The 69964-nt window shown below is 41.8% G+C and overlaps 1 protein-coding gene across 1 annotated transcript; it reads right to left on the bottom strand.

Annotated features, from left to right (window-relative positions):
* Window positions 1-48869: 48869 nt before the first annotated feature.
* Window positions 48870-60057, bottom strand: PARP11 (poly(ADP-ribose) polymerase family member 11; the record flags this gene model as incomplete). The annotated part of the gene is made up of 8 exons (XM_079535647.1): window positions 48870-49183; window positions 50732-50883; window positions 54295-54425; window positions 54506-54578; window positions 56015-56090; window positions 56419-56539; window positions 56631-56759; window positions 60022-60057. The coding sequence occupies 8 exons, from the start codon at window positions 60055-60057 to the stop codon at window positions 48870-48872; spliced, it is 1032 nt and encodes a 343-aa protein (XP_079391773.1).
* Between the last annotated feature and the right edge of the window lie 9907 nt (window positions 60058-69964).

Raw genomic sequence — 69964 nt, 5'->3', positions numbered from 1 at the left:
AGGAGAAATGCCATTTGAAGGGAAGGCAGTTTGCTCCATCAGAGATGTAGTTTCATTTCCCAGTTGTCTGATACAAGCCTTTAAAAGTTCATTTTCATCTTTCAGCCCTTCCTCAGAGTAATGATGCACAGTATTAGACACTATACTACAGCAGATGCTACTCTTTCCTCCAGTTAGGAAAGTTTGTTCTCATTTTTTCAAAATTTTGGCCATTTTCAAAGGGGATTTAATAATGGGACCATTGTCCCTTATAGGTTCCCATTCTTCGATAACTCATCCAGACAAGGGGAACCCAGGAATCCCAGATCATGTATCTATAGCCATAAAAAATGGTCTTTGCAGTCTTGAAACTCCAAGCTGTGGGGCACAGTATACATGCCCAAAGGATGGAAGCCATTCAGAGAGATCTAGACAGGTGCTATGGTTTTATGACTTTTGTTATTGGTATTCCACATCATAACACCATGTAGAGCATTGAGAGTTAAAGACTTAATGATCTAGTTTCATGGATTGTCAGTATTTCTAGGTACCTGGTTCTCAGAAGAGAAAAAGAACTACATCTTCCAGGAGGCTCGCTGTTCCATTTCTATTTTCCATTCAGAAGGAAAAGATAAAAACTCTCTGCAAGTCACAAAACAACTTATTGTCTTTCCCTTCCTACTCATCTGTGGTTGTGTGCTCCATAGCCACCTCACCTTCAGCATTAGAATAAGGCCTTTGGTTTTGGACTCTCCCTCATTTTATTTGGTTTATTAGCCTCAGTCCCAATTATATTGTGTTATATTGTGTTATCTTGCATTTCAATGTCATATTTAGTAAATTAACTTTCCTCCTGATTGTTGCCGCTGTTTTGTTTTTGGGCCCAAATCCTATCTCCCGGGCATGGGTCTGTGGGTCCCCCTGCCCTATTAATCACAGAACTGAGTCAAACCAGCATATAAACCAGTGACACCACCTCCCCACAAACTTTTTTTGGGCCTGTGGGCCTGCTGTTCCCCTGTCACAGACAGGGATAGATCTAGAGATAACACAGTAACAACAGTTTTTAGCATTGGACCCTGGAGAACCTCATGAGGTTCAACAAATCCAAGGCCTTGCACATGGGCAGAGACAGCCCTCACTACCAGTACAAGCAGGGGGATGAAAGGATTGAGCACTGCCCTGCCAAAAAAGACATGGGACTGGTGATGGATGGGAAGCTGGACATGAGACAGCAATGTGCCCTCCCAACCCAGAAAGCCAACCGTATCCTGGGTGGCATAAAAAGAAGCATGGCCAGCAGGTCAAGGGAAGTGATCCTGCCCCTCTATTCTGTGCTGGTGAGGATTCACCTCTGGAGTACTGTGTCTACATGTGAGTTCTCAGTACAGGAGAGACACAGACCTGTTGGATCACATCCAGTCAAGGGGTACAGAAATGATCCAAGGGATGGAACACCTCTCCTATGGCAACAGGCTGAGAGATCTGGGGTGCTCAGCCTGAAGAAGAGAAGACTCTGAGGGGAACATGATAGCAGCCTTCCAGTATCTAAAGGGGAGCTATAGGAAAGAAGGGACAGACTCTTTAGCAGGGTGTTAGTGTTAGAACAAGGGGAAAAGTCTTCAAGCTCAAAGAGGGTAGATTTAGGCGGGATGTAAAGAAAAAGTCTTTTACAGTGAGACTTGTGAGGCACTGGGACAAGTTGCCCAGAGATGTGGTGTGACGCCCTGTCCCTAGAGACCTTCAAGGAAAGGCTGGATCAGGCTCCAGGCAACCTGTTCTAGCTGCGCATGTCTCTGTTTATTGCAAGGGACTCAATGGCCTTTAAAGGTCCCTTCCAACTCAACCAATTCCGTGATTCTATTTTCAAATTCCTTTATCAAAACAAAAAGCACAGCTGTGTATTCTTTGCTTTTCAGAGCCCCATGTTTAGCTTGTGTATCAAAATGCACCATTGCCATCATGTGAGTCAGCACTGCACAGCACTGCCCCCCACGCCCTGCTTTCAGTCAACGCAGCATTAATAGTGCACTGACTGCTTGACTATTGCTAAGCAATGGACAGGTAGCTGGAGCTGCTCCGCTGGAACAGCCACCACCTTTATGCGGTGGGAGTGGATGGGCCGCATTGCCTGCCGTGCTGGGCATCATGCAGCCCACAGATTGCACACAGCTGCCTTAGCTCCTTTAAGCAGCACCTTCAAACATAAATGAGTCATTCAAGTCTAGTCATTTGATTATAACCATCTTTCATTTGACAAGTATTTTATAAAACATTTTCTTGCATAACATGTTACAATTAATGGCCTGGTGGGCTGTAAGATCTGTATGTTAGAATGATTCATCTTTCCTTCATCAGTGCAGTATTTTAAGAGACATAATTGTGTACGAGATATCTACTCTGTCCATTTAGCACTTACATGCCACTTGTTTATCTCAGCCAGATGGTTGTTTTCAATGGCTCTATGTTCAAGGTGGAAGCTGGTCAAGAGTGGTGTCCCCCAGGTGTCCAACATTTTAATCAATGACTGGGACCATGAGATTGAGTGTACCTTCAGCAAGTTTGCTGATGACACTAAGCTAAGTAGTGCAGTCAATACAATAGAAGGAAGGGGTGTCAGCCAGTGGGACCTGAAAAGGTTTGAACAGCGGGCCCATGACAATCTAATGAGGTTGAATCAGGCAAAGTGCAAGGTGTTGCATTTGAGTTGGGGGTAATCCTAGATACGAGTACAGACTGAGAGAAGAACTTGTAGAGAAAAGCCCTACTGAAATGGACTTGGAGGTCCTGATGGATGAAAAATTGGAAATTAGCCAGCAGTGTGCTCTCGCAGCCTGAAAGGCCAGTGGTATCCTGGGCTGCATCAAAAGAGAGGCTGCTAGCAGGCAGAGGGAAGTGATTGTCCCCCTCTACCCTGCCCTTGTGAGGCCTCATCCGGAACATTATGTCCATGCCTGGGACCCCTAGTACAGGAGGGATGCAGAGCTGTTGGAGCAGATCCAGAGGAGGACCATGAGGACAGTGAGAGGGCTGTAGCACCTCTTCAGCAATGAAAGGTGGAGAGAGTTGGGATTGTTTAGCTTAGTGAGAAAGACTGCTTAGCTTTCTCATTGCAGTCTTCCAGATCTTGAAAGGAGCTTACAAGCAGGAGGAGGACTGATTTTTTACACAAGTGTATAATGATAGGACAAGGGGGATGGATTTAAACTGAAAGAGGGAAGGTTTAGGTTAGACGTTCAGAAGAAATTCTTCACTTGGAGGGTGGTGAGGCTCTGGAACAGGCTGCCCAGAGAAGTTGTTGATGCCTTGTCCCTGGAGGGATTCAAGGCCAGGCTTGATAGGTTTCTGGCAGGCTGATCTAGAGGTTGGCAACACTGCCCATAACAGGGAGGCTGAAACTAGATGGTCTTTGAGATTCCTTCCAACATAAGCTATTCTGTGATTTTATGATCATTTAAAAACAGAGCATTTTGCTTCCAAATGTATTCAGCAGACACTGAGAAAAATAACCAAATAATGTTCTATGGTGAATAATAATGGTTTTTCAAATACTTTGCCAAAATTCCTGTGAACAAAATCTTTGGTTTTTCCTTACTTGTTTCTCTTCCTGCATAACAAATTTTGGTTTTGCAGAGAGTAGTTACAAAAATAATCTTACATATCTAAAAATACATTTAACTCCCTTATGAAAAGTAAAGCTGTAGTATCTTGCTTTATTTTTAAATAATGGTAAACTGCAGATTAAAGCACACCATTTATTAGAATACTTTTTTTATTTGTTTATTTCACGTAGCTCTGAAATTGGAGAACTGGAACCTGTGAGAATTAAAACTTCAAATAATTGATGGTTTGCAGACAGAAATAAAGGTCCTGTTTGCAAGGCTTATACAAAGTTATTCAATGTAGATTTAATATTACAATCCACGCGTGAAAGAGATTCCATTTTCTACAGAAAATGCTTTAAGCTTATGATTATAGCATAGTTAGCAGAACTAAATTTTAAAACAAAATTGATTGTGGATAAGCAATCAACCTTTTGAGCAAACACAATATCACTTGACATTGTCAAGTTATCTACAGTCCCATAGTTGGAGAGAAAACAGCCCTTTCACAAAGAACATGATGATGAGAGCTCCACTGCTAAACAGACAGTCACAAACAACTTTTACATATATCCACTCACATTATGAAGTAATAATTGAATAATCCTGTTTTGCTTTGGAATAAAGTAACAACACTTGAAGGTTTTTTTTGTTTGTTTTTTGTTTTTTTTGTAGAAAGTATTCCTATAGTTTTGTAAATGCTGTAGGAGTAACACATTTTAAGCAGTTTTACAATAATTTTAGCAAAAAATATTTTGTGTGGTTTTTCTGATCAGGTCTTATAGCCTGATACAAACAAACAAACAAAACACAAGTTCTTTTCCCCCAAAGGAAATTTTCCAATATTTCTTCACAGATCTACCCCATGGCTTAAAACAATTGAAATTCAGATTGTTACGTCATATGTCTTGTACTATGCCATGACTTCCCATCTGACACAGAAAAGAAAGACCTTGGAGCTCTTTGATCAGGATGAATTGCTACCATTAGACCACTGCTTCACCTGTTACATATATATATGCTGCATTTGGGAACAGTGTAGCTCTCTTTTGTGCATCATAAACTACTCTTAGGATAAAAGCCTGAAATCCTGATCTGTTTTCATTCCAACTAGTCTTCTAGAGGCCAGCATTCTTTTGTCTAGGTTTTTCTGATGGCTTCCATAATTTTGAACTGTCAGTTTGCTCTCATACTAGATGGCTTAGATAGAGCATTACTCTTGGTGTTCACAGACAGATATGTGACTCAGAAGGAATCACTGGGCAACAGAGAATGTCCAGCATAACATCTAGAGCACAGAGTATTGTTTTAGGGGAAGAAAATAGGTGGGGACTAGAGAAAGTTCAGGAGAATTACTTTGCTTCTCACTTAAGCTTAAGGATTCTGTGCTGATGACAATCACTGGAGTGCATGATCTTGGTATTCTGAAAGAGATCCATGAGAAATAGATTCAGCATTCAGTAACATTCAAAAATGAAAATCAAGTGATAATTAAGAAAGGCACAAGAAAAACCGTCCCCAATCTTATAACAAATGTTTTCTCATTCTTCCATATCTAAAAGAAATAGGAAAAAAAAGAAAAAAGAGGGAGAGAAAAGAAATCTAGAAGAGATGCTGTAGTGGAAATGCTAAGTCACAGCTTGAAACAGTGATTGAGCACCTGGTAGTAAGGGTTGACAACGGAGGCAAGGGTATCTCCTTCTGGAGAGCCTTCCTCCCTCCCTCCCTCCCCCTAGTGCTGTTGCGTTTGAGCAAATCCTCACTCACTGTTATAAGAACTGCCTGGGTTCTTGCTGCTCTGCTGCCCGTTCTATCATGTTATGGCTGCTTAGTGAAAAATGAGGACAGTGCACAGAGTGTGCTTAATGTGGCCGACTTTGAGGGAGAACAATAACTGTCTTCAGCAATTTTTTGTTTGCACTGGACATTCCCAGTCCTTTGCTGGGTTTTAAACTTGTGTGTTTTTCTTCACATTTTTTTTCTCAAAAAAAGAGAAAATACATGTAAAGCAAACAAAGACAATGACAGAGCCTTTATCTGAGATAAAGGTGCTATAGAACAAGATATCAAAGAAAAAGGAATTAACTCACCCCTCCTAGCAACAGTTTGATAAAAAGGGTGAGGAATGCAGCCTCCCTTCAGTTCAAACTCTGGCATGTGGGAGAGCACAAGGAGGGGGATGGGAAGAGTAAGTAGAATAAGTGAAGGCTTATTGACTAGAACAGGTTTCTACATACTAAGGCATTTATCTTTATGACATACGTAATGAAGGCCAGATACCAAGTATTCTTGTTTGACATAGCCCCACTGAAGGCTAAATGGTCCACATAGGACTGTAATGATAATATAAGTAATGATTAAAGGGTGGAGATATGCCAAATTAATTTCTTGCTTTTTATACTGTCAACTGTTCAGACAGTCCGTTGATGTTGAGTAGAAAATCCACAAGTCCTAAATACTTGGCCTTAGTGTTTCTTTTCTTTGTGCTCCCTCTTCGCAGGGAGAAGAGCAATAATCCCGAGAGATTAATCACACAGAAGCACAGAACTGTACAGGTTGATAGAGCATTTTAGCAAAGACTTGTGCAGGTCAGCTGCATAGAGGAAATTTGCACCAAGGGAGCCTTCACAGAGAGGCAAATCTGTGGTAATACACAGTGGAAAAAGCCATTATGAAGGGAGGGCACAGCCCCTGACATTTGGCAGCACTGACGTGGTATGGGCAGAGGTGGGGGGTGACAGTGGCTGAACCCCAACACATGTATAAAATGTACTGGTAGGGAGCAGAGCGAATGGGAGTCTGCTACAGGCCACCCAACCAGGATGAAGAGGTGGACAGGACAAGACACTTTATAAACAGTTCAATGAGGTCTCAAGCTCACTCCCCCTTGTTCTTGTGGAGGACATCACCTTCCCAGACATCTGCTGGATTTATAATATAGCAGACAGGGAGCAGTTGCGGAGATAACTTCCTGACATGACTGGTGAGGGAGCCAAGGAGGGGAAGCAAAATCCTGGACCTGCTGTTTGTTAACAGAGAAGGTCTTGTGGGGGATGTTAAGGTTGGAGTTCATCTGGGGTATAGTGATCACGAGATGCTAGGTTTCTCAATCCTTGTTGAACCATGGAGGGGAGTCAGCAGAACTGCCACCTTGAACTTCTGGAGAGCAGACTTTAACCTCTTTAGGACCATGGTTGAGAGGGTCCCTTGGGAGGGAGCTCTGGAGAGCGTGAGAGCCCAGGAAGACTGGGAATTCTTTAAGGAAGTTATTTTAAAGGTGCAGGAGCTGATCATCCCCAAGTCATGGAAGACAAGCCGATGGGCAAGGAGACTGGAATGGCTGAACAGAAACCTTTGGCTGGATCTCAAGAACAAAAGGAAAGTTTATGGCCTCTGGAAGAGTGGGCAAGTTACTTATGATGATTACAGGTATGTAGTGAAGCTGTGCAGGCAGAAAACTAGAAAAGCTAAAGCCCAGCTAGAACTGAACTTGGCCACTAGGGTAAAAGAAAACAATAAATATTCTCATATCAACAGCAAGAGGATGGCTAGGGAGAATCTTCATCCCTTGTTTGATGCCGAGGGCAAGTCGGTGACCAAGAATCAGGATAAGGCTGAGGTACTGAATGCCTTCTTTGCCTCAGTCTTTAATAGTAAGACTTGTTACTCCCTGGGAACACAGCACCCTGTGCTGGTAGATAGGGATGGAACAGAATAGGTCCTGCATGATCCATGATTTGGACCTGCTCTGAAAGCTGGGTGCTCACAAGTCCATGGGACTGGATGGATTGCACCCTAGAGTGCTGAGTTGGCAGATGTGGTTGCCAAGCCACTCTCCATCATTCTTCGGCAGTCCTGGCTAACTGTCCCGGCGGACTGGAGACTGGCAAATGTGACACCCATCTTCACAAAGGCTGGACAGATGATCTTGGTAGCTACAGACCTATCATTCTCACCTCGGTGCTGGGGAAGGTCATAAAATGGATAATCTGGGGAGCCATCATTGACCAATTAAAGGCCAACTAGGGGATCAGACCCAGTCAGCATGGGTTTATGAACGATAGAACCTGTTTGACAAACCTGATTTCATTCTATGACAAGGTGACCCGCTTAGTAGATGAGGGTAAGGCTGTCGATGTGGTCTACCTGAACTTCAGTAAGGCCTTTGACACTGTCCTCCACAACATTCTCATGGAGAAGCTGGCTGCCCACAGATTGGATGTGCATATGCTCCGTGGGTGAAACACTGGCTGGATGGCCATGCCGAAAGAGTTGTGATCAATGGAGTTAAACCCAGTTGGCTGCCGGTCACGAGCAGTGTCCCCAAAGGCTCAGTACTGGGGCCACTTCTATTTAATATCTTTATTAATGATCTTGATGAGGGGATTGAGTGCACTGTTAGTAAGTTTGCCAACGGCACCAAGCTGGGAGGGAGCGTTGATCTGCCTGAGGGGAAAAGGGTACTACAGAGAAACTTGGATAGACTGGATTGATGGGCCAAGCGTTGGGTCCTGCATTTTGGTCACAACAATCCCAGGCAACCCTACAGGCTTGGGGAGGAGTGGCTGGATACCTGCCTGTTAGAAAGGGATCTTGGTGTACTGATGGACAGCCAGCTGAATATGAGCCAGCAGTGTGCTCAGGTGTCCAAGAAGGCCAATGGCATCCTGGCTTGTATCAGGAATGGAGTGGTGAGCAGGACTAGGGAAGTAATCCTGCTCCCGTACTCGGCATTGGTGAGGCCCCACCTCCAGTACTGCATTCAGTTTTGAGCACCTCAGTACAGAAGGGACACTGAGGTGCTGAAGCAGGTCCAAAGAAGGGCAAGAAGACTTGTGAAGGGTTTGGATAATATGCCCTATGAGGAGAGACTGGAGGAACTGGGAATGTTCAGTCTGGGGAAAAGGAGGCTGAAGGGAAACCTTATTGCTCTCTTCCAATATCTGACATGTTCTTACAGTGAGAGCGGGGTTGATCTCACTGGTGACAGGACAGGATGAGGGGTGATACCATTCTGATGGTATTGATTCAGGTACATGGTACCAAACACTTATAACAGATGATAATAGCAATTACACAACCTGTAATTCCTGTTATCACAACCAGGAGAACCCAGATAACCATTTGACAGGATACACACTATATCCTGTCTCCTTACCCCGCATACGACTTACAAGGTCTGTTTGTGGGTGCTCCCCCAAGGAGCTGCTCACCAGAGCCTGCCCACCCCAGCTGGCAACCTACCAAACCCGTGAGCTCACTAACTCAGGGGCAGCAGCAACAGCTATACCCAGTGTAGCACATACGGCTTACAGGTTCCCCTCATTCCATACAATACCTGGTCTGCCATGTGATGGTCCTTGTCTGCTCCTGCAATGACTGGATGAGAAAGGGGAGTCCTTGCAAGAAATCTCAAGGCGCTCCTAAGGTGTCCCCTCTCTCAGCCTGTGGTCAAGCAGACGTTGTCCCATCTAGAGTGCCAAATTGACGTGCAGAATCAAATTCTGTACCACAAGATTACAAAGCAGGTATGGTTTATTTAGTGCTGTGCAGACACCGGGTGCAAGGGGGATAGATCCACATAACTTGCACAACGTAGGGCAAAAATTTGGTACAGATATAGGCCAAACTAACACATAATCAATGATTTTCCTGGAATTTGTATACATATTCATTACATTTCCAAGAACCCATCAGCATATGGTGCCTCCTTCTTGTACGTGTGCTGTGAGCAGTGGGGGTCTCCTTCTGGTGGTCATGGGATGAAGGTTCATTGTCTTCAGCCGAAGTAATCCTATCAGACCTGTTCCTTGTGTAATTTTTCTTCAAGTTTACAATAGAGTTTTGAGATGTTATTTTCTTATCTGGCCTCTCATCCTGCTTACTTGCGTTCCTATACAATGGTTAACCCTCAGTTTGTCCTTTCCTAACTCAGGGGAAATGGCCTCAACTTGTGCCAGGGTAAGTTTAGGTAGGATATCAGCAAACGCTTCTTTCCAGAAAGGATTATTAAGCACTGGAATAGACTCCCCAGGGAGGTGGTTGAGTCACCATTCCTGGATGTGTTTAGAAGCCGTTTGGATGTGGTGCTCAGGGACATGATTTAGCGGAGGGTTGTTAGTTACGGTAGTATGGTTAGGTCATGATTGAACTCAATGATCTATAAGGTCTTTTCCAACCTGAGTGATTCTATGATTCTATGACCCAAAAACAGTGCAAACAGGATGTGGCTGGCAGTTTTGGGGGACAGGTTGTGCAGGGCCAATGAGCAGTGTGTGCAAGTACCCTGCCACTAGAGAGGTAAGTTCATTAGGCAGTTATCACCTGCAAAGTACAGGGTCATCACACTCTAAGTGCAGGATTATCACCCTCCAAGGACAGAGACTTAGTTCAAAAGAGGCATAGATTTCTAATTGTGGCTTTTTTAAAATGTGTAACTACGTAAAGAAAATAAACCTAAGAAAGCTGCAGTCCAAACCCATTTAGTTTCATGTTCCTCTATTCCTTCAACGTAACAAGCTCACACCAAAGAAGATAAATTTCATTAAATCACTTCCACATAATCACTGTTGGAAATATCCAAATAATTTTTGTCAGAACGGTATCTCTGATAGAAGCGGATTTCATTCGCAATTGCAATGGTGGGCGTCCATCAAGCAGGAGTACCCTTAAGGACAAAATGACAACTTTTTGTACCTTGTTTCCCATTTTGCCTGTTTTCCCATCAGCTGGGTACTCCAGGTTCACAGCCTTATCAAAGTTTACAGTTGTTAATTGGTGTGTTATCTGGTGTCAGTCAGTAGCCATCCTGCTGTTTCCAAGATGTCTCAGTGTTCTTGTCGTATGATATGGTGATTTTCTTCAAAGCCTTCATTAAACAAAGAGCAAATGCCAGGCATTCCTGATATCTCTTCAGACGCTTCCGTGGGCATGCCATGACTTGTTCTCTGCATTCTTGGGGAAGGTTCATCTAGAGGATAAGTGATGCAAACTATCAGAATAGTAGACTAGAATAGAATCTCTGGTAGTCTGCATCACTTATCCTCTAGATGAACCTTCGTAAGGAATGCACGCTCAGTATATGTGTGTATATGTGTATATTTTGTCATACACCGCAAGAACATCCTGAACAGGATTGATCAAACCAGAGAACAAGTAGACAATAAGGAATTGTTGGTTATGTGCTTTAAGCAGGACTCTCCTGGCTGCAAAGAAAAGTTTAAGATATAGATTATAAACCTGTATGAGCTGAAGGGAAAATCACTAAATGGAATTCCAAGGTGATCCTGTGAAAGGAAAGCAGGAGAGCTTCTGAAATGTTGTTTCTGCATTAGAATTGGATAATATTATTTTTATTTCATGATCTCTGCTATCATAGTTCTTTTTGGGAGTCCTTCTAGTTAGCTTGGGGAAGATCTCTGATAAGTTTACATCACTTATCCTCTAGACGAACCTTCCCAGGAACACACGCTCTGTATACAGGTGTATATATGTATGTTTTGTCATACACACTTCAAGAATATCCTGCACGAGATCAAACCAGAGAACAAGCCATGGCATGCCCGAGGAAGCGCCTGAAGAGGCATTGGAAGGCCTGGCATCATCCCCCCCCCCAGTGCTCTTTGTTTAACGATGACTTTAAAGAAAATCATCATATCAATACGACAAGGAGAGCACCGAGACATCTTGGAAACAACAGGATGACTACTGACAGACACCAGATAACAAATAAATTAACAAGTAAATGGCAAATGTAAACCTTCTGATAAGGTTGTGAACCTCGAGTACCCAGCCATTGGGGAAACAGGGGAGGGGGGGAGGCAAGGGGGGGAAAACAGGGTATAAAGGCTGTCATGCTGTGTCCATAGGCGCGCTCCTGCTTGCGGGACGCCCGCTATTGCAATCGCGAATAAATTCTGCTTTTATCAAAGATACTGTCCTGACAAAAATTACTTGGATATTTCCAACATTTCTAAAGCACAGAACTTCAGAATCACCTAATCAGTTTCTCATGTAAACACATCCATCTTCCTAAACCTTTAGATTTTAACCACTTAGACCTAAATGTAAACTTTAAAAATTAGCTGCTTCTGTAAAATTCTTACAGCCTACATCGCACTGGAAAGGGATGAGATATCCAAACTAATGACTTTTTTTACTCTTACTAAAAAGAGAAACTCTGCATAGTAGTAGCAGATCTGGGGGACCTTGGAGAAATGTTGGAGAAATGCTTCATGAGAGCTGGCTATCTTCTACAGGTAAGACTCAGACCCATCTGCTGGTCCAGTATAATTGCTCATGTGTCTTGCTACAAACCAGACTGACAGATTGAAATTAAAATTATCTGCTCTCCTTTCTCCTTTCTGTTCTCCTTCACTTTCCATTTGTACTGTATTTGGTTCACCGTGCACTTTTAGCAGAATGGGAGGAGTGAGGGGAAGGTGGTAAGGAAAAACCAGGTCCAAATAAGTCACCCCTGAGAGATAATGAATGCTTTTTCAATTGCAGCTGGACTGCTCTATTGCAGAATGAAAATTCTGAACTAAATTACACTAAATTTGCAGGGCAAAACACAATCACTTGCATTTCCATGAATAAATATAAAACAAAGATTGTGAAATATGGACCAACATTTTGCTCCCTTAAATTCCCTGAGGATTAGTTACTGACTTCTATGGTCTAGGGCCACTGTTAGCATTGCTATTAAGTCAGTAGATTTTTATCCTCGTTTTTAATTCTTCAAGAGTTGTTGTTAAGAAAGTAAAATGTTGTCCTTGGACTCACATGTGTATTTTTCTTAATTTTCTCATTTGGGGTTTGCTGTTAAAAATGTGCATAGCCATTCAGTATGAGTTTCATTAAAAAAGAAAAAAGAAAAAAGAAAGAAAGAACGAAAAAAAAGAAAACTTATCCAAAGATACAACTGGTACTTAATGAGAAAATTGTCTACGCTTCTACCTAATATGCTCTATGCTTTCATGACACTTATGCTGACACTTATCCTAACTGACAATAGCAATCTTTTACTCTGCTACATAAAAATACAGAGGTCAAACAGCTAAGAACTTATGTTGTACAAAAGATATTCCACTTATATACATTACTTGTGCTACACATGCAAACATTTTCCTGGGCAGTACATACATATTCAATATATTCCCCAAAATCATTAACGTAGTATTCTGCTTCCTTGCACGTATTCAGTCTTCTTGTGGTGGTCATCCATGGACCCTTTGAATGATGTTAGTAGTGTTCCTCACTGTATCCGTTGGTTGAATCTAATCTTCATGGATGCTCAGTTAGCCCCTTGTCTTGATTGCACAATATTTGCTTTCACAAAATTAGTTGATTCAAAGCAGAACCTCCAAGTACCAAGTAGATAATACTTGGTACAAAGACACAGATTATTTCTCTTTTCTAAACAACTACAGGGTCATCTATCAAAAGGACCCTTCCTGTTTTCTAAACAAACTGCAGGGCTATCCATCAACAACCATTAGCTACCTTAACAACATAGCTACAACTTCTACTACTGCAGTTCATTGCAACAACATTAAGTATACTTGCATTTTGCTAATAGGTTTGTATTTGGACATAGACATTCTTAGTCATATGATGATGAGGCAGTAACTGCTGAGGCAAGAGGGGAAAATCTAAGGAAATACTTGAAAAGAATAAAGGAATTATCTTTTAGGGAGGTGAAAAGACCAGCTGCCCAGCTCAAGTGCCTCCACAATAATGCACACAACTTGGGAAACAAACAGGAGGAGCTGGAAAGCTACAGTGCTTATAGAAAACCATGATTCCCATGACTGGAGTGTGGCTATTGACTCCTACAAGCTGTTCAGAAAGGACAGATGAGGAAGGAGGGGTGGGGGGTGTTACTATCTACATCAGGAAGGGAATTGAATGTGAAGAGTTGTCCCTAAAGTATAGTCATGAGTAAGTCGAAAGCCTATGGCTGACAGTTAGAGACCAAGGCAGCAAAAGGAGCCTTATGATCAGTGTCTCCTACAGACCATCAAATCAAGCAGAGCCTGTTGATGAGGCATTCTACCTCCAGCTACAGAAGGTGTCTTGATCTCAAGTGCTTGTCCTGCTGGGGGACTTCCACCACTGACATCTACTGGAAAAGTAGCAGGCCAAGCTGTAGGCAATCCACAAGGCTCCGGGAGTGCTTTGAGGATAAATTCCTGAGTCAAGGAATAGAAGACTTTACCGGGGGGGTTGTAATACTGGACCTTTTGCTCACCAGTGCAAATGAACTGACTGGTGACATCAGGTCTGGGGGCTGCCTTGGCTGTAGTGATCATGCTATGGTTGAGTTCACACTTCGGAGGGATATGAGACAGGCAAAGAGCAAAATTAGGACCAAAATTTAGGAAAACTAATGAATACATTCCTGCTTTCTACCACATCGTGGCTCAAGTCTCCTCATCATTTCTTCAGCGATTCCAAAAGATTTTGTTAAATGGTTGCTTCTTTCCATAAACTTCAGCAAATCTGCATTTGAACTCTCAAATTCTATTACTATTTTAAGTACAATTTGGTTAGATAATAAAGAACTCTGAATAATGTTAAAAGCCTGTTCCTCTGTATTTCCCTCATATATATGTTATTCAACAGAGAGTTTACCACTGTTTGATAGGCAGAACTTAAGTGAAAAACTTTATTTACAAAATTTTGCTGAAAAAAAAGAAAAACAATAAACAGAAAGGCAACATTAATGGACATTCGTAATATGGAGGCAAATTGCAAAGTTATGCATTTGCTGGACATTCAGCATTCCCAAAATAATAGAAGTCCCGAGGCAATTTTTTTAAAACAGCACATACTTCAACTTTCCATTATTTCTTGCTTTTTCTGTGGGAACAAATGCAAGGTTTATCACAGAATCAGAGAACAGTACGTAAGAGTTCAATCAGATTAATTTAATTCCTATGCATCTCTTTAACTTATCAGTAGAATATTACAAATTTTAATTAAAATTTCAATTCATTAAGGGCATTGGCAGTTTCTCTTACTGTACTTTTCAAATAGCCAGTTTTGTTTCACCTGGATGTCTTGGTGAGTGTTGAAGCCCTTGTCTATCACATGACTGGGAAAGAACTGATGCGCTTTTCCCAGTACAGCAGGTCCTGTATCCTATTCTCCAGTCCTGTTCCTCTTTGTTTCTTCTGGGGGCATAGGACTGGCCCTGACTCCCTGCATTCTGACTATCATAGAATCACAGAATCACAGAATTACAGAACAGCCTGGGTTGGAAGGGACCTCAAACATCATGAATCTCCAACCCCCCTGCCACATGCAGGGCCACCAACCTCCCCATTTAATACTAGACCAGGCTGCCCAGGGCCCCATTCAACCTGGCCTTTAACACCTCTAGGGATGGGACATCAACAACCTCTCTGGGCAGCCTGTTCCAGCACCTCACCATTCTCTCTGTAAAGAACTTGCCCCTGACATCCAACCTAAATCTTCCCTCCCTCAACTTCAAACCATTTCCCCTTGTTCTGCTGTTATTTACCCTTTCAAAAAGTTGATTCCCCTCCTGTTTGTAGGCTCCGTTTAGGTACTGAAGGGCTGCAATGAGGTCTCCTCACAGCCTTCTTCTTTTCTCCAGGCTGAACAAGCCCAGCTCCCTCAGCCTGTCTTCATAGGGGAGATGCTCCAGTCCCCTGATCATCTTCGTGGCTCTCCTCTGGACCCTCTCCAACAGCTCCCTGTCTTTCTTGTACTGGGGGCTCCAGATCTGGACACAGTACTCCAGATGGGGCCTCACAAGAGCAGAGCAGAGGGGAACAATCACCTCCCTTTCACTGCTGGCCACCCCTCTTCTGATGGAGCCCAGGACACCATTTGCTTTCCGAGCTGCAAGAGCACATTGCTGGCTCATGTTAAGCTTTTCATCCATCAGGACTCCCAGGTCCTTCTCTGCAGGGCTGCTCTCAAGGACTGCTCCTTCCAGTCTGTATGGATGCCTGGGATTCCTCCGGCCCAAGAGCAAAGGCTTGCACTTTGCTATGTTGAAATTAGGTTCACCCGGGCCCACCTTTCAAGCCTGTTGAGGTCCCTCTGAGTGGCATCCCTTTCTTCCATCATCACTGTCACTGAATATTTTGGGATGCTGCCAATTCATTTACTCACAAATTCTGATCTGAAATCTGTGCAAGGAATAAAAACAGTGTGCAAATTAGACACTCTTAATGATACATTCCACAATCTCTTTGCATCCACCTCTTTAATTTAATTAGCCATAAAAGCTCAGACAAATATAAAGCTTAGAAGAATAAAAGCCTTTTGAAAATGTCTATTTTTAATTGGCTGCACGAAGGACAGCAATTAGGATGGTGACTGAGGAAGAGAGAGTCTGAAGGACAAGACAAAAAGACAAAAACAAAAAAACCTAGGTCTTAAAAGGAATCTCAATTTTTTTTAATAAAATCAATTATCATGAACAAAAAGAAAGTGAGAAAAGTAGACATACAAAAATAAATAAATGAATAAAGTCCCTTACAAGATGTTCAAGTGGTACGCTTCTGACTGATCATCCTAACAGCACATATCACAACTTGCAGTACATTATGTGCATATGATAGGCAATGAATGGAAGGTATATAATGACTGATGGAACTTGAGGAATCGTCTATGTGAACTGAAATTTTAAATCACTAAAATTAAGAGAAAGAAAATAGATTATGGAATTCTAAAACATCTTACGACTTTGACTTCCACCTGTGAAACCCCTGGTGAACATGGTGGTAAGATTGCATAAGTTAGTCACATTCCAAAGAGATTTTGTGAAAATTTTTTATATCTTTTTCACGAAAAAAAAATAAATATGTATTCATGTTTGAGTATAACTTTGATCTTAAAATGATTCTGGGAGGTCTCACATAAGTCTTTTTCCCTCCCAGAATTTGCAGCATCAATACAAAAGGAGCAAAAAGCTTTCCCTAACACCTATGGTTATGGTTCAAAAGTACTATTGATGAACTGTGTTTTTCCATGCCTCATGTGACATTTGGCAAGATTCATTGCAGGACCATAATTCAGTTATCATGTGGATTATTCTGCCCATGAAGAAGTGAAACTGCTTCTGGCAGGTACTCAGCAATATCAGGCAAAGTACTTGCAGGTAGGACAACAGTCATATACAGAAAGAAGAGTTGAAGTCACCCAGCTGGTGAAGGAGACCACAGCACTCCTTCACAGAAGCCAGCCTAAATCCAAAAGTCTCTCTTCTCCCTTCAGAGACTGGCCCCTGTATGAGCCCAGCGTGGCTCTACCCCTTCTGGTGCCATGGGGTGAAGAGATGAAAACAATTTGCCTGTGCTCTCTTGGCCAGGATACCCCTTCACCAGGTGCTGAATCACCAGTTCAAGTCATGGCCATACAGGTCATCTACACTCCACCCTTCACAGAATGAACAGTGATTGGGCACATTTGCAGGGAGATGAGCCATACATTGAATTACAATATATAGAGTCAACAACTCATGTTCAAAATACGCAGACGTCTGTAAACATTGAGTGCGTAGACTTTGTAGTTGTTGCAGGATCACATACAAGGTTTGTAGTTGTCACAGGATTGCATACGTTGCAGAATTTATTCAGTGGATGTTTCCAGAATGTCCAGTTGAGGTTTTTTCCCCCTCAAGAAAGTCCATTGAGGGGGAGCCATTGAGGAGCAGAATGCCATTGAGGAGCCATTGCTCATTGAGCTGTTTGTACCACACCCTTTGGCCTGAAATTGATTGTTGGATGATTGTATCAGGCATCAAAGGGAGGATTTTTGACCTGCCAGAGCAACCCAATTAGTGCTCCTTTCATAATGAAAATTCAGGTTTGTATTATAATATCTGGGATCCATATACCAATTACTTGTGGAGTTTCCAAACCCTCCTTTTCTACTACCATCCCCCATGGTGCAAGTAGGCTGCATCACTTCAGTCCTACCTGCACCTCCCAAGGCCACTTTACTTTATGGGTCCCTGGTGCAAGGTCCTCAGGAGCAGGCAGCAGCAGATTACTCAGCATCCTAACTTGGGGTTTCAAGCATACATCATTTCCCTTAATTTGGATCCTACACAGAGCACTGGGTCAACCATCTTTGGGTCTTTAATTTAAACCTCTCAGCATCTCGTACAGTTTTTTGCAGTCCTCTACAGGGACTGGGAGTCAGTCTTCAGAGTGGCCTTTAGAATGCCATTATACTGCTCTATCAGGCCCACTCCCAGTGGATTAGAAGTCAGATGGAATCATCATTTGAAGTTTTTTACTCAGCCCACTTCCGTGTCATTCTACCCATAAAATGTGTTCCTTGGTCACTCTCAATGACCTGAGAAGTACTGCGTGTTGCTATCAATTTGGTGAGTGCCTTGATGGCGTAGGACTGATTTGCACAAGGTACTGGATAGGCTTGCTGTATCAACACAGGTTTGAGTGTTCCTGGTCCCTTCAGACCTGATGTAGAGGGAACTATATAGACAACCTACCAGCTCTGCAAGGGATTGTGTCCTCTGGCAAGGTGAGCTGTCATCTCTAGTAATGGTCTTGGTTGCATTCTGGCACAGGCTTCATAGCTGTGACATATCCGGACAGGTGTGTCCAATATCTGATATTTGGACAGGCATTCTTCATGCTTTTACTACTGCCCACATCAACTTTTGTCTGGCATGTCACAACTTCTTGTATAACTGGTGAGCAGCATTCTGTGCTGGTGAATCTTCAGCCACCTTACCCAAGCCACTATGTCAGCTTCATAATTTCCAGGTGACTACATGAGTTGATACCCAGATACATGATAAGCATACACTGTACTATGCTGTGTGGTAACTCTTGAGTCACAGCTTGAACCACTAATGGAGCACCTGGAGAAAGGATGTGGGCAGTCCTGGGAGCACCAGTGAAGGCTATTCATTCGTGTGACTGGAAGGGATGGAGTCTGGCTCCACCTCCCTTAGCCCATTTAAGGGCTGACTGTCACTCTGGATAAACCTCTGTCTGGAGATCCCTCCTTTGTGGAATTTTCCCCTATGAGCCTAGATCTTCAGAGGTGGGTGAGTAGTCCTTTTTCTTTCCTTTATAGCATCTTTCTGTTGTGCTAGTCTCTCTGTCATTATGCTTCTTGTATCACCTTTTCATCATGTTGGTCTTTTTGATTGTTATATGTACCTAACTATATTCCATATATCAATCTATGTGTCTTGTCCCCACATTGGTTGGGCATAGATACTACAGTTCTGAGCAGCCCATTGTGCAATCCAAAGTGTGAGTTCTGGATAGACAGCCCAGTTATCTGTGCAGATGTTCAACATTATCACCACTTACTTATGGAGTTACTGATGCCTGCTCTTCTACTTACATGCTAGATATGTTAGTTGATGCTGCCCAGAGATGCAGTTGGTGCCCTGTCCCTGAAAACTTTCAAGGCATGGCTGGATCAGGCCCTGGACAATCTGATCTAGCTATGTATGTCCCTGTTTATTACTGGGGAAATGACTTTTAAAGGTCCCTTCCAACTCTAAGGATTCTATGATAATAATAACTGTAATGAGAAAAGAATATATAAACAAGCAATACACAGTGCAGTTACTACCTGGTGACTGGGCAGATAGTGATAGGACAAGAGCGGATGGTTTTAAACTGAGACAGGGGAGGTTTAAGTTGGATATCAGGAGCGAGTTTTTCACTTAGAGGTGATGGCACACTGGAACAGGTTGCCCAAGAAGATTGTGGATGCCCCATCCCTGGAGGCATTCAAGGCCAAGCTGGATGTGGCTCTGGGCAGCCTGGGCTAGAGGTTGGTGACCGTGCACATAGCATGGGGGCTTGAAACTAGGTGATCTTTGAGGTCTTTTTCAACCCAGGCCATTCTATAATTGTATGACTGGTGACTGGTCAGTTCCCAAGCTATAGTAACCCCCTGACCAACTCCCTTGGTTTTATTGTTGAACATGATGCTTTATGGCATGAAATATTCTTTTGGCCAGTTTAGATCAGCTGTTCTAACCATGTTTCCTCTCAGCTTGTGCATTACCAGCCTCCTCACTGGCAGGGCAATATGTGAAGCTGAGTAGTCCCACAGTTAGTGTAAGAACTACTTAGTAATAATTAAAATACTGCAGTGTTAACAACATTGTTTTCATCCTAAATCCACAACACAGCACAATAGCAGTTACTATGAAGAAAGTTAACTTTCTCCCAGGACATCCTGTAAGAAGCTGTGAGTGTAAATTGCTGTAAGTTTACTGTTATCTTTTCATTACTGTATGAAATGCTGAGTCATGGCCTGAACCTCTGATTGATCACCTGAGGTGAGCAATGAGTCAGTCACAGGAGCACAGGTGAAAGCAATTCACCTGTGCTTACTGGAAGGGGTGGAGCCTGGCTCCACCTCTCCTAGACCTATTTAAGAGCTGGCTACCAGTGGGGAAGGAGCTCTTCTGGAGATTCACTTTGCTGGAGTTTTGTAAGTGAGCCCAGGATAGGGGTAAGCTTTCCGTTTGTTCTCTTTTTACTATCATAATCTGTTTTGCCTAACTCTCTTGTTTGTTTTGTAATTATAACATCTTAATATTCATTGATTATACAGGATGCAATCCTCTTCAGCAATGGCAGGTTGATTACATCAGGCTTGGTCCGAGGGGGCAAGATATGCCCTGACCTGTGTTGACACTGCAAGTGGACTACTGCAGGCCTATCCAGCACCAAAAGCAAACTAGACATATAACATCACGGCACTCACTAAATTGATGTCTGCCTATGGGACACCTTAAGTCATTGAGAGTGACCAAGAAACTCATTTTACTGGTGCAACGGTACAGCGCTGGGCAGAAAAAAATAACATTGAATGGCGATTCCACCTGCCATATAATCCAAAAGGGGCAGGCCTCATTGAGTGTTATAATGGTATTCGTAAGGCTGCCCTGAAGACAGACTCTCAGTCCCTGCAGGGGTGGATGAGAAGACAGTATGAAACCTTGCGGGACCTGAATGAAAGGCCCCGAGATGGCAGACCCGGTGCCCTGAGAATGTTGCAGGCAACATGGGCCGCCCCGCTTAGGATCCAAATTACGGGCACTGATAATCAGGTAAGACCCCAGATTGGTAATAATCTTCTGTTCCCTGCCCCTGAGAATTTTGATCCAGGTTCCCATAGAATAAAATGGCCTTGAAAGGTGCAGGTAGGACCTAAGTGGTGTGGCCTATTTGTATCTTAGGGGAGATTGCTGGACGTGGGAGGCTCAGTAGTCCCTCTGGTAATAGGTAAATGGCCTACTGATATTGTGGTCAACACTCTAATCTTCATTGCTAAAGGGACCCCCATCATGTCCATGAATGTATTCAGTTGTCAAGGCTCAGCTGACATGCACCAACTGTGCATAAGTATCTTGAATTTGTATTTCTATTTTTCTAATTAGGTGAATCTAAAGTAGCCATAAATTTGTCTGAAGTTTTTTTTAGAGAGAAACATATTTTAGAAGCTTTTCTTAAAGGAACAAAACCTGAGTCTGATCCAGCATGACTGGCACAATCTGGAAAAAAACTCCAACAGTGCCCAATTTGAATTATTTGCATCTGAAATATATGTTGTCTCCAGAGTACAAGCCTAGCCTTTGCATGAAGGTGAAGGCAGATTACAAGAAAAATTGAACTTCTGATTCTCTATTCAGCTTCTAAAGTAGAAATGGCTCTGATCACATAGAGCAAATCAGGCAGAATCTATCTATTCTGACATAGCCTGGTTTGTTTAGCCAATAGGGATTAGTATATTACTTTAAGGACCAATATATTACTTTAGCAAAAGGAATCAATGAATGCTAATTCTTAAACTTTCAACTTTGATGTGTGAACAACCTTGTTTTCTCTCAATTCTGCTTCATAAGAAGCTATCATAACAGATTACTTATCTGCATTTTGCCACACGCATGGACATTTTTCTCAGATTTCACATACGTTGTTTTGGATCATTATGACCTAACGAATGGAAATGTGCTACTTTGGTGAAAAACAGTTATAGGTCAGCCAAAAGTCTTAGTGATGGTGGAAAAATGGAGATTAAGGAAGTAGGCGTACAACCACCCTAGGTTCTGCTGCACATGCCCAGAGGGACACTACCATGTGTGTGAGTTCATGGAAAAGAATGAATATGCATGCCAATGTACTGCATATGTCTTACCTGTTTAAATGCAGAAACTGAACTCTGAGAGTGCATCCTTGTTTGTCAAGTTGCCCAGTAAGTATCATGAGGAATAAAGGAATGCTACTTTCTAACACCACATCGGAGTTTGGATTTTGGATGACAATTTTGTATTTGATTCCTAATCAGTACTTTATACCTCTTAAAACATACTATCTTTCAAGAAATTCAAGGTACAGTTCCTCATACTTGGGGCAGTGTCTTTCCATTAAGTTCTCTTCCTTTCCAAAGTGATTTATTTGTTAGCTGTGTGGCAGGACATCAGACTTCAGATATTTCAGGTAAGGGGAAACATAAACTCCCATTTTTCAAGAAGGGGGGGGAAAAAAATCTAAAACTACCGGCTGGTCATTTTCGCCTCTGTGCCTGATAAGATCATGGAACAGATCCTCCTGAAGGCCCTACTGAGGCACATGGAAAATAAAGACAAGGTGATTGATGGTAACCAACATGGCTTCACCAAGGGCAAGTCATCCCTGATAAACCTGGTGGCCTTTTATGATGGAGTTACAGCATCAATGGATAAAGGAAGAACAACTGACATCATTTACCTGGACTTGTGCAAAGCATTTGACCCTGTCCCACATGATGTTGTGATCACCAAATTGGAGAAAAGTGGAATTGATAAATGAGGATAAGGAATTGGCTGGATGGCTGCACTTAAAATACTAGGGTCAATGGCTCAGTGTCCAAGTGGAAATCAGTAATGAGTGGCATGCCTCAGGGATTGGTTCTGGGACTGGTACTACTTAACATCTTTGTAGGCAACAGGGACAGTGGGTTCAAGTGTACTCTTGGCAAGTTTGCAGATGACACCAAGCTGGGTATTGTTGTTGACATGCTAAATGGAAGACGTGCTATCCAGTGGGACCTGGGCAGGCTTGAGAGGTGGGCCTGTGCCTCTTAAAGTTCAACATGGTCAAGTGCAAGGTCCTGCATCCGAGTCAGGGCAATCCCAAGCACATATACAGGTTGGTGGGAGAATGGTTTGAAAGCAGCTCTGAGGAGAAGGATGTGGGAGTTTTGGTTGATGAAAGACCCAGTGTGAGCCAGCAATGTGCACTTGCAGCCCAGAAGGCCAGCCATATCTTGGGTTGCAATAAGAGAAGCATGACCAGCAGGTAAAGAGAAGTGATTCTGCCCTCTACTCTGTTCTCATGAGACCTCATCTGGAGTACCACATCCAGTTCTAGGGCCCCCAGCACAATTGAGCTGTTGGAGTAGGTCCAGAGGAGGGCCATGAAGATGACTGGAGAGCTGGAGCACCTCCTTTATGAGAATGGGCTGAGAGAGCTGGGGCTCTTTAGCTTGGAAAAGAGAAAAGGCTCTGGGGGGGCCTTATAGTGGCCTTCCAGTACCTGAAGGGGGCCTACAAGAAAGCTGAGAGGGACTTTTTGAAAAGGCATGTAGAACAGGACAAGAGGAAATGGTTTTAAACTGGAAGAGTGTAGATTTAGACTAGAAATTAGGAATAAATTCTTTACTGTGAGGGTGGTAAAACAATGCAACTGTTTGCCCAGAGAGGCTCTGGACACCCCGTCTCTAGCTGCATCCAAGGCCATGCTGGATGGGGCTTTGAGCAGCCTGGTCTAGTAGGAGATGTCCCTGCCTGTAGCAGGGGATTGGAACTAGATGATCTTGGAAGGTCCCTTCCAACCTAAACTATTCTATGATTCGATGAAGTACAAAAGCACTGTAAATGAGACATTGACTTCCAGCTTCAGATTTTTTTAAGCAAATCAATCGCACACTCTGAAACTCTATTTGGCAAAAATCTCTAATCCTTGGTAAACCTAGCATGCAATTATCTAACTTCAAAGGCCTTCTCAATGTAACTGAGCACACAGAAAACATTCTGAGAAGGCAATGAATGGCTATATACAATGCTATCCTGTTTTAGGAAACTTCTCGTAATAGACCTTACTTCAGTTTTAATGTATGTATGTTAAAGATGCTTTATTAGCATAGATACCAGGCGTTTGAACGTTTCTCCTGTGCACGCATGCAACCTACTGCATTTTGCTCATTCCTGTAGCATTTGAGCCCTCTGGTGGAACTCGCAGCAGACTACACCTAGAGGTCACACAAGCCTGTGAGAGCACTGGTGTGGGATTTAACAGGCTCTGAAAAATGAATGAAGCTATTAAATGCTGTCACTTGCAATATAGGTCAGAGATAACAAGGCTAGTTTGACTTATACAGCAGCCTGGACAGCTGTACTCGTTGGGAAGACACTAAAGAGAAGATAATTCACTAATTGACCTCTCTTTTTATTTCTGTGTTGGAGTTTCCAATATTAGCCATTTTGAAAAATATTAGATGAACTAGGTGAATCTTTGCTCTGAGTCAATTTAGCCACACTTAAAAATGGATCAGGTGGAAATGCCCCAGCGAGACTACAGTAGTGTCATTGTCTGGATAATATTTTCTTTTTATATTGCTTTTACACACCTAAACTTCATCTAATTAAAAAAAAAAATTATTCTTGACAGAGTATGCAGTAACCAAAATTAAAAGTTTCAACCTTTCAGTTGCACCCATGAGGTTTAACTATATAAAAATTCACTGGGACTAGTGCAGCCCAAAGATAGTCCTGACCATATATAAGATCAGCCCCAGGTTGCAAGGGTATTGGATAAAATCAATTTTTTCTTCTCCAGATTTCACCAATTTCTTAAAAGGCTTCATCTGCAGTGACAGGCCATGCTAATCATGACAGGATATGATGCTATTGTACCTACAATTTCTACATAGTTCATTAGACTTCCTTAAGGAAAATTTATGCAAGTAATAGTTAATTGCATATGAAAGAATAGAAATTGGAAAACAGATTTTAAAATAGTGGAACAAAAAAGCACTATACACTATTTTATTTGGTTATTTACATTTAGCAATCAACACATATGATTCAAAAAACATCACCATACTTTCTAAATTTTTCTATTCCACAAAATGAAATTGCTTTTATCTTGGGAGCCTCATTTCATTACAAGTTACCCCACTTTTTGAAGACATCATAAAAACTTGCAACATTTTGAATACGGAAAAAATAAATAAAGCATGCATTAAATTTTTTCATTGCTATGGCATTTTCACAGCTGGAGCAATTCATCTGAATTCCTAAAGTGCTCTGGTTCTAGTAATAGCATAAAAGATTAAAACTGCAATTTTCCCCATGGATTTCAAGATCACTTTCAAGTAATACAAGTAGTTTCATTCACCTATCCACCTCTTTCAGAAACCCAACAGTTTATAAATTCAGAATTCTATTAGGAACCATCATTCCCACTCTTTTAGCTATTATCCATGGCAGGAGAGTCACAGACTCCATTGGTGGTGCACAGTGAAGACCTTTATTGTATGTGCTTACAACCTTTTATACCCATGCAACAACCCCTTGGTCACATGTACCAACCAGGTGCCTCGTGCATGTTTGCACCTGGTGCAAGTAGCTGTCAAGCTTGTTTACTCATCTGCAAGGTAATAACTTTCTTGGTCCCACAGTTACCATTATCTCTTAGCTCTTTTATCTATCTACCATATAAAAGTAGATCATATCACAAGTTGATGAGAATGAGCATTGCTCCAAATAATACTAACCAAGGATGTGGGCTTTGTGAGGTTTTTACAGGTGATTAGCTATGAAGTATTTTGGGATTGGTCTACAAAAGGTAGGCCATTGCTGATACTTTGATCATGATTTTGCAATCTGTTCTATAGTAAATCACTAGACTTCAGAGTTATATAGCACTGTAGAGCCACAGATTTCACAAGTCATGAGTTGTGATAACTCTGTTCTCTGTAGCTGTATTACCTACATTCATACCTCTGATTTTCTAGGTTTCATTGAAATCTTTAAGCATCCTTCGTAGGTAAAAACATTTTCTCGTACATTTTTAGAAGACTTTTTCCAACACCCATACAAAGAAAAGAGAGTAATAACTATGAAATATTATATGGCTCACAACAGAAAAAAAAACTTTATATAAAGACATCCAAGGATGCAATTTAAAAGTTGATAGCTCATTCCAATTGTAACTCCAGTATACATTTTCTTTTGATATTTTGCTTTTATTTTAATTCTAATTACCATTCGGGTTTGGGTGCTCAGTATCTCTAAGACAACAGATTTTTTTTACTGTGAGATTGGTTAAACAGTAGAACGGGCACTCTTTATCCTCAGAGATACTCAAAATCCAAATAATAATAATATCCAGTAATACCAAAATACTAATAATTGTTGCAGAGACCAGCCTCATGGCAGGTAAGATTGCACTGGGCAAGGAATCTGAAGCAAAAAGTGTGACAAAAAAGCTCTTTTTAGGGCTTTTTGAAACCAGTAATATTGTTGTGCCTGTGTCCCAGGGGCTGGCAGCTTGCGAGCAGCCTACTGAGCTAGCAGGGGTGGAGCCAGTGCTGCCTACTCTTGATCTTAACCTTGACCAGGCTGCTCAGTTATAAGCAGACGTGAGAAGGACAGAAGCAGGCCAAGCAAACAGTGTTTCTGCCTACTGAGAATAGGGAGGGGAAGTCGGTGCATGAGCACACCCTACACTGCCCGTACTGTACTGCAGCAGCAGATGTGGGAGGTGGGTCAAGCAACAAGTAGGTAGGTGCTGTCCCTCTTTGTTCAGGAGACCTGCTTTCTTACTGTCTCTGAGACTACAGGTTTAAACATGGTCTCCACCAGACAACAGGCTTTCCCCAAGGAAACTGTGGCAACACAGACAGAGAGCCTGCCCAGAAATGTGACTGTTCAGGTCTCAGGCTGCGGGGAGTGCCTTAGGCTGTTGCTGCCAGGGAAGGGTGGCAGAAAGTATGGTGGTGGAGCTCAAGAAGGAGGTGGAGAAATTAAGGACCATCAGGGAGTGTGAGCAGGAGATAGATTGGTGAAATAACTCTCTGCAAGAAAGACACCAAGCTGACACCCCCCCAAACAGTGGTGGACCCTCTCCCCTGCCATAGTCAAGCAGAGAGAGCCAGTTTGAGAGAAGAGAAGGAATGGAAACAGGTCCCAGCTTGGCTATACAGGCAATCCTGATCCTAACCTACCTTGGTTCCCATGTGCCTCTGTGTAATAGCTTTGAGGCCCTGGAATCTGAAGAAGAGTTGAGTGAGGTTCCGGTGGGAGGTCTACCTGCAAAGTTGTCCCGAGTGAGGTGGTCAACTCCACACCTCAAGCCTGCCTCCACCAGGAAGGACAGGAGGGTGATTGCCATAGGCGACTGAATTCTGGGAGGAATGGAGGGCCCGGTATGTTGGCCTGACCCTAGCCGTAGGAGCTGTGCTGCCTCCCAGGAGCCCAGGTCAGGGATATTTCTAGGAAACTCCCCAGTCTGATCCATCCCTCTGATTATTATTGTTTATTGATACTTCAGGCCAGCAGTGATGACGTTGCTGACAGAAGCCTGAGGATCATCAAAAATTATTTCAGTGGACTGGGGCAGTTGATGTTAGTTGATGGAGCAGGTGTACAGATAGTATTTTCCTCTATTCCTTCAGTGGCAGGAAAGGACACTGAGAGGAGCAGGAAAAGCCCTCTTATAAACACATGGCTGAGAGGCTGGTGCAAATGCAAGAATTTTGGGTTCTTTCATCATGGGACAGTTTACTCTGCATCTGGCCTGAGGCCTGCTGGTCATGCGTCTCAAAGGGGAAATGGATCCTTGCCCAGATACTGACAGGATTGTAGAGAGGGCTTTCAACTAGATATGAAGGGAGAAGAGAATAAAACCAGGCCCTCTAGAGATGAGACTAGGGGAGCAATAACAGGATTAGGGGTGAGGCAAGTGGCTCAGCTAAAGTGCATCTACACCAACACATGCATCATGGGCAACAAACAGGAGAAGTTGGAAGTGGCAGGCAAACTATGACTAGTTGCCATTAGGGAAACATGGTAGGATTACACCCATGACTGGATTGTTGCAATGGATGGCTGTAAGCTCTTCAGAAAGAATAGACAAGGAACGAAGGGTGGTGGCATGGCTCTCTCTGTTAGAGAGTGTTTTGATGTTATTGAGCTTGTGGCTGGGGATTATAATGTTGAAGTTCTGTGGGTAAGGATCAGGGGGAGGGCTGACAAGGCAGACCCCCTAACTAGGATAAAGAGACAAATGAGGTCTTCTACAAGCAACTGGCAGAAGTTGCACTATCGCCAGCCATTGTCCTCATGGGGGTCTTTGAATTCCCTGATATATGCTGGGAGTACTACATAGCACAGAAGCAGCAGTCTAGGAGGTTTCTAGGGCGTATGGTAGATAACTTCCTTCTGCAACTGGTGAGAGAACCTACCAGGGGAGATGCCTGCTAGATCTGCTGATCACAAAAAAAAAGAAGATCTAGTGGAAGACGTGGAGGTCCGGGGCTGTCTTGGACAGAGTGATCATTAAATGGTAGAGTTCTTGATTCTTGGTGGAGCGAGGAGGGGACAGCAAAACTGGACTTACAAATCTTGGACTTACGGAGGGTGGACTTCGAATTGTTCAGGAGACTAGAAGGGAGAGTGTCTTGGGATTCAGTCTCAGAGGGTGAAGGTGTCCAGGAAGGCTGGCATTCCTCAAGAAGGAAGTCTTAAAGGTGCAGGAGCAGGCTATCTCCCTGAGCCACGAAATGAGCTGGTGGGGAAGAAGACCAGCCTGGATGAACATGGAGCTTTTCCTCATGCTCCAGAAAAAGAGAATCTACCTCCTGTGGAAGAAGGGACGGGCAAATTGGAGAGAGTAGAAAGATGTTGGTAGGATGTGCAGTGAGAAAACTAGAAAGTCAGAAGCCCAGCTTGAATTCAACTTGGCCAATGGGGTAAAATGGAACAAGAAACTCTTTTACAAATATATTAACAGTAAGCAGAGAACCAAGAAGAACCTCCATTCTTTACTGGATGTAGCTGGGAACATGACCACTGAGAATAAGGAAAAGGCTGAAGTTCTCAATGCCTTCTTTACATATGTCTTTAAAAGTCAGACTAGTTATCCTCTGGGTACTCTACTCTCTGACCTGGAAGTCTCAGATGAGGGGCAGACAAAACCCCTCCACAGTCAGAGACCTATCATTCTACTTGGACTGCCACAAGTTCATGGGTCCAGATGAGATTCATCCAAGAGTGCTGAGGACACTGGCAGAGGTGATAGCCAAGCCACTTTCCATCATCTGTCAGTATTCTGGTCAACTGAAGAAGTCCCAGAAGACCGGAGACTTGCCAGTGTGACTCCCATCTACAAAAGGGTCATAAGGAGGATCCAGGGAACTACAGGCCTGTCAGCTGACTTTGGTGTAAGGGGAGCTGTATATATTGTAGCTGTACATATTGTAGCTAATGAGATTGTAATATTCTAAGAATTCTCTGAAAATACGTAACTTACCCACATGCTTAGATATGATTTGACTTGCTTTGGTAAGCTTGGCCTTTTAATCACTGTGCCTAATTTTTCAGACTCTTATTTTTTGAGGAATTGCCCTCTTAAGATCTGCTCTGTGACAGCCGCAGTCTCCGCAAACATTATCACACATTACTCTGAGCAGCTGCTAGTGTGTTTTAAGAAATAAATCTACTGCAGTATTCAGGGAACTCTTCGATATAGATACTTTAACCTCTACCATCTGTATTCAGACTTGCGCTAAATACAGCATAAACAGCATTTCTCTCTTTAGCCTGTTGCCTATTCTTCCCTGGCATGTTTTGTTTTTATTTTGTTTGTTTGTTGTGTTGGGTTTTTTTTCTCCTCCAAGAAGTGATCACTTATGCAACTTAATTTTTGTTGTTGTTTGACTCAATAAGTGGCTCAGCACCACATAGTTGTTTGCTCATTCTTCACTTTTCCAGTGCGATGAGGGAGAGAAAAAAAAAGTAGAACTTGTGAGTTGAAATAAAACTACTTACTAAGACAGAAAAATAAAAGCATGATTATGACAAGTATGTGTGTATGTGTAATATATTACACACATGCACTATATATATTTTACACATATAATATATATATAATAAATATATTTATATACATAGAAAACAAGCGATGCACAAAGAATTACTCACTAACCCCCAACCAATGCCCAGCTAGCCCTCTGAGCAGTGGAAGAGCTCCCACCCCCTTAAAACTCCTTCTGCATAATGCTATATATTATAGAATATCTCTTTAGACAATTTAAGTCAGTTGTCCTAAATCTGTTCCGTCCTAGCTCCTTGGACCCTTCACTGCAAATAGCCTTGGCTCTATACAACGCTGCTTAGGAGGCAACTTTAAGTGTCAGTGTGTTATCAGCATAGTTTTTCTCCTAGAACCAAAACATAACATCATACCAGATACTTTGAAGAGAACAATTCTGTCCCAGGTGAAGCTAAGACAATAGCCACACTAAATTGCATGCCATCATGCTCAGGTCCCACAATTTCTTAACAGCCTAATTATCATAACCTATCTTGCTTTTTCATACATACACATACATTTATTATTACGATAGTATATGGGCCATTCATGTAAATCATCCATGATACTCAGTTCATAACTTCGGGCTTCATGTGTCATAACATTTCTTCAGTGCAGGGGCATGATTAATAGTGCAGTTATTGTATGCAGATGATAGTGCTGGTTCCATTGGAATTCTTTGACTTGGATAATTCTTACTGTACTACTATTAAGATCTTTAACTGCCATGATAATGTTGGCATGCAGTATTATGTAGCAAATTTAACATCATACAATTTAAAATATTGGCTATTCTCACCTACCATCAGATCACCTTGAGATACACAGACATCCCCATCCTTCTGCACTACCCACCACCACATACACCTAGGTTTCTAAACAAAAGCAATCCCATGAATAGGCTTGCCTTCACTTAAGGCAGGGAATGACCAAGACTGTCTTGCTCAGCACGATCTTTGTGTGCACCACTGGGACTTTATCCCTTCCTATGGGATGCAGGATGTTTGAATGGACAGAACCAGTTTGATTGGCATATCCCTGAGTGTTACTAATCAGGTAGCTTCTGCTAAATATGTGTCCCAGCACCCTTTGCTCTCGATGTAGACTTTAACAGTCCATTGTATTGTTCAATTTTTCCAGAGGCTGGTGCGTGACAGAGGATGTGATACACCCACTCTTTGTGGGTGCTCTTTGGCCCTGGCGGCTATGAAGTTGTTTAAAAATAAAAACAAACAAAAAACAAACAAACAAAAAAAAAAACACAACCAAAGAGTTGCGTTGTCTGACAATTCTTTCTGGGGTGCCATGTCACCACAAGATTTGCCTTTCAAGACCCAGGATAGTATTTCAGGCAAAGGCATGGAGTACAGGATATGTTTCCAGCCATTCACTGGTTGCTTCCACTATTGTGAGCACATGATATTTGCCATGGTGAGTTTGTGGGAGCGTGATGTAACCCACCTGTCAGTCCTCCCATACCAAAGAGGTTTTATCTGTTTAGCTTTCTTATTACAGCACACGTTTTGCATTCAAGGATAACCTGTGCATCTATAGTCAAGTCCATCCCTCAATCCTAAACTCATCTGTAGATTGCATCTCTTCCTTGGTGGCCTGAAGTGTCTTGGGCCTATCAGCCTAGAAATAGTTCACCCTTATGTTGCTAGTCCAGAACTACCCGAAGCCACTTGAATCTTAGTGGCCCAATCCACCTGCTGGTTGTTTTGATGTTCTTCAATGGCACGACTCTTGGGTACATGAGCAACTACTTGACATACCTTTACAACCATGTTCTCTACCCAGGCAGCAGTATCTTTCCACAGTGCAGCAGCCCAGACAGGTTCATCTCTGCACTGCCAATTTTTCTGCTTCCATTGCTGTAACCATGCCCATAGGGTATTTGCCACCATCCAGGAGTCCATATCTAGAGCACAGTCTATTTCTCTTATTTAGCAATGTCTCAAGTCAGGAGGATGGCCTTCACTTCTCCAAATTGGCTCCTTTTACCCTTGCCTTCAGTAGCTTCTGCAGCTCATCATCATGTGGAACTCCACAGTAGCTTTCCACCTCCCACATCTTTCCCACATCAGTGAACAGGGCATATTTCTTCTCCTTTTCTGTGAGTTCATTATATAGCAGAGCCTCTTCAGCACATCACCTTCTTTTCTGGTGGTATTCTAAAATCTTTGCCTTTGAGCCAGTCCATAAACACTTCTAAGGTCCCTAGACAAGAGGGATTCCCTATTCTAGCCTGCTGTGGGAATAGTGCGGCCCACTTACTCCACTTACTCCACGTTAGTTGCATAATGTATGGAAATAACCCTCCCTTTGAGCATCCAGCCCAACACAGGCAGTCAGAGAGCCAAAAGGAGTTGAACTTCAGTACCAATTACTTCCAAAGCTGTTCAGATCCCTTCATATGCTTCCAACATCCCTTTCTCATTTGGAGTATAGTGGGCCTCACATCCTCTGTATCCTTGACTCCAAAACCCCAGGCATCAGCCTCAAGTCTCCCGTGGAGCTTTCTTCTAGAAAGAATTCTGGAGATTCACCCCAGTTGCAGTCTAGGACATTGTAACATAGTAGAAAGTGCACCAATACAGTCAAGCATCAAGGTCCCAGGCTGCAGCAAGGGAGCATCTGCTCAGATGCAATGACAGGCTTACCTTTGGAAAGCCTATAAGATTCTAAGATAGGGAGGGATCTCCAGGTAAGATACCCTCACCTCCTCTGCCAAACCTTTGCACCAGTGAAATGAGTCCCTTAGCTGCTTTCGATGACTTGAATCATAGAATCATAGAATCACAAAGTTGGAAAAGATCATCTAGTCCAATCGTCTACTCATCACCATTGCCACCACAAGCAACTAAACCATATCATGCAGCACGTCCTCCAGATGCCTCTTGAACACTGCCAGGGACGGTGACTCCACCACCTCCCTGGGCAGGCCATTCCAGTGCCTGACCACTCTCTGAGAGAAAAAGTCTTCCTTATGTCTAATCTAAACCTCCTCTGATACAACTTGTGGCCATTTCCCCACGTCCTGCTCGTTGCCTGGGAGAAGAGGCCAAAACCCTCTTCACCACAACCTCCCTTCAGGAAGTTGTAGAGTGCAATGAGGTCCCACCTGAGCCTCCTCTTCTCCAGACTGAACAATCCCAGCTCCCTCAGCCACTCCTCATAAGACTTGTGCTCCAGACCCCTCACCAGTTTCGTTGCCCTTCTCTGGACATGCTCCAGGACCTCAACATCCTTCCTGTAGGGAGGGGCCCAAAACCGAACACAATACTCAAGGTGCAGCCTCACCAGTGCTGAGCAGAGGGGGATGATCACCTCCCTGTGCCTGCTGGCCACACTATTTCTAATGCAGACCAGGATGCCATTGGCCCTTTTGGCCACCTGGGCACACTGTTGGCTCATGTTCAGCCAAGCATCAACCAACACCCCCAGATCCCTCTCTTCTTCACAATCATCCAGCCACTCATCCCCAAGCCTATAACGCTGCATGGGGTTGTTGTGCCCAAAGTGCAGGACCCGAAACTTGGCCTTGTTGAATCTCATCCCATTCACCTCAGCCCAGCCATCCAGCCTGTCTAAATCCCTCTGAAGGGCCTCCCTACCCTCAGGCAGATCGACACCACCTCCCAGCTTGGTGTCATCTGCAAACTTACTGAGGGTATACTCAATCATCTCATCTATGTCATCAGTAAAGATATTAAACAAGATGGGCTCCAGTACTGACCACTGGGGGACACCACTTGAAACAGGTAGCCAGCTGGACTTAACTCCATTCACCACTACCTGTTGGGCATGGCCTTCTAGCCAGTTCCTTACCCAAAGAAGTGTATACCTGTCCAGACCACGGGCAGCCAGTTTCCCCAGAAGTCTGTGAGAGACTGTGTCAAAGGCTTTGCTGAAGTCTAGGAAGACTACATCAACAGCCCTTCCCTCATCTACCAGTCTGGTCACCCAGTCATAGAAAGAGATGAGGTTGGTCAAGCATGACTTGCCCTTCACGAACCCATGCTGGCTGGGCCTGATCCCCTGGACACCATGCACATGCCGTGCAATCTCATCCAAGATGATTTGCTCTATAATTTTCCCTGGTATCGAGGTCAGGCTAACAGGCCTATAGTTCCCCGGATCCTCTTTACAGCCCTTCTTGAAGATGGGAGTCACATCAGCAAGACTTCAATCCTCTGGGACCTCACCAGTTAACCAGGAGCGCTGATAGAAGGCCAAGAGGGGCTCGGCAATCACCCCCGCCAGCTCCCTCAGCACCTGAGGGTGTAGCCCATCCAGTCCCATGGACTTGTGATAGTCCAGATGGAGGAGAAGCTCTGTGACCGTCTCCACCTGAATCACTGGGGGCATATTCTGAGCAGCATCCCACACTTCCAGATCAGGGCATAAAAAGCCCAGAGGATAACTGATCTGGCTATTAAAGGCAGATGTAAAAAAGGCATTGAGGACCTCAGCCCTCTCCTTGTCCTCAGTAGCCACATTCCCTGCTGCATCAAGTATAGGATGAGAATTATCTTTGGTTCTTCATTTGCCATTAATATACTTATAAAAGGATACTTAATTGTCTTTTACTGCAGTGGCCAACCTGAGTTCTAGTTGGGCTTTCGCCTTCCTAACTTCCTCCCTGCATACCTTAGCTACTTCTTTGTAATCTCCCCAAGTAGGCTGTCTCTTCTTCCAGAGGACATAGACTCTCTTTTTCTCCCTGAGTCTCAACAGTATTTCCTGGCTCATCTGTACTGGTTGTCTTCTCCTACGGCTTGCCTTATGGCATTCAGGGACAGCCTCTTCTTGCGCCTTTAAGATTTATGTCTTGAGGAGCATCCAGGCTTTCTGGACCCATTTACCCTTAAGAAGTGACTCCCAAGGGACCTGTGCTATAAGCACCCTGAACAGATCAAAGTCCGCCCTCTGAAAGTTCAAGAAGGTAGTTTTGCTGGTCACACTTCCGACATCCCCAAGAATGGAGAATTCTACAATTCTGTGGTCACTCTGCCCAAGACGGTCCCCAGCCTTCACTTCTACCACCAGTCCTTTTCTGTTAGCGAAGACCAGGTCCAGCAGGGCACCGCCCCTGGTAGGCTCTCCTACCAGTTGTGTAAGGAAGCTATCTTCCACGCAGTCTAGAAACCTCCTGGACTGCTTCCTCTGCGCTATATTATATTTCCAACATATATCAGGGAAGTTGAAGTCCCCCATTAGAACAAGTGCTGGCGATCGTGTGACTTCCACGAGCTGCTCATAGAATGCCTCATCCAACTCTTCATCCTGATTAGGTGGTCTATAACAGACCCCCACCAAGATGCCACCCCTACAGGCCTTCCTCCTGATCCTTACCCATAGACACTCCACTCTATCATTCCCAACCCCAAGCTCTTCAACCTTGAAACAGTCTTTAATATAAAGGGCCACACCACCACCCTTCTTTCCTCGTCTATCCCTTCTGAATAGCTTGTAGCCATTTATCACAGCACTCCAGTCATGGGAGTGGTCCCACCATGGTCAGGGTCACCAAGGTCATAATTAGCCTGACTCACAATCGCTTCCAACTCTTCCTGCTTGTTGCTCATGCTGCGTGCATTGGTATAGACACATTTCAGACGAGTCATCTGCCTCACCCCCAGCTCAAGCATCGTTCCTGTTTTGCCTGTTTTGCCCCTTCCCCCTTCATAGCTAGTTTAAAGCTCTTTCAATAAGCCCCACTAGTTCCTGCGCTAGTATTCATTGCCCCCTTCGAGATAGGTAGGTTCCATGGACAGACAACAGGCCAGGGGCCAAGTAAACTTCCCCATGATCAAAGAACCCAAAGTTTCTGGCTTGACACCAGCCTCCAAGCCAATTATTCATCATTTGTGCTTTCCGATCCTGCTCAAGTCCCTCACTGCCTCACTATATAGAGCAGAAGATCACTTGAGCTCCCACTCCTTGAACTAAACGCCCTAAACCCCCAAAATCTTTTTTCATCGTGCATAGGCTTGTCTAAGCGACTTCATCACTGACCACCTGAACTAAAAGTAGTGGAAAGTAGTCAGATGACCAAACCAGCTTTGAGAGTTGCCTGGCTATGTCCCTGACCTGAGCCCCAGGAAGGCAGCACATTTCCCAATGGCTCAGGTTAGATCTGCATATGGGGCCCTCCATTCCTCTGAGAAGGGAGTCACACATCATGACCATCCTTCTTTCTTTCCTGTCGGAGGTAGCCTCAAGGCGTGGGGTTGACTGCCTCACCCTAGGCTCTCTCCTAGGCAGATCCTCCATCACCTCTCCAGTCACCTCCCCTTCACCTTTCAGCATCTGAAACCTGTTACTTAGAGGGAAGCTGTGGAAGCAGGCTAGGCAGGCAGGGTTGTCTCTTGTGATGCTGAGTCGGGACACTCTTCCAACCTTCCTCATCAGTGAAGTTTGTCTGACTGTGACTTGAGGTGTCCTGTAGGCAGCAATCAACTTGATGAGTACCTTGATGGTACATGCGTGGCTTGCTCTTGGCACTAGATAGAACTGCATTAGCCCATTTGTTGTGCTGATGCAGGTCAGGGCATATCTAACTGCTCAAACTAAGGGAGGGATCCAGTGTAATTGACCTGCCATTGCAGTATTGCGTTCTCCAGCAAGACAGTCTGTTGTTTTGGTCAATTATTTCAGTCTCATCTTAGAATCAGAGAATCATAGAATGGGCTGGGTTGAAAAGGACCAAAATGATCACCTAGTTTCAACACCCTTGCTATGTGCATGGTCACCAACCACTAGACCAGGATGCTCAGAGCCACATCCAACCTGGCCTTGCATGCCTCCAGGGATGGGGCATCCACAACCTCCTTGGGCACTTGTTCCAGTGTGCCTATACCCTCTGAGTGAAAAACTTCCTTCTAATATCTAACCTAAACTTTCCACGTCTCAGTTTAAAACCATTCCCCCTTGTCCTGTAACTATCCACCCTTGTAAACAGCCATTCTCCCTCCTGCTCATATGCTCCCTTCAAGAACTGGAAGGCCTCCAAGCACAGGCCTTCAAGTACTGGAAGTCTCCCCAGAGCCTTCTCTTTTCCAAGCTAAACAAGTCCAGTTCCCTCAACCTTTTACTCATAGGAGAGGTGCTCCAGCCCTCCAGTCGTCTTAATGGCCCTCCTCTGGACCCACTCCAAGAGCTCCACATACTTCCTGTACTGGAGGTCCCAGGCCTGGATGTAGTACTCCAGATAGGGCCTCACAAGAGCTGAGTAGAGGGGATCAATCCCCTTCCTCCCCCTGTTGGCCACCCCTTTTTTAATGCAGCCCAGAACATAGTTGGCCTTCCAGGCTGCAAGCGCACACTGCTGGCTCTTGTCCACCAGGATCCCTAAGTCCTTCTCCACAGGTCTGCTCTCAAGGAGATCTTTCCCCAGTTTGTATATATATACCTGGGATTGCCCCAACCCAAGTGCAGCACCCTGCACTTGGCCTTATTGAACCTCATTAGGCTTTCATGGGCCCACTTCTCCAGCCTGTCCAGGTCCCTCTGGATGGCTTCCCTTCCCTCCAGTGTATTGACCACACCGCTCAGCTTGGTGTCATCTGCAAACTTGCTGAGAGTGCACTCGATGCCATCATCTACGTCATTGATAAAGATGTTGAAGAGCACCGGTCCTAATAGCAACCCCTGAGGGGCACTGGCCTCCATCCTGATACAGAGCCATTAATCACAACCTTTTGGCTGCATCCAGCCAAACAATTCCCAATTGTGAGAGGTAGATTGTGTGTTTGCAGTGGAAATTTCCAGTATTTCTGTATGCAGCATAGGATAAGTTGCCTTTCACAAAGAAAGTTGCTGAACAGACTAAAGTTGAGACTGGCGTTTCCATCTAGGTAAAATTGACACAGGCTCTAGGTAAGGTAATTATATTGGGTAGGGGAGAGTCTGGTACAGGACAGAATTAGTGTGCAGATTGTTGAAAATATTGTTCTCCTATCACCGTAAAAGGTACAGAACATACAGAACAGTGGGTTGTAACAGACATTGTATGGAAGTATAACATATCTATGGAAGTGTAACATAGCTATGGAAGTGTAACATTGCAACGGCATTGGAAGATTGTGAGCCTGAGAAGCTGATTGAGTGCCAGGAGAAGCTTTACCTCCATTGGACCCAGGATATATAACGGAATGAATTTCACTGACTAGTTGCGCAATTTCTCCTTTGTCAGTAGGGGGTGTGCGCCCATTATTGCAGTAATGAATAAACTGCTCTTCACAGAGATCTGCCTGATTAGAAATTTTTTATCTTGAGTGTGTTTCTCAATCCATCCTTCAAATCCACACCTCTCCAATTTAGAGAGAAGGATGTGGTGAGGGACCATGTCAAAGGCCTTGCAGAAGTCCAGGTAGATGACATCCGTCGCCCTTCCCCCTATCCACTGAAGCCAACACTCATAGTAGGCCACTAGATTGGTCAGGAACACTCTGCCTCTAGTGAAGCCATGCTGGCTGTCTCAAATCACCTCTTTATCTCATCTCTGCCTTATCATAGCTTCTAGGATGATCTGCTCCATGATCTTCCCAGGCATAGAGGTGAGGCTCACTGGCCTGTATTTCTCCAGGTTTTCCTTTCTCCCTTTGTTAAAAATGGGAGTAATATTTCCCTTTTTCCAGTCACGGGGGACTTCACTGGACATCTGACACGTGAACACATGAAGTTGTCATTCCAAATGCAAGTTTCTCATCCAATGTTGCTAAAGTACCCACATTACACACAGATGGAAATCAAGGCAAAATGGGCTTAAACAGTTTGCTCACATTCACACCAGCATATACTGCAAAGGCAGAGCAGCATGCCCGTGGTTCTAATACTGATGCCTTCCCATGTGAGATCATGTTGAAGATTAACAAAAGAGTCTGGCAGGGGCTGGGAGTTCAATGTACAAAATATAGCATATCCAGAAATGCTCCTGTGCCACATCAGCTTCACTGTCATAAGCAGAACTACCACCTACCAGGCGAACAGACTAGGATGCTTCTCTCATGAGAGATTTTCAAACTTTCTCTCAGCAGACACTACCCTACATATTGCAAGAGCTGCTGCCAACATAGCATGCAGGTCCCTACTCCAAGAAAAATCAGAAACATGGACCGGCACTCAGGAACAGGAAATGCACTAATGGCAGCCTTCACTTGTGGGCAGCCCTGAACATGCCAGTCTCTGACCGTATTGCCAAGTCTGCAGAAGCAGTGGTCTCTTGCAAACAGCCTGTCATGGGAAGTAAAGATTTCAACAGACAGTGCACTGTGGAAGAGCAGGGCACTGTTGAGACATCTGTGCTCTTCAGGGAGGGGTGAAGCAGTTGTTGATGCATTTTCACCAGCTACATTGTTGGGGGAATGATCTGGCTCTTCACTTCTGATACTTTAAGCCTATAACAGGTTCCCCCTTACCTCACCTCCTGCAAATTGCTGCAAGCACACATGCCAAGACACAAGTCGCATGTGCTTACCTATGCAGTCTCATGCATACATCATACAGTGAAAGTAAGAGCACAGAAACATTGAAACAACTTTCAAATCTTTGTGCAGGCACAGATGACATAACTTAGTGACAAGCAGTTAAGTTCCAACAGCAAGACTGTGCAGCCACCCCTGTCCACGGCTATATAATATATAATGCTACAGTGTGCAAATCTCTATATTTAGGGAGCAGGTTCTGTACTGCTCCACCTCCCCTGTCCCTCATACCTCCTCCCACTCCCCAAAAGAAACTTAACTTTGTTCATATCCCTGAAGGATATCTTAACTGCAGAAGAGCTCTTCATGCATAGCACTCATGATGTATTCTAATTCAGTATACATGCTAAAGCAAAGTGATGCAATTCATCTAGTTGTGTTTGACCTCAAAATGGATAACTTCATGAGGTGAGAAATAATTAGACAATAATTCAAAAGGATAGCTGAAATAGAAACAAAAACAAACAAACAAAAAAGCAGCTATTTAAAGGCAGCCTGCTTCCAAAGCATCACTCTCCCAAAATTATCTATTAAGTAGTACTTATCTACCTAAATAAGTAATGATGTAGATATCACAATCTCAAAGGTATGGAAGAACTGGAAAGCGCACACTAAAGCATCATAGAATAAAATCATGGAATCATAGAATAACTCAGGTTGGAAAAGATCTTGAAGATCATCGAGTCCAACCATGACCTAACCATACTACCGTAACTAACAACCCTCCGCTAAATCATGTCCCTGAGCACCACATCCAAATGGATTTTAAACACGTCCAGGGATGGTGACACAACCACCTCCCTGGGGAACCTATTCTAGTGCCTAACAACCCTTTCTGGAAAGAAGTGTTTCCTAATATCCTCAACTTAACCCTGGCTCAACTTGAAGCCATTTCCCCTCATCCTGTCACCTGTCACCAGTGAGAAGAAATCAAACCCGCTCATGCTGTAAGCACCTTTCCGATGTTGGAAGAGAGCAATAAAGTCTCCCCTCAGTCTCCTTTTCCCCAGACTGAACATCCCCAGTGCCTCCAGTCTCTCATAGGGCATATTCTTCAAGCCCTTCACAAGCCTTCTTGCCCTTCTTTGGACCTGCTCCAGCATCTCCATGTCCTTCCTGTACTGAGGTGCCCAAAACTGAATGCAGTACTGGAGGTGAGGCCTCACCAATGCCGAGTACGGGGGCAGGATTACTTCCCTAGTCCTGCTCACCACTCCATTCCTGATACAAGCCAGGATGCCATTGGCCTTCTTGGACACCTGAGCACACTGCTGGCTCATATTCAGCTGGCTGTCCATCAGTACACCAAGATCCCTTTCTAACAGGCAGGTATCCAGCCACTCCTCCCCAAGCCTGTAGGGTTGCCTGGGATTGTTGTGACCAAAATGCAGGACCCAACACTTGGCCCTATTGAAACTCATGCAGTTGGCCTTGGCCTATCAATCCAGTCTATCCAGGCTTCTCTGTAGTGCCCTGTTCCCCTCAGGCAGATCAACATTCCCTCCCAAATTGGTGTCCTTTGCAAACTTACTGAGGGTGCACTCAATCCCCTCATCAAGATCATTAATAAGGATGTTAAATAAAAGCTACCTCAGTACTGAGCCCTGGGGGACAGCATTCATGATCGGCAGCCAAATGGATTTAACTCCATTGATCACAACTCTTTGGTCTCTGCCATCCAGCATTTCACCCAACGGAGCATACAACCATCTAAATCATGGGCAGCCAGCTTCTCCATGAGAATGTTGTGGAGGACAGTGTCAAAGGCCTTACTGAAGTCCAGGTAGACCACATCAACAGCTTTCCCGTCATCCACTAAGCGGGCCACCTTGTCATAGAATGAAATCAGGTTTGTCAAACAGGCTCTATGGTTTGTAAACTCATGCTGACTGGGTCTGATCCCCTGGTTGACCTTTAATTAGCCCATGATGGCTCCTGAGATTATTCATTCCATTACCTTCTCAGGCACCAAGGTGAGACTGATAGGTTTGTAGCTTCCAGGATCATCTTTCCAGCCCTTTTTGAAGATGGGTTTCACATTTGCCAGTCTCCAGTCCACTGGGACATCCCCAGTTACCCAGGAAGACTAAGGGGACTGAAACCATTTGCTATGACTGAAATCAGTATATTAGGATCACTTGTACTTGTAAAGAAATAACTCAGCTTCACCAAGAAGCACTTAGAGGTCAAACCAGGAATTGTTTATTCTTCACAATATAGAATAATAGAATGTCTTGGTTTGGAAATTCCAAACCCTCTGCTGTGGGTAAGGTTGCTACGCCCTTAAATCAGGTTGTCCAGGATTCCATCCAACCTGTCACTGAACACCTCCGGAGATGGGGCATCCACAGCTTCTCTGGGCAACCTATTCCTATGCCTAACCACACTATGAGTAAAGAATTTCTGCCTCACATCTAACTAAAATAACCTTCTTTTAGTTTAAAAACATTCCCCCTTGTCCTTTCAGACCATGCAAAAAGACCATGTGAAAAGTTGATCATCTTTTTTATAAGCTTCCTTAAGTACTAAAAGGCCAAAATGAGGCTCCCTTGGAGCCTTCTCCAGGACTAACAAGCCAAGCTTCTTCAACCTTTCTTTGGAGAAGAAATGCTGCAGTCCTTTGATCATCTTTGTGGTCCTCCTCTGGGCATGCTTTGACAGCTCCACGTCTTTCCTGTGCTGGAAACCCTGAGACATGGAAGCAGTACTCCAGGTAGTGCCTCAGAAGGACAGAGGCCTCCCTCATCTGATGGCCACCCCCTCCCAATGCTGTTCAGGAAACCATTGGCTACCTGGGCTGCAGGTGCACACTGCTGGTTCATGTCAATCATTTTATCCACCAGAACCCCCTGGTCCTTCTCCACATGGCTGCTCTCAGTGAGTTCTTTTCCCAGCATGTACAAATATCTGGCATTGTCCTGTAGCACCTTCCTCTTGACGTTGTTGAAACTCATTTGTTTCACATGGGAAAACTTTTCAAGCTTTTCCAGATCCTTTTGGATAACATCCCTTCCTGCAATCAACTGCACCACTCAGCTTAGTGCCATCCACAAACATGCTGAGGGTGCACTCAATCCCAACTATCCAGTCACTGATTGCAGCGGAATTCCTGAGTCACAGCCTGAACCAATAAGTGAGCATGTGAGTGCCTGCAGCAGGGGGAGCCTAGATCCACCCTTCCTCTTTTCCACTGCCCCAGCAGTGATTCCAGGAGCGCTTGTGTAGTCTGAGTCTGTGCAGGTTTCCCCCCAATCCCCTTTCCCTCCTCCTGCTGCCTCATGTGTCAGAGATCAAAGTGAAGAAAACTGCATTCTTCAGCTCACCTTTTTTTCCAAACTGTTGCTGAGAGGGGTGAGTTAATTCCTCATTCTTTGACATTTTGTCCTACAGTGCCTATATCTCAAATAAAGGCTCTGTCATAGCTTTTGTTTGCTTTATACCAATAAAAATGATGAAGAACACCATTCCCAAGAAAGACCACTGGGGTAAAGCACTCATCACCAGGCTCAAGCTGGGCGTAGAGCCATTGACACTCCAAACAGCTAAATCCTTATTGACCGAACAGTCCACTCTTAAAACCCATATCTCTCCAATTTAATAACTCATTATGTAATAACACATGCTCTCACCTCCCATGTTTCCAGTTATGAGAAAGGAACCAATCATTATGGAAGACATTCAGGCACGATTTGCCTTTAAATTTCATATTGGCTTCTTCCATCCACCTTCTTGTTCTGCATTTTTTTGTCTTCTTTGGAGTTTTGCTCCCAAACCCTCCTAAATTCTTAGAATAGTCTCAATGGCAAGGAGTCCATATATCAGGAATTTCACCCGATCGCCCTGATCCTTCTGGAGTTGACTGTGAGCAGCCTGCTCCTTCAGCAGCCTCACCTGCATCCCATGTGGGCCATGAACTTGCATATGTCTACGTCAGCTGGTGACATAGTCCTCTACTTAGGACTCCTGCTTCACTGCCACAGAGTCTGTGTGTAGTATTAAGCAGCCCAGAATCTGCTCCCCCTGAAGCCTAAGTTATAAACCAGATGACAGTCTCTATCACTGAGGTATGCAAATGCTAGAAATACAAAGAGCAGCAGGTGCTAGGCAGAAGACCACTTGCAGCTCTAAGCCAGGAAATGTCAAGTGCAATCTAGAAAGTCCATCATTGAAATAAAACAAGCTGTACTTCACAGTTTATTTGTGGTGATGGGTATTTACTTCAGTCTAGAGAGCCATCATACTGCTGGGAAGGAAAGGGCAGATTTCTTCTACATTTAGGCTGATGGCAACAGGTCTATTTGTGATTTCTATGCTGATGCTTTTAATGAGCTATGAAATTGTACCACCTGAGCGAACTCAATAACATTCAAAATTATTTCAGCATTTTCCTTTTTTTATGCTGAGAGATCAGTAGAAAAGTCACTGAAACCGGCCGGAGTCATAAACACAGTGCAAGAAATCTATAAATTTGCTATAAAAGTATATTGACATCTAAGAAACGGGAGGTCTTCCAGTTTGACCTGCTCTCAAATCTTACTTGCCAAAGTAAAGGAAATCTATGTTTGACATCATGCTAACAGGACCTGCACTAGTATAAATTTGATTATGGTATACTGCATTAAATATATATGTCAAATTATTTAAAAATTAGCTTTAATCTTGAGACAAATCTAGCTGTCATCTGTTACAACCTATTGTTCAAAGCAAGGTTGGACACAGCAGGTTGTTTAGGGCCTTGTTCAACTGGATTTTGAAAATTTCCAAGAAAATTCTACATAACATCTCCAAACAACATGTTCTGGTGTTTGATGATTCTTAAAGGAAAAAAAAAAACAAAAAACAAACAAACATAGCTTCATAACACATCAGCAAACTGGTTTACTGTCCTTAACATGGCACAATGTCGAACGCATAACAACTCAAAGCAAACAAGGAAGAGAAACTCATTTTAAGGTATTCCATGGAACTGATGAAAGTCTGAATAAGCTAAGTTTATTTTCTTTGAATACTGCATCAGATAATCCTTTTCCCAATGTACACTCTCTCTTCATTGTAGTGCATATTCTTTCTTGTTTATTCCACCACACACAAAATAGTATCCTATTTCCATACATCCAAGCAGGCTCTATAAAACTAAAATATCCTTTCAAAAGAAATTGTAAGCTATCTTTGTGTTCATCTCAGCTGTCTCTTGTTCAGGAATCAGGATGAAAACTGGGTGAAAATATACTTACTATGTGCCTTCTTACCATAATAACAAAATCTGACCTCTCCAATTAAGAAATTATGTGGCACAATTATCTGTAAGGGCATGTAGAAGCAGAGTGCCCATGCCTTTAAGCATATCTGGTCAAGGAGCTTTTCCAGTACAAAAGGGTGTAAGGTAATACGGTAGAGAAGAAGCCACAAGCAAACAAGAACATACAGGAACACCATCCTGGCTGACATGGTAAGGGAAGCAGTAATGAGAACAAACCTTATCAGTATGACGGACAAGGGCATGTACAAGTGTTAGAATGTTTGTTCCAGTAAGGTTATCTGATCCTGTCAGTTAGGAAACTAAAGGAAAAATGGGGAAACCAGAAACAAAGTATACAGAGATACAGACCTAGCAAAGCAAATGTGGAGACAATTACAGAAAAAAAAAAACTTGTTAATCATGCAAACTGATGGGCTATCAAGAAACTACAAGCACCACTTAAAGGAAGATCAGCCTGCATTTTCCACTGGTAAGTTGAAAGAATAAAGGCAATTCAAAAAAAGAGAGGATAAAAGGGGCTGACAATGTATGAAACAGAGCTGATCAGTATTCTAGTCAGACCTGTGACGCATCATCACATATCATCATATCTTCTTATTAAATCTTTCCTTAAGGAAAGATTTCCTGAAATCTTTCCTGCATAATCTCACCTTCTATGCTGTGTGTGTGTGTGCCACAAGGACTATGTGCCAAGTACCAGTAAGACTTGTATGTGTGCAAGTGACTTCAGGTATAGGTATCAGACTAGGGGAGTAGTCTGGCCTCTGGTGACAACTACTGGGCTGAGCAAGGGTCCTAGAATTAGTAGCTGGAGGAGCCATAAGTTGTGGATGTGAAAGAGATCAACAAACCCAGAGTGTCAGCTACTGGGGTCCATATGAGTGGACTGAGTGCTAGTTGTGCTCAAGTGCTAGCTACTTGAGTCAGACTGGGAGTGTAGGCATCCCTAGCCTGTGGTGCCAGCTACTGCTGTGACTGGGTACACTGACATCAGTTAAAGGAATGAGGAAGGGTTTGAGTAACATTCTCAAGAACTAAGCCTGGAAAAAGGAAAACTTGCTCTGAAAACCCACAAGAATACCACCCCTGTGACCACACTATTTGCAATGCAATATGGCTTTCGTTTTTTTGCAAAAAAAAAATTTGATGTCTAGTGTACCTTGATGACATAAGTTACTGCATAAATGACAGAAATTATGTAACTGAATTTTTGAGCAATGTAAGCAGATTCTGTCTTTGTTAAACAATGGCAAAAGAAATGCAATCATGCAAAAAAAAAAAAAATCTTATTTTGGCTGCTCAAAGATGAAGCCTCTGAATTGCCACACTAACCCAAAATTGTGTCACTTGAGAGAAGCAAGAAAAGTATGGGAGAAATACAAGTCTGTTACAGAATATTCTATCTCAGTCCCCACATTTTTTCCCTCTCTTTTAGCAGTAAATAGATTAGACCTAATTTGAGGGAGTACACTATTTTGTACAGTACCTAATAGTAATCACAATTACAGCAATGGTGCACATACTGAGAAAAGGAATTTTAAGTCTGACACATGCTCATTAGGCATAGGTAGCCAATTCAAAGCACATCAGTAACTGATAAGTCTCCTTCCTGAAAATAATTGCCAACTATGCAGATTGCATAAATTCCCTCTAGCTTTCCTGATAGGGTCTCATTTGCTGATATGTTTTAACAAGGATCAGTACTGTCTTCACCAGCTATACTGGCACTTAGCATAATCTGGAATTTAAGTTACTAATTCTAGCTAGTAAATTATGTATCTCAAATATAGCTTTGAAGTCAGTGCATAGCGAGGCACTGGGTATGAGGACAGTTTCTATATGAAAATAAAGCTAAAATCTTCTGGTTTTGCAAATTTTCACTTGAATACAAAAGTTTGTAAAAACTGTCACTATAAATGAACTAGAATGAATACTGACACCAAAATGCTTTGAATGAAATGAAATATTTCAGCATAACTGGACACACAAGTTTTCTAAAAAGCAAAGCCGAAAGATGAAATTTGATATGATACAGAGATGAGATCATCTTAAAAAATATTAAGCCTATGTGAAAACATTCTGCAATAAAACTAACTGAATAAGAAAATTTTACCTCAAGTAAGACACACGAGAGAAGAGCATGCTCTTTTACAAAGGTGTTAAAAGAAAATGGAAGAAAAATTTGACAACATGTAACAGTAATTGACAATAGCAACTTTTGTTTCCCATAATCACACCAAATCTCTTTTCATTTATTTAGAACTCCTTAGTCCAAAAAAAAAAAAAAAATTTTCTTCCTCTTTCAATGTTCCTTTTATTAAGCCCAACTATTTCTTGTACTGGTTACCATTACCTTTCTGGATTTTACTTGCACTTATAAATCTCTCTCCCCTTGCCAGCAAGAGGAAGACATAGTTTAAGTATCAACATTCATCAGCACAAAGATGATCACTGGTAATCAGAATGTACATTCAATAAGAGCTGGAACTACAATTGTGCAGTGATTTGGTAAGATAAAGATTCTGCCATTTGATTTAATTAAGTAGTAAACAAGAGAACAGAATACGAACTATTGGAAAAGATACTTCAGTTGATCAGCTGATATTTTGTGACTATGAGACCCTTAAAAAAAAAAAAAAAACAACAAAATAAAGCAAGACAACAAAAAAAGCTTTGCTTCCTAGTTAAAGATCAGTACAAACTTCAGAAGAAATAAAAGAACAAATCGAAGTGACAACAGCATGAGTTTCTGCTAGTTTCATGAAGGACGTATGCCATAGACTACTGGTTAAGAATGAAATTCAATGTAACGAATGTAACTAAAAACTCTCTATATGATGTGCTATTTTACACAGCATGGGAAACAGTGTGCACAGCTAGCATATTTATGAATCAAACATGAACCATGCTTCAACTGTAGGACCTGCAGTTCTCAGCTGGAATCAGAGATCAAATATTCATCTAAGATAAAGAAAAAAATATGCATCTTTATCTCAAACGGAAAACCTTCTATAAAGTTATAAATTTAAACAGGCATCCAATTTGTGCAAGTTCCATTGACAGCTAAAGATAACAACAGAAGGGAAAAGGATGAGACATCAGAGACAGTTAGGAAGCCAGATACGTAGTGAATTTTAAATACAGCCATTGTTCCAAGAAGTCTGTTAACGATTCCATGATAAACCAATGAAGATTAGTCCCTACCTGCCTTAATGCTGTCTGTAAGGATTTGTTACATAGCCAAAGGCAAGCTTGAAGAAGCATGGAAGGCTTAACGAATCCGTTTTTATGTTTCATTATGTTCATAGTGTTCCTCATTATGTCTCTTAGCAAATAAAATCACTAGGAATACAATTTTATGGCAAATCAGCTAAGATTTCAGTACATATCATAGTTACAGCTCCCTTCTTCGAGCTCTTATTCATGTGTTTGGATACTTACATATGCTGCTTATAGTTTCTTCTGTTCTTTTTGTCAAAAACACTCCTTAATTTTACAACTACACAAATTAGGAAAACCTATCTAAACATATGTTATTAAAACCTTTTTTATTGAGGTGTTGAAAAATGAAAGAACGACATTTGAAAAGTTTTGTTGTTGGTTTAACTTTGTGTTATTCGCAGTGAAGTTAACCTATGCCATCTTTGGTAACAGCAAGTAAACCAGCGCTGAGTGCTTCTTAAACAGTGATCAGACAAGATTATGTAATCTGCATGCAAATACGTGCATGCACATACATACTACAATGACATGGCAAAAATGCAAAGCAAGAACTCAGAAAGGTATATGGCTGTGATGACATCCCAGCACTAAACAGCTACAAACCACAAGAGCCCTAGGGCATCATTTTTGTCAAAAGCAAACTCGAAATTGTAGTGAAAGAGTTTTGTAACCAAGCAAGGATATAACTGAAGCTTACCTTCAAGCTAAATGTAGCAGCTTTGTTGATCATTAGGTCCTGTACATCTTGAAATGTGCACTACAAAACACACATACATACACATAGGAGAAGGTTTGGATTTAAGTCCTACAAACAATCTTTATAAAAGGTTTGTTTAATCACAGAGCTACAGTATTACAAGCATATTATTATCACACAAATAACTACTTGCAACATATTTTCAAGAACTCAGAACATAAGACTCGTCTTTGAACAAAAACTTACTAATGCATTCACTAAGCAATTTCAGACTCGTAATACTCCCTTACATTGTAAAAAGGCATTAGTGAAGTTTGTTTACAAATTTTTAAAAGCAGATGGACAATCTCTCTTAAATGTTTAACAGCTTCATAAACGTATGCTAGCTTTTCTTTCACCTCTGTCCTTTCACAGTTTGGGCTTTCATGCTGTTGTTTTTGTGAAAGGAAAAAAAGTACCAAAAAGACACAAATATTCAGTTCAGCTTCATTAAACTTAACAGAATTCTATTAAGTACTCAGGATAGATTTGGTTGGCGTCAAAGATAACAAATATCTTTGGATTCCAAGTATTATCCACACAGCTGTCATACAAGTTCACAAAACTTCCATCTCTTGAAGGAGGCCTCATGTATTTTGAATCACCATTGATATAGTCGCCAGTTAATACACGAGCAAGAAACATGACTTTATCTGGTTTGTGCAGATGAGGCTGCAGATTCACACCATGAATTTGGAAAGTATCTCCATGCTTCATATCCTCTTTGCAGAAACGACTGGAATATGATGCATCTCTTGCAAAGTAGGTCCCTTTCAAATAAAAAGTAAATTCTTATTATATTCTTATCATGGTAGGTTAACTTCTAACGAACAAGTAGGTACCAGGATGATGAAAAAGTCTGTTCTTTCCTATTTGTTAGCAATCCAATGACTTTTTCTGACATCATGATAATCCAATCCTATGTTGGCCAACAATGTCAGAGGTATGAATCTATGCTGATGGTATGACATTAGAAGTTGAAAATTCTCACCAATATTCTGTTAAATTCTACTGTCACGTGACAAATGGATGCAGAGCGCAGTCTGACAAAACGGTGACTGACAAGGAAGTGTGTTATGAAGCAAAGGTGTGTCATTGAATTCCTCCATGTAGAAAAAACCTTCCACCCACTGACATTGTTTGCATCTTACTGAATATTTATGGAGACCAAACAGTGGATGTTAGCAAAGCGAAGCAGTGAGTGGTGCATTCCAGCAGTGGTGGCAGCAAAGTTTAAGACAGGCCAAGTTGCAAATGGCCCTGGACAACATGTGCAAGTTTGTCAGGACCTATGGAACGAGGCTGAAGGTGACAGTTTCCTGGATCACATCATTATTGGTGTCATGAGACATGGTGTCACCAATGTGCGCTGGAGTCAAAACAGCATACATGGAGTGATGACACGTGAATTCCCCATTGAAGAAAAAGTTCAAGACACTGCCCTCAGTAGGTAAAGTGATATGGACTGTCTTTTGGAATAGGGAAGGGGGGATCCTTCTGAATTTCCTAGAACCCAGACAAACCATCAACTCTGACCGCTACATCGCGATGCTAAGTTGAAGACTCAAACTCCCAGAGTCAGGCCAGAGAAGAGGACAAACTTTCTCTTGCAAAACGGTAACACCAGGCCCTGTACTAGTTTGAAGACCTTGCTGCACATTGCCAGTCTTGGCTGGACTGTCCTACCATACCCATCATATAGTCCAGATTTGGCACCTTCCTACTTCCTTCTGTTCGGGCCAATGAAAGATGGATTGCATGGGCAGCATTTTTCCTATCAACAACATTATCAAAGCAGCTGTGAAACAGTAGGTCACCTCTACTGGTGTCAATTTTTATGAGTGCAGTATGGAGGCTCTTGTTCATGGCTGGTGACTAATGTTGAAAAATAGTGGTTTGTAGTGAAGAATGTGCTCTATCAAACTGTGTTATTGTGCTCTTTGGATCCGTTGTAGTTTCTATGGAAATAAATAGGAAGCATTACTTTCAGAGCAACCTACAGAACATGAGCAAGTATTTTGCGTGAACATTTTAGCAGGGGGACTTTCCTTGTGAACTACACTGCTTTTGCAGTTCACCCTTCATCCACCCCACTCCCAAGTCCTACCCGACAGTTACACTGATTACATTATTCACTGTATTCTTACTTTCTTCATTTATCTCTATCTTAATTTACATCTTTTACTTGATGTAAAAGCAGAGCGATATTAAATGTCTCTGTAAAAACACAGGAGTACACCACAAAGAACATCCTATAAGGAACACTTAATGTTGAACAGTTCAGACTGCCAAACTGCCATATGTGAAAAAATATTTACCTTTTCCATATACAGCAGCATGCATTCCATTTATTCTCCAGTCAAAGTTATGAATACATATTGCTTCTACAAATTCATTACTGGTGCCATGAAATAACATCTGCTCATTAATAGTTGTCACACCTCTCTTCTTCTTCAGTTGGGCTTTCTTCCTGCAGAGAACATGCAATGCAATATTATAAGCATTTGTACAAAAACAATTAAGTTCCTACTCTGAAAATACTGCAGAGAGGTGACAGACTTAAAACTTCATAAATTTCACCTTTGCAAGTGTCTATATGATTTCATATTTTAAAAGAGATTAGAAGATTCAAGATTCCTTTTATCTTATGAAAAACACCTATGTGAAGCAAAACTTCCGAGCTAAGGGCTACCATCGATGAATATTTGAATATTTTCCAGTCAGTCTCCCTCTGCTGCTGGCTGGTGTTTCTAACAAAGTAAAAAGTCAGCTTCAACTTCTGATTAAATAGAACGCATTTGTTCCAAGAAAAATGTGAATAATCGATTGTCCAAAAACATTTTCTAACAGTCCTTCGCATCTCCAACCAATTGATTTCATAATTTAAAATCTGATAATACAGTAACTGTTAAAACAGACAAATATGTTCTGATGATATTGCAAACAACCATTGAAGCAATGCTCATATTTAAACACGGCCCTTATCAGTGAAAGAAAAAACACTTTTTCAAAACACAAACATAAATAGCAAATCTTTCTCATAGTAGAATATCCGGAGGGTACTGGAAAAACTGGTTCTACATAGTGCAGAAATGCCACAGCAATTTTTTTGTTGTTGATTTGAAACAGAACTCAGTTCTATCTCTAAGAGTTCAGCCACTCTAAAAATCATCTTCTTAGCACTTTTCACCAGCAGAGAAAAACTAATCCAGCAAAACAAAATTAAGCTGATCCACCACCCAAGCAGGCTCTCATACAGCCAGTCCACTCAATAAAGGAGAAACCTAAAGCAAAATTAAATACCTAGTAACATGCTGCTTGTATACATGCCAGCACACAGGCTGTTTCTATATGAGGGCAACAATCTCATGACCAAACATCCTTTGCTACTTGCTCTGCTCCTCTGCAATTCCAAACCGAGATGCATAAATCTACATATGCTAGATCAAGATTAATCCTTTGTTATTTTTGCAATCCCTCATGAGACACCAGAAGAATTTTTAGTGAATTTCAAATGCTGTAATGCCCGCTTTTCTGTAACATAATACACACCAGTGTGTGTAAGCCCATAAAGCCCAAATGGCAGAACACTAACGTATAAAAAGCTGTATTTTACCTCTCAAATGGAGGGACAAGAAAGGCACTTAGACCTCAATTGCATATACATATTTTAGCAACCTTTATTATGCTTTATTAAGTATTTTTGCCATAAAGGAAAAATGTTTTAAAATGCATTTTTCTCCATATACTTTTATGAAGGTAAAAGTACTAAAAAGTATCTTGATTCATAGTTCTATAGCAACACACCTGATGTGTAAAAACTCTTAATGTAATACTCCTCACATATGAAATTCAAATTCTCATTGTCAGTTTTGTACTTTAAAAACATCTTAGCATAACACCCATACCTTCCAAGTTCTTAAGCCATGAATTTGTCTCACTCATTGATTAGCCTGATAAATGTTCTTCAAATTAAATCTGTTCCTTATGTAAGCAAACAAGTTCTCTCCCCACCTCCCCATCCCTGCCCCTATCAACTACACTGGAGACACAGAGGACATTTAAAGTCAGCTTGCTATTTCTTTTCTCAAAAACTGATGTATTGAAATGGTATAAATATATCTACAGAAACTTATTTATAGAAAGGTGACTGTTAAATCACAAGGCCAAGCAAATAAGCCTTAATAATTAAAACTTGATACTAGGAAAGAAGTAGAAAGGGAATTCACTACTTCTAGTTCTTCCAGGCCAACACAACTTAAATTTGAAGAAATGACATGAATTCATGCTAACTGGACATAACTCTGCCCTGTGTTTCATGAAGTTGAGAAATTAGACAAATCACAAATATTCTAATGGCCACTACAAATTCAACACATAAAAGCCAGTAAAGAAAAAAAAAAAAAAAAACTTACTTTTTTTCTCCTTACTTTATTATGAGAAAGTACGGGTCTCTACCATGTGGATATTCTGAACACTCATCACATTTGAACACAGTAAACTTAGACTTGGAGGAGTTACAAAAAAAACACAACAAACTAGTGCCATCCTTGTCAACCCAGCCAAATTATATTGATAGGTTAATAAGTCTACCTGCTGCTATTCTCTCATATTCTTTACCACTTGACCAACAAGTTACTGCTTAAATGCTTGCTATCCTTAAAATCAGTCATGAAACTAAAAAACCTCAGCATCTCATTATTAGGAGAAGCTGACATTTCTACATAGATAGTAATACCTTTGCCTTTTACAATGAAATAAAGATCATATCAAACTATTTACAAAAATACTAGAAATGTCTTTCTCAATATTTTCCAAGAAATTAAAGTTACTTAAAGAGAATGAATACAGTACCAAATGCAGCACAATCATCATTATTTTTTTGAATCTTGGACTAATTAATTTTAATAGGGCTAGAAAGTCAGAGCTTGATTCCCTATGCTAAGGTTATGATTAATTCCAGTCCCACCCCAGAAGCCCTGAAGTTAACAACTGAGTACTTCATGCTTGTGATAGTAAAGACATCCTAGAAAAAAGCTTCTCAAATGACCTGGAGCACTATGCCCAAGCCACCTGAGGAAAAAGAACTGCCAATTGTGCAGCTATGTGCGTAACAGAGGAAACAGCCATTCTCCCTCCTGCTCATATGCTCCCTTCAAGAACTGGAAGGCCTCCAAGAACAAGGCCTTCAAGTACTGGAAGTCTCCCCAGAGCCTTCTCTTTTCCAAACTAAACAAGTTGGAAGCCCAGTTCCCTCAACCTTTTACTCATAGGAGAGGTGCTCCAGCCCTCCAATCATCTTAGCGGTCCTCCTCTGGACCCACTCCAAGAGCTCCACATACGTCCTATACTGGGGGCTCCAGGCCTGGACACAGTACTCCAGATGGGGCCTCACAAGAGCTGAGTAGAGAGGATCAATCCCCTTCCTCTCCCTGCTGGCCACCCCTTTTTTAATGCAGCCCAGAACCACAGTTGGCCTTCCGGGCTGCAAGCGCACACTGCTGGCTCATGTCCAGCTTCTTGTCCACCAGGACCCTCAAGTCCTTCTCCACAGGGCTGCTCTCAAGGAGATCTTCCCCCAGAATTTCAACATATTGCAGTGCATCACTTTCATCTTTGCTACATATATATGTAATACTTATATAACTGCATTATAGTTCTGCCCTTGTAGAAGTCAGTCTTCAAAGTTCTGTTTTCAAGACTGTCAGAGATTGATAAATAAGCAAATAAAGAAAAATAATAAAACTAACACATTTTAATTATATAATAACAAAAGTAACACATTTTAATTATAAAACAATAAAAGTAATTAAGCATTTTTTTACTGAATGCCTTGCTCTGTTAACAATCCTAGAACTGTTGGTTTTAAAAATAATCTCACCTGCAAAAAAACTCCCACAAGTCTAGATTTTGTATTCTCTTTATTCTTTTTATTCGGTGGCTATCCATTGTTTTTCCAAAGAGATTAGAAACTTCATTGTATTCATTTGTTTTCTTTTGCAAAGGAATAAGCTGGAAAAAAAAGAAGTTAGCACAATTACAACATGATGTACTATTTCATTATGTGTTTTCCAACTTGCACCGACTCTTACCTGATACGGCTCCTCAGGATTTACGTTCTCCCAGTGTGAAGGCATAGGGATGGACTCATTTTCACAGATGAAACTTCAAATAAAAAAATGGTAAGAGCACATCACAACAAGGACAAAAAGCATTTTCCTATGAACTCTTTCTCCAAACAACAGAGTATGCATCCCCACCCCTCCTCAAAAATCCCAACCACTTAACACAAAACTACTTAGTGTTTAATACTGAAAAAGCCTGTTGTCAGCAGCTAAGGTCAAAGGTAAAGATCTTACTTTGTGTTCAAATTATGGCTTAGTTTATTACAAACAAACAGTGGTAATATGTTATTACATCATCTGTCCAATAAGAGATACAAAGTTAAATTAAAAGGAATAGTCAGAGATATCTGCAACATCAGGAGAGCAACACTAATCTAGAAACATGAGTGCAGATATAGCCTGAACATTTCTATGTGTCAAGAATTAAAACTACTCTAAGACTCTGAAAACTGGGCCTTCACTGGGCCAGTAATCTGAAGTCACTGTGTTAGATATACATATTAGAAAATTACATTAGATTAGAAAAGAAAAAGAAAAAAAGGTATTTTAAGCATGTACATAGCAACTTTAGGCCTGAAAACAGACAGTAAATGTAGCAATCTTAAAGTGTAGTGTCAGCATGTGAAAAGAGAGTATGCTGATTGAATCAGAAGTATTAAAGGAAATTCTTCATTAAGCATAAAAAGTTGAATTGCAAGATTACTGCATGTACACTTCAGGAAACACACAGTGCAAAACAGCTGACACTTCAAAAAACAAACAAACAACAACAGCAAAAAAAATCCCAGCCCATCCTAAATGCCAATGTTAAGTGATTGCTACTACATTTCTTATTAAAAATGTCAAAGTTCTTTTAAAAAATACAACCAGATAATAATTCAAAACTGAGATTTTGTTTAAAAAATATTTAGAAAAAGTAACCCACAATAGAGGTGGTCAATTTTATCTGTAGCACTATCACTGAGTATGCTAGCTTTTATTGACTATCAGATTACATCAGAAGAGCATTACATCATCACAATGTTCCTTCTAACTAATTTAGGAAGTCATTGTTACACTGGAACAAACTACTCCATTTCTTTCTGCTGCTGTTCCTCCAATTCTCCAACCAGCAATTCTGATTTTACAGGTTAGTTACTGCAAGGGAATCCAACAGTTGAAGTCAGGTACAAATTTATGCAGCTTGCAGAAGGATATCAGTATTCAGTATGTCTTGCCTCTCCCACTACAAAATCCTTATTTTCTCAATAAATAAAGAAATAAATAAATGAAACCTTTTGTTATTCTCCCTCTAAAATTTCTTCCTTTTTACTTGACTTGCTTTCTCACATTTTCAAATTGTTTGACAAAGAAAGTAAATAAATATAGACAGTCCACATAAAACATATTTTTGTTTCATTTTCCTTTGAAAACTCAGAATTAAAATCAAAATCAGGATTAAAATCAAAATCAGGAGGTTTCATTTTATTTCCTTACCTGAAAGCACTGATAGAAAAGGGAGCTCGCTTTATTGGACGTTGTTTAAGGGTAGTTAAGTTGGTTTGTTTCATCTCTGAGCATAAAACAAGAGTTAGGATAAATGTTTCTGGACTTCATCTATAGCACATGGACATTCAAGAGTCTGTTTTTTTTTTTTTTTTGTTTTTTTGTTTTGTTTTTTTTTTTTCCAAACAACATTACTACATCAAAAGCTGCTTGAAAGGAATTCATATTTCAACAATTAGTAAATCAACATCGTAGATAAAAAAAACTCAAAATACTGGCCTCAGTATTAAGCATTATTTATAAGAGTTGACAAAAATTGCAAATACTACACAAAGCAAATGAAGTGGTATATCTGACATCTTTGTTATTTAAGTTAACCCTATGAATATACATACCTGAAAAGTCTAGTGTGTAGTTAAATTTTGCAGTAGTAAAAGAAACAGAACCATATGGGTTTGTTCTGAAGCTCCTTTCAATATCTTCACTGCTAACTGAGCAATGACTATTTGAATCAGTCTTCAAAATAAACGAAAAAGTACATTTAGATGTTTTCAGCAATAAGTTGTTTGACATACAAAAGTCACAAGTAATATAACTTTGTAGTTACCTGAAACATATGCCATTTACCACACTCAGCCAAATAAAACCAGCCCCACTGAGTATCAGAGGTATCCATCTCTTCAACTGAACTTTCCACCTTTGGAAAAAGGTCTTCAGATGTTCTTTGAAACATTTCCTGAAATATTCACACGCATATAAAGTTTTTTGTGATACTCTTTGTGAAAGTACATTATTTGAGAAATTCATTAAAGAATAAAAAAGAATAATAATAAAAAAGTGAATTTACAACTCTTAAATAAAAAAAAAAACAACATGGTTTGGGTACTTTCCCTTTTACAGAGGAAATGTCTCTATTTTCTACTTATTCAGTATTATCCCTTATGTTAGTTAAACATTTTTAAAGCTAACTCTTTCTCATATGTCCATAAGCATGCCCAGCCAGAAGAGAGCTTTATGCTTTAACATATCAAAGAAAGGTACTACATTTTATACTGATAACCCTATGACAAGCTATTCTTATAATGCAACAGGGTCAAAGGTACTACTTAGGAATAAGGTGTTGGGGTTACATGATAACTTGACAAAAACATCTACTAGATACTCACCAGGCATAAATAGATCATACCGGATGTTGAGATGTTACAAAAAAAATAAAACACTAGAGTCCATGGTGCACTGCTCCTCAATACTGCTTAACTTAAAAAAGATACAACAAAATTACCTGGCACTCTGTTCTGGTACAGTGGTTCACAATGGAAAAAAAAACAGAGGCTTTCATACACACTATTACCACCATGGTGAGGGTTCTTCAGGATGAGGGGAAAAAAGGACAGGGGAAGAGTCACAACACAGGTCTATAAAATTATGGCAAAACTGAGTAGAGAATAACTGATGACATTTTCTTTCTACATGAAAACCATACATCAAAGTTTGCATGTGTTAAGTTCACAACAATCTAAAGAGAAACTTCTTCATAACAGAGATGGCAAACTATGATATTTCTTTCCACAGCATGCTGTGGATATTGCAAGTTTATGTGAGTTTAAAAAGTAGCTAGGCAAGTTCACGCCCACCAACAGCTATGCCAGTATACCTTTAGAATAATCCTAGTCAGTTCCCTTCCTCGTTCAACAATAAAATCCTGAAAACCCTGAAAGTACTTGACTTTAATTACATATATATCTTAACATACCAGGTCCATGCTTGAACCCCCCCAGACATCAAATAAGAAGCACTGGGGGAACTTTCAGAGGAAGAAGTATGACCTCCTCCCAGAAAGTACTAGCAAATCATCTGGACAAACTGCTTAACCATGACTGGCACTCTTCCCAACAGTTTCCTCAACTTAACTTTCTCTTTCAAGAAGTAGAACAATGCACTCTAGTATAAATAAGTTAAATAAAGTACAGTTAACATCCTGAATGCTTTAGTTCTTTCCTGAACACTTCAACCCAGGAAAAGGTACAGAGCAACCTGAAGAATGCATACTAGAATCTACAAGTAGGCACCAACTGGCCAGTTCTGCTGAGGCAGGAGTTCAGTGCAGAAAACTGCTAGCACCACCCTGCCTTATTTGCTCTCTGTGGTTGTTGCAGAAACAATCCTAGAAGCCTCCTCATGGACACAGCTCTGCATCTCAAATGAGGAATGATTGTTCATCGTCATAAGCTTCAAAGGACTATAAAAACATAAACAGATACCAGGGGAATCAGAGACAGATCTTCTCACAACATCTCTAATATGCAGAATTTGTGAGCAAATCTACTTAAGAACAAAAGGAAGCATGCAAATCTACCTATATGAACAGTTACCTCAAGCTTAAGCAAAATATACTAAAGGTACATCATCTATGTGGCAAAAATACTTTGTAACAGTAAGAAAACCATTCTCTGTTCCATTCTTCACAACAATACAAAGCCATAGAGCCTACATTCACTTGGTATTAAAGCACAATTGGCCAAGATCTTTTGATGATCAACTTCCACCTTCAACTTGATTCTTCTGATGAAATGAATATCTGGCCCTGTTCTCTTCTACAGGCTGATGTACTGTAGTGTACACACATTTTTACAGCTAAGAGGAACACAATTTAGACTTTTTGGGTAAACTTTGGTTTCCTCATATTTCTACCAAAACTGTCAAATCGCAGCTACATGCCAACATTAGTTCAGGGCCTTGAATTTAATCATTCAAATCAGTACTGGCTTTCAAAAAAAGTTATGAACACTGAAGATATATTCACCCAGACAATTTTATGCATCTGGAAGGAACACAGCTTCCAGAATAAACTACTGATGAAAGACATAAGTACTCCCACAATTTTAAAAATTCAGACCATAGGCACTACCTTTAGACAGGAAGTACAGGGTAAACAAGTAGATTCCAGATACTTACTAAGTAAGGAAGAATGACCCAAATCTATAAACACAACAGAATGCTGTTCTCAAAAAAGATATAAATGCAAAATGCTTGAAGAAAATTACTCAGCTTATCGATGAATTTAACCACCATGTACACACGATTTATAAGGCACATGTAACTTTTTGTCCAAAAGCTATGAACACATGCATCGTGAGCAGAAATATGTCACCAGACTTTCTGGATGACAGGATGTCAAGTATCAAAGATGCAGCAATGAGAATTTTATTAGCAATGCTATTTCTAACAAAAGTCAATTCCCATTAATATCAATTTTAAAAATGACCCCAGGTATGCCATAAACATCCTAAAGGCAACACTACTACTTTTGACAACAAAATTCTCCTTCTAAAGAGAACTCACTTGTGTGTTGTGCTACGACTAGTGTGGCTTTATTATTACTGCTAACCCAATTTACCTATTAGTTCTTTTAAGCTTGAATAAGCATGTTTTATGGCACATCTAGATGGGCTGCTTTCTATTGGTGTCCTTTTGGCAGATTATACTTTATTGTTGAAAGCTGCTTTGCCTACAAACATTATCTAATGCCCTGATGTGAACACATGCACCATAGCCTGTGGCCTCTCAGGAAACACGGTACGTGATCGGGTGACTTATAATTAAATAAGAGTTCAGGGCTGGGAAGTGGAAGTGAGGAGGTAGAATTGCATTAGCACAAGTACAGGGAACACCACGTGATAATCTCCGGAGCACTATCACCATTTCTCCCGTTACAGTACAGAGAGGCACTACTGAAAGGGAGAAAGCATTAACCCACACACGGCACCACTATCTCCCCATTTGTCTCCCGTGTTCTCCCGAAAAATGGAGAAGATGGCGGCCTATACCACCATCCCCTCTTCCCCGACGTTGCAACGCTGTCGCTCCCCACGCCTGCGGCGGGTATGATGGAGTGAGGCAGGGCCGGCCAGGAAACGGCAGCGCGTAGCGAGGAGGCGGGTGAGGAACATATGGAAAGGAGCGGCCATTTCCCACGTCCCCCTCCCGCGCGCACTCACCGCATCTGCCGCCCACCCCGAGCTCGCTCCCCACATGTTGGCCGGAGAGTGGGGAGGAGTGTATGTGTTGGGGGAGGAGGCGGGGAAGAAGGAAGCAGGCCAAGCGTAGCAGTGCAGGTCACGTCACTGCTTACACTCCAGACGCTTCCGTTACCGAAGGCAGAAGAAAAGGGAGGGGCAACAGTTGTTACTGGCAACGCTATATCGGATCGTCACAGAGAGGCGAGGCCTGGTATGCAAATTTTTAGCGGAGTAAGCGGGATTGAAGTAATAGGCAAGGGAGCGGTTGTGTTTGATTTTGTATCGTGCCATAAAGAGACAGGGCAGTGAGTGGCGCTGGGTGAAACTGTGGCTTTGCAAGCGGCTGTATGGGCTGGTCTGGAGCAGCTGTGTGACACTGGTTTGTCAGCTGTAGGTTGTTTGGCGGTCTTTTAACTACCTTCTGATGTTTTCTTTAAATTATTGGCTGTATTTGTGGATAGGAAAGGGGCTTCCTCTCTGCAAAGGATTTTTCACAGCCCATAATTTTCCTTATGAGCCTTTATATGTATTCTTCGCACGTGGCATTTTAATGGACTCATACTGTGTCACCATCAGGTAAGGCAGCAAAAATGGCAGCTCTAAGAACATTATCTAATGAAAATAACAATAAAAGCTGCAGCCTATTGCATTACCCATCAAGTGGACCTTCGGAATTTGAAAAATGGACACTCTGTGGGCAGCTTTACCCTATAATCAAGTTGTAGAAGTGGCAGCAGCTCTAGGAAGGACTTCTGGTAAGAGGACATATTCATACATGTGCCTTACCCCTTCAAGGGGTCCTTCAAGGGAAAGCCCTAGGATGAGAGCTGCTGAGTGGAAGAGCTGTCACTGACCAATCCATAGATGTATTCTGCAGTCTTTGGAAATTGTGCTGGAAGCTTCCAGATAGGCCATTGTGTCATCTGAAATCTGGGAAGAAAACTCTCCAACTCCACTATGGTGTTAGAAAGGAGCATTCCTTTATTCCTCACAATACAGTAACATACCAGGTGACTTGACAAGAAAGTGCACCCTCTTAGAGTTCAGTTTCTACATTTGAGCAGCTAATACATGCTATGCAGTACATTAGCATACACATTCATTCTTTTTCAAGAACGCATAAATATGTGCTAATATCCCTTTGGGCATGCTCAGTGGTATCTAGGGTAATTTAGTACCCACCTGCTTCTTCCCCTCTTTTCACCATCAGCTTAATCAGTGAAGCCTTTGGCTCACTTCCATCCACTTTTCCCCAGTTTGGAAGATTTTCATTGCTTATTAGGCCATAGTGAGCCACTTTTTAAAAAATCAGTGTATGTGGAACACAGTGAAAATGTCCTTTGCACATTCTGAAGCAAAAGATAGAAGTATTCTATTGTGACTCCAGTACTTCTTGTGAGGCAAAATCATAGAGGCAGAAGATAAAAGTAATCTGTTATGTCCCCAGTGCAAAATTATTGAGGGAAAACAAGACTGTTCACCCACTAAAGCTGACACGGAAAGTTAGAACTATCACTTATGAATTCCTTTTGCTAAACTAATATATTGGTTCTTAAACTAATGTATTAATCCCTATTGCTAAAAAAAAAAACAACCTATATCAAATGTTGTAATATTGTGCAATGTTTGTAAAGTATGTCCTGCTGTGAAGGATTTTCATTGAGCTACTGTTGTAGATTAACCTCAGTATTCAGCCAAGAACCACACAGCTTCTTGCTAGCTTCTCTGCAATGTGATGTGGAAGAGAAAGGGAAGAGTATATGTGTGAGAACTTGTAGGTTGAGATAAAATGTGTAAAATGTATGAAAGAGTTTGATGGATAAAGCAAAAGCTGTGTTCACAAAGCAAAGCAAGATGAGGAATTCATTTACTATTTTTCACTGGCAGGCAGATGTTTCCAGCACAGCAGCGCACACCATGCATATCAGTTTCTTGGGAAGATAATGTCCTCGTCTTACATCTCCCTGCAGCCCCATTCCTCTTCCTTTCATCTAGCTTTAACAGCTGAATATGGTGTTTTACAGTATATAAATTCCCCTTGCCAGTTTGGATCACCTATACTGGCTATTTTCCCTCCCAGCTTCTCGTGCACCCCCAACCGTCATGCTGGAAGGATGGTGAGAGAAACAGAAAAGACCTTGGTGCTGTGTAAGTGCTTAAGTGCTGTTAAGAAACAACTGAAACATTAATGTATTATGACCACTCTTCTGATCACAAATCTAAAGCATAGCACCATACAAGCTTTGCTGAAGAACATTAACTCTATCTCAGCCCAAACTGGTACAATGGAAAGACAAAAGCAGCAAAGGATGGATTTAAAATCGTAAAATCGTAGAATCATTAAGGTTGGAAAGGACCTCTGAAATCACCTAGTCCAACTGTTCACCTATCACCAATATTTCCCACTAATCCATGTCCCTCAATACCACATCTACATGTTTCTTAGACACCTGCAGTGACAATGACTCCATCACCTCTGTGGGAAGCACAGTGCCTGACTCCTTATTCTAAGAAGAATTTTTCCTGATGATGAGTTTCTTATATTCTAAGGGAGTGTCGGGCAGATAAGTGTCAAGATTCTGGCTGACCTCACCTTTGAGATAAAAAGTTATTTTTTCTGAGTTAAAAGATTGAACAGCACCTCATGAATCACTGAGGGTATTTCACTACAATGAATGCGAGGCTTCAAGAATGAAGCAATTTTCCAAGGATTATCACCTTACCTGTTGCAAAATACATTTTTTTTTCTTTTTTCCTTTTCTTTCTTTTTTTTTTTTTTTTTTTTTTTTTTTGCTTTTTGTGTAAAATATAAATCTTTTCTAGGTATAGACCTAGATCTTTCCTAGGCTGAGAGAGTCACGTACCATTAAGCATAGTATATCATAATGACATCAAGGTCTAAGACAAATAGCTGAAACACAATGAGACAAAGTCAGAGAATTAGATAATGTCAAGAGCAGAAATCTGCCAACACCAGTGTAGTTTTTGAGGTGTGATGCAAATGACGAATGAGGCTGCTCCCTCGACATTTAGTGACTAAAGTTTGCTCCTCACTCTACTCTGCTTGTGTTTATAGAATAGTTTTTCTGTGCCCTGTTGTCCATACCATGTCTGCACTGAACTCTGTCAATCTAAAATTTCAATAGAAAGGTTAATTCTACATTTGGGGAAAAGAGGCTTTCCAACAGGTTGGTGCACTCCTTTCCTACCATTCATTGCAGCACCCTAAGAAAAGAATGCAGGTATTATCAACCTTGTTCAATGCCAGGAGAGGGTATTTCTGTTCAACTCAACCCTAGTGAATAACATTCATGTGGGGAATGGCTTCTTTGTGTAGGCTCTCTTATCTCTGCTCCCAGTTTTGGGCAAAGACTTTTCTGAAGAAAAAAATCTTGTGTCTAATTATATTGTGCAGCAGAAGCTACTGTGGGCAGTTTCTTCTCTGCTTGGGTAATGGAGTGAGCAAGATTGAAGTGATCACAGAAAATCCTACTTTGCAAACTGTGGCACTGGGTTGTCTGGGAACTCTGAAGAGCAGAGCCACCCATAGGAAAAAGCAAAATTAATTCCCATGTCTCTGCATTATATGTCCTCATGGTTCTCGAGTTTCTTGTCGGAAGTATCTTTCCTACTTTCAGATCCAATAGGTCTCTCTGAAAGCCCTTATCAGGGAACATCTAAACAGACTGGACATATATTCATTCATGGGACCTGCTGTCATGCAGCCACAAATACTGAAGGAGCCAGATGATGCAGTTGCAACACTACTCTCAGTTTTCTTTGGAATGCCGTAATGATCCTTAGTCCTTCCTAAGGACTAGAAAAGAGCAAATCTCAAGAAAAGCAAGAAAGAGGATCCAAGGAACAAAAGACTAGTCTGCCTGGCGCTGACTCTGGGAAAGGTGATAGAACAAATCCTTATGGAAATTATTTTCAATAATATGAAGGTAATTGGCATTTGTTCACATTGACTTCCAAAGAGATATCAAGTCTGATCAAATTCTGCAGTGAAACAATTTGCTTCCTAATGAGAGAAACTGCCTGAACTGCTGAGCTTAAAGGGTTGCTACCAGTGGCATAAGGGCCATGCATATGGTTAAGAGATTAGAGCATCTGACATGTAAAGAGAGTGAGAAATCTGAAATTATTTAGCTCAAGAATAGAAGGTTTGTAGAGTCAAATCTAGCAGCTTGTATAAATACCTGATGGTGGGGGTAGAGCAAGGAATATAGAACCAAATTCTTGGTGGCATCTAGTGAAATGATAAGCAACAATGGACACAAATAAAAATACAGGAAATTTCAATTCAACATAAGAAAAACTACCCTTACTTTGTGTATGATCAATTGTGGTCACAGGTTGTCTAGGGAAGCTGCAGTTTTCATTTTTGGAGCTATTCAAAATCTTTCTGGACAAGGCTTATGCTTGGAGAAATGAAGTTGGGCTAGATTTCCAGAGATCTATTACAACCTCGGTCATTCTGTGAAAGGTTCTCAGTGCATCCTTGAAACTCTCCCCAAATTCTTCCTTTTGCTATTACTGTCCTTTACATGAATATTAAGGAGTTGGTGTTCCAGAGTTGGAATGATCACATCCTGCAGCTCATCTTCCTCTTTAGTATTTTCACACAATAAAAACAGCAGTGTCTCCCCTTTTCCCCAGCTTCTCTTGGTGTAGCTGAGCCAAATCCTGTCTTTGGTGCCTACACTTTTGGTTTCCTCATTTGCACTCAAGGGACCTCAGATTGCTATCAGTGTGATTCCTCTTCCCAGAGTCCCTCTGGCACCAATTTGTGCATGTCAAGCACATCTTCCCTCTTCTTTATATACCTCTTCACTGTCCCCTACTTGGCTCCATTTGGAGGTAAATATTGGTGCCAGCATTGTTTATTAACAATGGACAGTGGGATGGAGTGCTCCACAGCAAGTTCATGGACAATTTCAAATGGGTGGGGAAGGTGGTCCATACACTGGAGGGGAAGGCTGCCATGTAGCGAGCTCTCACAGACTGAAGAAAAGGGTTAACAGGAATTTTCTGTAAGAACAGGAAGTTTCAGTAAGAGCAAATGTATGAAATTCTGAGGCTGGGGTGGGATAACCCCATCCTACAGTACAGACTGGGGGCCAATCTGAAAAAAAGCATCTTTACAGAAAACAACATCAGAAATCTTTTTAGAGTTGAATGTGACTCAGCAGTATATCTTATTGATGAACAAGCCAATATTAGCAAAAGGGTAGACAGTGCAACAAGGGAAATAATTTATTGTCCTCTATTGGTTTTCTACTAGAACTTTAGTACTTGTTCCCAGTTTTGGGCTTCCCAGCAGAAGAAAAAACTAACATACTGGTGTGGGTCCAATGGCATGCCTTTAAGATAATTTGGGGGCTGCAATGCTGTCCCAGTTATCTCATACAGACATACCAGGGAAAAATGAGAGTTGAATTTGCTCTTAGGAAGAAAGGGGGAATCTCACTTGCAGTCTTCAGTTAACTAAGTAGAAAGTGTGGATAAAACAGAGCTGGGCTTTTCTCACATGTGTAGAATGAAATGATGAGAGCTATTGGACTAAGTCAGATAATGGAAAATTCCAGTTAGCTATTAGGATATTTATTTTAATCATTAATGTGGTCAAAGGCTAGGACAGGTTCCTTAGAGAGGTTGTAGGTTCTTTGTTGATGGTGTTATTCCTCGCTTGACTGGCTAAGGCCCAAAGCAGCCTGGTGTAACTTGAAAAATGTTAATTTTCATAGATTCCTTTTACCTTAAAATGTGTGTGATTTTTAAATTTTCTGTTGTCATATGCATGTGTGCACCAGTGCTTTCCTGGATCCACTAAGCTGTAGATTTAGTTTCTTATCATCCAGATCTCTCCTTCCTATAGGGTCTAGAAAGTAGCTTAGTCTACAGAATATAGCAAGAGTAACTATCCATATCTAGTGAGTACAAAACATTGTTCCAATGTCTATAAACATAAGGAGCCAGAACAGCTCTGTTTCCCAGCCTGGCAAAGTGATGTCCTTGCAGTACTGCAGAGGCATTATCCCTGAGCCATCTGGTGATGGCTGAGCAATGCGTTTACAGCAGTACAGAGTCTTATAGAAATGATGCGGGAAAGGATCCCCACATGAGATTTGGAAAATGGTGACACAAGGCCTCCTTACGCAGGTCCAAGCACAGAACATGACAAATCCTGTTCAGTTTCCAAGTAGAGACTAACCACAAAGAAAACTGGAAGTCATTGTCTCAAGGTTCTGCCAAAGGCTCCTTCTGCGCTCGTCACAGCCTCAACCAACCTACCCAGGTCTCTCTCGCACTAAGACATCCTCTGCATACTTTCAGAGGCTGTTTGAGGCTATTTGTTTGTTTCCATTCTGCCCTAAGCATACACTGCTTAGGTTCTTCTAATCTCCTATTTTCTTTGCCTTCCAATGGTATTCTCTTCTTTGAGGGTTCTTTTAAAATCTCTGTTTTTTCATGGTCTCTGTGAGTCTGCTCTCTGCTCTGCTTGCATTCTTTCATTTTTGTGCTATGTTTTTTCACCTTGTTAAGGATATTGTATGCTATATCTTTGCAGCTATTTTTTTCCATCTTTCTCAGACTAGTCTCTGTTATCCTTCACATTTGCAGGCTTTATGCTATTTTCTTACCTTTTCTGAGACTTCACTGATGTTCTTTCACTCTCTATTCTAGATCCTTAGCCTCTGCAAGGCTACTCTGTATTCTCTTGGACTCTTTCAACCTCTTCACTGCTTTCCTAGCCTCTCTAAAGCTGCTATGGCTCCTTTTAAGGCTTTTAGTCTGTTTTTTCCCCTTTCTAAGCTGACTTTGAAGCACTTCCCGTCTTTTTACAGCTTATTTTTTCCTCACCTTTCTGAAGCTCATGTGGGTTTTCTGGGGCTGTTCCAGACTGTCTTCAAGATTCTTGGCTTTTCAGCAGCTACTTTTCTTTCTCCTGGGAGAAAGCCTCCCTACTTTTTAATTCCCCACTCCTGGGCTATTCTCTGCATATTCTTCTTTCTTAGCAGTTGCAGTGGTACTCTCTCTAGTGCTACTGAACTTTCAGAATCTCTGTTGCTTTCTTGTCATCTCCAAGGTCTGAGTTGTATTCCCCATGGTTCTTTTTTTGCCTTTCTACAATTATTTTTCTGCCTCTTTGACGCTACATTGTGTTCTCTGAATCTTTTACAGAGTATATTTGATACTCCTCTTGGGGTTCTTCCAAGCTTTATGTCTTTTTTGTTTTGTTTTCCTCTAAAAACCCTTGGGTACTCTGGAGATCCTTTCATCTCTGTGATGCTTTATTATTATACCTGAGGCTCCTCTGTATTCTCTGGGTGGGTCATTCGTCTTGTTGATTTCTTTGGCCTTTCTGGCACTGCAACATTCTATTCCCTCTGGAACTTACAGGCTTTTTTACTTTCCATTAGACTACTTCATTTCTCTGACCCTCTTTCAGACTCTTGCTTTGTTGACTTCTGCTTGTTTTCATTGTTTTGTATGGGCTTTGCAAACACTTGGGGGACTATAATGTGATCTTTGTCTATCTCAGTATTTCATCAGTTCTTCTGGTTTCTATGAGACTTCTGGCTATCTTTCCATTATTTTCTCCTCTCTGAGTCTACTCTTTATTCTCTGGGACACGTACAGATTGTTTTCTATATTGTGAGGTTCTCAAAAACAATTTGCTGAGCTTTGCAGTCCTTTCACACCTATTTCTCTTTTATTAGAATATTCTCTTGGAGGAAGATGAGATAGGATGAGAGAGACAGACATGATCTTTTCAGAAATGCACCAGCTTGAGGACCTTAGCTGCAGGTAGAGTCTGTTCTTAATAGAATGTAAGTGCAACTTCTAGGGAAGGCAAAGAATGAAAGGCATTGACTTCTGGCATTGAGAGGAAGGGTCCACCTACAAGTTTAAAACTACAGCGTTCGCTTCTCTTAAAAATGATGATGAGCTAGTTATGCTTTCATGTGAAGTATCTGGGTGAGAATCATGCAAGATCTCCAGCAAGAAGTGGTAAGTAACAGTAGTGTGCAACTTCCTTCTGCAGTCGACAGGCCAATCTGATAACCTGGCTTATCATCTAGAGAAGATTGCTGTTTGGATGTGGGACGTTGTTGTGAGAGTATGTCCAGCTTTGTGATTCTTACTCCCTGCTATTTCTTCCATGTGGATACCAATGATATTGCCTGGGGCAACTCTGACTACAGCATGGTGTCCAACCTCTTGGCTTGCCTCAGCCAAAATGAGTGAAGAGGAATTGCTTTGGGATGCATACAAAATATAATTAATGTAGATAAGTTGTAAAACCTATTTTAAATATATTTTTATTAAAATGTGAAAAGGAGCAACAAAAACATAAAATTCGTGGGATATTTTACCTTGTTTTTGTGAAATTTATGCATTAATGTCTGGTTGGAAAAGACTTTGAAGATCATTGAGTCCAACCACAACCTAACCATAATACCCTAACTCTAACAGCCCTCCACAAAGTCATGTCCCTGAGCACCACATCCAAATGGTTTTTAAACAGATCCAGGGATGGTGGATAGCATCACATCAATAAATGACATGAATAAAACATGATTATGAAATGAGGGATGTTCCCAGGACAATCTATAGCTAATGCATCAAAATATATGAAATTATATGACTTAACTTGAGCTTTCCAAAATTTATTTTGAACACTGCTATAGTTTGAAACATAGCACAGTAAGTTGATTTTCACCTTGAAGATGCATGTTTAGTTCATTTAGATGATCAGTTAAATCCACCAAAAGTTCTAAATCTGTGAGCCATTTACTCCCCCAGTTCCCACCTAGAGGCCCAGGGATGCGAGCTTCAGGAATGTGAGAAATACAAGAATCCTGGCTGCCAGTGAAGACCTATTCTCATATTTCTCACATCCCTGAAGCTTGCATCCCTGGGCCTCTAGGTGGGAACTGGGGAGTAAATTCCCCCACTGTAAAGGCAGAACAAGTCCAAGAACACCTCATGAGACTGAATGTATACAGCTCAATGAGACTGAATGACATGCAAACCAGGAATCCAAAGTAGATGGCTGATGTGGTTGCTGAGCCGCTCTCCACCGTATTTGAAAAGTCATGGCTGTTGGATGAAGTCCCCAGGGACTGGTAAAAAGGAAACATAACTACCATTTACAAGAAAAGAGGAAAGAGGACCTGGGGAACTACAGGCCAGTGAGCCTCACCACTTTGCCTGAGAAGATGATGGAACAGATCATCCTAGAAAACATGTTAGGGCATGTGGGAGATGAGCAGGTGATCCAAGATAACCAGCATGGCTTTACCGAGACAAGATCATGCCTGACCAAACTGGTGGACTTCTATGACGGAGTCATGACACCAGTGGACGATGGAAGATGACCAGTGTCATCTACTTGGATTTGTGAAAGGCCTTTAACATGGTCTTTAATATGACACCACATCCTTATCTGTAAATTGGAGAGATATGGATTAGAGGGGTGGGCTATTCGGTGGATAAGGAATTGGTTAGAAGGCCATAGACAGAGGTTTGGGTTGAATGTCACTATGTCCGGGTGGATGCTGTTGAGAAGCAGTGTCCCCAGGAGCCTATCCTGGGACCAGTGCTCTTCAACATCTTCATCAGTGACATTGATGACCAGCTCAAGTGCACCCTCAGCAAGTTTGCCAATAACACTACGCTGAGTGGTGCAGTTGATAGATTAGAAGGAAGGGGCACCATCTAGAGGGACCTCAACAAACTTGAGAAATGGGTCCATGTGAATCTAATGAAGTTCAATATAGCAAAGTGCAAGGTATTGCACTTGAGTAGGAGTAATCCCAGATACGTATGCAAGCTGGGAGAATAACTCCTTGAGAAAAGCCCTGTGGAGAATGACCGGGGAGTCCTGGTGGATGAAAAACTGAACATGACC

Source organism: Tetrao urogallus (genome assembly GCF_951394365.1).
Source record: "Tetrao urogallus genome assembly, chromosome: 1".
Taxonomy (NCBI): Eukaryota; Metazoa; Chordata; class Aves; order Galliformes; family Phasianidae; genus Tetrao; species Tetrao urogallus.
This window is presented reverse-complemented; position numbering and strand designations above follow the sequence as displayed.